Genomic DNA, 60,948 nt, shown 5'->3' with positions numbered 1-60,948 from the left:
TCCATAAATGTTTTCAAAAATGGGACCTTCATATATTAAGGTGTTAACTCAAGTATTCAGCTTATTAATAAAGAAATGATAAATGAAAAGAGTTAATAAAAATGTTAACATAGGCAATCTTTTATGAATATTTACCGTCTTCTGTGATACAATCTTTCATACATAAACCCATTCGTGACAACTCGATTCCGTACCTTCGAGCGTAGCGGGTTCACCCGAGAATTGCCGATCGACGTCAATAATGTGCTTTGTCATTTAACATCATTTTTATTGTCGAGCCTGCAACTTTTGTTGCAGAAAGCTCGACATAGGGATAGTGATCCGGCGGCGGCTACGGCGGCGGCAGCGGTGTTAGCTCACTTCTTAAAAGCTTTATATTTTAGAAGGTGGAAGACCTTGATGCTTCATACTTTGTATATAGATGCTTCATGTTACGAAGTTTCCGTCAGTCACATGTCCAATGTCCTTGACCTCATTTTCATTGTTCAGTGACCACTTGAAAAAAAGTTCAATTTTTTTGTAATGTTGAATTCTCTCTTATTATAAGTAATAGGATAATGATATTTGATATGTGCGTACCTTGCAAGGTCCTCATGTCTGTCTTACAGTTTTCACTTGACCTCGACCTCATTTCATGGATCAGTGAACAAGGTTAAGTTTTGGTGGTCAAGTCCATATCTCAGATACTATAAGCAATAGGGCTAGTATATTCGGTGTATGGAAGGACTGTAAGGTGTACATATCCAACTGGCAGGTGTCATCTGACCTTGACCTCATTTTCCTGGTTCAGTGGTTATAGTTAAATTTTTGTGTTTTGATCTGTTTTTCTCAAACTATATGCAATAGGTCTTCTATATTTGTTGTATGGAATGATTGTAAGGTGTACATGTCTATCGGGCAGATGTCAGGTGACCTTGACCTCATTTTCGTGGTTCAGTGGTCAAAGTTAAGTTTTTGAGTTTTGGTCTATTTATCTAATACTATAAGCCATAGGTCAACTATATTTGGTGTATGGAAATATTTTTTGATCTTTATGTCAGTCGCCCAGGTTATATTTGACCGTGACCTTATTTTCACAGTTCATTGCACAGTGTTAAGTTTTTGTGTTTTGGTCTATTTTTCTTAAACTATAAGTAATGGGTCAACTATATATGTTTTATAGAAGCATTGTTAGCTGTACATGTCAGCCTGGCATGGTTCATCTGACCTTGACCTCATTTTCAAGGTTCATTGGTCTTTGTTTAGTTATCTTGGTTAATGTTAAGTTTATGTGACAGATGTAATATAGCTTAGCTTTATACCTAGGACTATCAACATAATATCAATGATTAGTATTGAAGGCGAGACATTTCAGTGTGTGCACTCTTGTTTAAGCAGGTTTAACGGTTAGACCCAACTGCCAACCATCAAAAATTATATATATATTACAGTTAGTAGTTATTGTGCCACAAATTAATATACAAATAAACAATTACACAGATTTTGCAAGTTATAAACCACGGCAGTTGCAAATACACAACTTTTAAAATTTTAGTATCAAAACTAGCTAGCCTAAAACTTTTAGGCTAGCTTGTTTTGATACTAAAATTTTTGGCTAGACTAAGGTGTGCTGTTTCCGGTGTCGGCTTCACTTATGCAAGAGTTTGTGATTATGTCATTCAATTGACAATCACTAGTGGTGGGTCAGTAATATTTGGTATGCAGTTGTATTAGATTTATAATATCTTATTTCCCCGGAAATTATTTGGCTCCGCCTCCTCATGTATGGTCTTGACTTATAAACTTTTGCAAAGTTTACAAGTAAAGTTTAAATTCGTGTTTTGGTTTGTTTACAGGGAACTATACTCGTGATAAGCCAATACTATTTGGTATTCAGTTTTATAAGCATTGGCATCCAATTTCCACGATGGTTAAATGTACATGTATTTGACCCTGCAACTTCAGTCATGATTTACTTACTTTATGGAATAGAAGATGTGATATGATTGCCAATGAGACAACTTTCCTAAGAGACCAAATAGACACAGAAATTAACAACTGTAGGTCACATTATGACCTTCAACAATGAGCAAAGTCCATACCGCATAGTCCGCTATAAAAGGCCCCGAAAAGGTAAAACAATACAAACTAGAAATATCCCGGCCTAATTTATGAAGGTAGTAATGGGGGTACCTTCATGATGAATAACGGTAACATTTCTTGCCAAATGACGTTAATGGTAATTTTTGATGCATGACGATAAAACGTACACTTTTAGACGATAAAAAAATTGACTTGATTTTGTCGAATCACGTTAATCTCCCCACCCCCCCCCCCCCCCCCTCCCAATATAACAGTAACGATAATTATTTCAGACATCTGACGAATTACGATAAGAATATATTTTGACGAATCACGGTAAAATTTTAACCAATTTGACGCTAACGGTGGCTGAAATTGGCCGTTTGACACCTGACGGTAAAGGGCATTACTACCCTTATTTATGTACAAAGAATGAACGAAAAACAAGTATGTAACACACAAACAAACGACAACCACTAAATAACAGGCTCATGACTTGGGACAGGCACATACTTAAATAATGTTTTGCATAGTGTACAGGTTGCCATTTTTATTTCAGGATGTTCATTATTACAAAAAAAAAAAAAAGGAGACATGTCTTTCTCTATACATTTTAATATTCTAAAAGTTTAGTGATTCTAGATATAATATCATATATTATGGTATGGTTACCAATGAGGCAACCATTTACCGGAGACTCCAGACTGTGCTTTTACTAAGTCTTATATTTACAGTGTAATGCTATTGTGGAATTTAAATATCGCTTCTATAAATATTCTTTCGAAATATTTGATTGTTTAGCCATGTAACTCAGTCATGGTTCATTGACTTTGAATGTTTGCATAACTTGTGTAAAATGTTAAGGAGAAGTTTTAAAGTGAATTGCACATATTTTTTGAATTATTTGTTATATTATATGCAGATGATACTGTAATGTTATCTGAAACAGAAGAATCATATTGTGAAAAGTGGAAATTAGAAGTCAATTTAAATAAAACAAAGGTGATGATTTTTAGAAAGAGAAAAAGTAAAAAGAAATTTAAATTTTTATTACAAGACAAAGAACTTGAGATTGTGGAAAAATTTTCTTATTTAGGTGTTATCTTTAAATATAACGGTACTTTTTTAGATACCAAAAAGAAACTTAATGATCAAGCACATAAATCGATGCATTTTATACATAGAATTGTTAAAAACGAAAACATTTCTATAGATTTGCAACTGAAATTATTTGATTCCATGATAGAACCCATTCTTTCATATGGTTCTGAAGTTTGGGGTTTTGAGAATTTGAAAATTATTGAACAGATGCATTTGATATTTTGCAAAAGAATTTTAAAAGTTCGAAATACTACACCCAATTTCATGGTGTATGGAGAATTGGGAAGATTTCCTCTGCAAATTCGAGTTAAATGTAGAATGATTTCGTATTGGTGTAAAGTTGTAAACAATAGCAGTAAACTAAGTAGTTCTTTGTACAGGCTGATGTTATCATTGAAGAATCATGGCCATTATGTTTTCAAATGGATTGATTCTGTCGAATCAATATTTAACAACACTGGTCTAGGATATATTTTCTTAAACCAAATTGGCTTTTGTGATAAAAATTATCTTGGTCGTATATTGAGTGATCAGTTTATTACCTCATGGTTTGGCGATATAGAAAATTCATCCCGGGGACAATTTTATGGGACATTCAAAAAGGACTTTGGACTAGAAAAATATCTGATCAGACTAACTGAACAGAATAGAGGGTGGATAACTAAATTAAGGACATCGAACTTACGTATTCCAATCGAGACAGGACGTTGGCAAAATATACCTAGACCAGAGAGAATATGTACTTTATGTCATAAATTTATTGGTGATGAATTTCATGTTTTATTTGTATGTCAACATGATTCTATTGTTAATTATAGAAACAAATATTTACCGATTGTCATTTTTTATTAAGAAAATTGCTTGTTTATTCTAAAATATCTACAATAATTATTGTATTTCTATATGTTTAGTTAGTACTGCATGCTCATTTCGTCATTCAATTGTTTATGTATTATACTTTGACCTCATGTTACACATTAATGTGTCTGAGCGTTATCAATAAAATCTTGAAAAAATCTTGTATTGCTATTTTGATTTCAACATTTGCATAATCAAAATAACAAAAAGGCGAGACATATCTCTGTGATAACAGTTTATGTCAATAATCAGGCCGTTGTTTTTTTTTTTTTATTATTAAATTATTTATATTGTATCATGGCGGAGCTTTTTAAAACTGGTATGGGGTTTTCTTAATATTGAAGTTCGTACGGTTGCCTATGACTGCTTAATACATCAACTGCATTTGAACTTTGGTGGATAGTTCTCTCATTGGCAATCATACCACATCTAATTATTCATTCTTAAAATAAAATGGAAAATGTTAATACATACATGTATCAATAAAACATATTGTATAAAACTGTAAAAAATATACATAACGAAAAAACAATAACAAACATTCAAAAAGGGGGAGGGGTGTCGGAGGCGTCTGATCCCGAAATCGCGGGCTTAAAAACATGAAATTCCGAGGTCCCGAACTCAAAGAAATCTAAATCCCGACATCGCTAAATTCGAAAAAAGAATTCCCGGATCCCAAAAGGATCAATCCCGAGATAAAAACACCCGATCCCGACGTCCCCAAAAAGGTCCTGTTCCCCCTCATTCAAGCAACAACTGAATCAAGTCTGTGGTAACTTTGTCGACGACGATAGGTCAGCAATGAATTGCGAATAACGGGATCTAAAAGGCAAAATAAAATACATGAGAAGAAAGCCTGTGAAGAATCTCCGAAGCACTGAATATAGAAAAAGATTTTGTCAAACGTTGCATAATTTTCGAGGTTGTCTTTGGTATGGTGTTTATACATTGCAACACCAAATCTTATTGTTCCCCATATCCTCAGAACATAGATCACTCACCACAGTGTCAAATAATTCTCATCTGATGGTCTGAGGTTGTCGGATAAATCCATAAAACTCAACCGAGCTTGTTTTCGTTCTTTTCTCTAAAAAAACAGAAAATATAAAAAAAATATGCATTGATTAAGCTTATATACAAAAAAAGTAGACGACAGAATAAATTATTGCATATTTTTTAAAGAATTTTAATGTACATAAGACGACGTTATATACCTGAGTAACAGTATCTTTGACAGAAGAGACTTCTGGTATTGAAATAAAACGATTCAAAAATCAGAGTTGTCTCCCTTGTTTGGAGAAAAATGCAGAATGTGTTGTACAAAAATTCCAAAATCAAATCACGTATTTGTGTTATATAATTGATATAAAAAAGGAGATGTGGTTTGATTACCAAAGAACATTTTAAAAATATTCCAAAGATTGCGCTTTTCTCACTTGCTATACTTTATATCATTATATCTTCATAGGACAGCTTTTCCCGCCGAAACTGCCCTTCTGTAAAATTTATAAAATAATCAAAACGATTGAAATATGTGTTCGTTGGTGCTCAGCAATGATGATCCAGATTATGCTGAGATTTATTTTTTCCAAAATTCAGGTTTGATCGAGTCTAAACGATTCCATGATCATAAATTGATGAACCAAAATTGACCAGCAAGCAACACAAAGATTATATATAACTTCCGTCCCTATTGTGTTACTCTTGAGCCATTATATTAAGAAATATGGCGTCCAACTGTATCAGGTTGCAATCTATTGTGTAAAGTTAAACTAATACATAACCAATATAAAAGTAAGGAGATGTTGTATGATATATATAGATTAACCGACCAATCTCAGCTCTCGGTTAGCCGAGTGTCGGCCGTGAATCTATTGTATATACTAATACATTACAAATATAAAAGTAAGGAGATGTGGTATGTTTGCCAATGAGACAAATATCCATAAACACCACAAAGATGTAAACCATTTAATATGAAAAGACCTGAGGTTAAATGAATTAACTTTTGTGAGCACTATCAAAAATTTAAAAGGTACAGGTATTTCACCTATTTATGACAAGATATATTATTTTTTGCAAGATATTAACTTTATTAGCAACGCATATAGCATAGTTGTAATAACAGTACTTAAGCGTTGCCCTTTTAAAAAAGTTACGAATACTTATAATACAACAAACAAAAATCAAGCAAATATGGCAAATAACAATAAATGACCACCACTGGAATGCATTTCCCTCTTGGCTTGGTGCAGGCACTTTTTACAGTTCGTTAACGGTGCACTGTTTGCATACCGCCATATTATGTATGTATATGTGTCTGTCCCATCATGTCATTCCGAGCCTTTTATATCTGACTACGCGGTTTGGGCTTTGCTCATTGTTGATGGCCGTGCCTGTAATGTCTCTATCGGACGATTATACAGGCTTTAACCAAAGGCATGGACAAATATATAACACCATTGAATGTACAATATTTAATGCACACGTCCGGTCTTGCACATGTTAATACAGATACAATTACAGATAAGCCACTCAGCATCATACAATGTAAAGATAGATAACTCTTGTCTATTTATACTGTCGATATTACAATATACAGTACCATGACATATATTTGTTAATTTCTGTGTTATCTGGTGTCTTGTGAAAGGTTGTCTCATTTGCCATCATACCTCATCTTCTTTTTATACATAAAGGATGGTGGCAGGGTTTAACACGTGTGTAAGTGCCCCTTCATCCAATAGCAATCAGTATATATATGTTAATTTTCTTATCAGGGGAAAAACGGACGAACAAGTTTTATATTATGATATATTATTCAAAAGTTTATATATACAAACAAATCATGTTTCTTTTATTGAAAAAAAAAGATTAATATTTCACCTTCTGTATCATATATCCCTTTAACAAGATATACGAAGCTCCAGTTAGAAGGTACATGAGTAGTTCCCAGCCTTTCCCCGTCACCATCATCCAGAAAAACTGTTCTGAAGGAGTAATGCATGCTGAGATCCAGCACCACAGACCACTGCCGACCCTGTAATCTTCACCTATAACGCCATGGACCATTGCTAGTATTACTATAACAACTGTAAACAGAAAATCAAAAAAGGTCTACTCGAGTATGATGTTGATTTTTTCAGTGATGTCTAACTTCCAATGACAAACATAACAGGCGTATTCAAGATGATGACATCATGCTTTTATTTTTTTTAGTCTGAAGTGAACTTTTTAACATCCTGACTCACAAGGTAATGGTCCATGTTTGTGTCCTAGACACATTTTGTTACTGCAAGTCTTTCAATCTTTGTTCTTCTCTGGGTTCTTAACGGAGAAATATCAGTCTGAATATTTGTTTTTCGTTCATTTTTATTTATAATTTCTCGTTTGAATTGTTTTACATTGTCATTTCGGGGCCTTTTATAGCTGACTATGCGGTATGGACTTTACTCATTGTTGAAGGCCGTACGCCTACGGTGACCTATAGTTGTTAATTTCTGTGTCATTTTGGTCTCGTGTGGAGAGTTGTCTCATTGGCAATCATACCTCATCTTCTTTTTTATATTAACGTTTTTTTAACTCGTACAATCTCTTGCATTGAAGATAATATGCTTCTATTGTAAGCTTCCATGGTATGCTACCATAAAACCACTGAGAAAATAGATCTATTAAAAAGGAATATATGCGAATGTTACTTTTCGGGATTAAATTAATGAAATTGTAATTAGAAAATGATTCAATAATTGGGCGGAAGATAGTTAGGCTGAGAACGTAAAAACATAGACAAAAAAGGAAATCAGCAGTCAGAAAAATAAACGAAAATCAATAAAGACATGTTTGCTAAGAATCTATTCACATATCAGCATATTAATAAAATTGAGAATGGAAATGGGGAATGTGTCATAGAGACAACAACCTGACCAAAGAGTAGAAAACAGCCAAAGGCCACCTTTTCTCATGCATGGTTTGTTATATTCAAATAGAAATGGTTAACTTACATTGTGGGTTGTATTACTTTTTTTTTAAATCTATTCTAATTTGACTATAATTTATCAAGTTGCTTCCCTGTTAACATATAACAACCAATAGCATCCTTGTGGAAAACCGACAAAAAATGATGAAATCTTTTGTTTTGCGTTTGCAAGGCAGGTAACATGTTTTGCAAGTAAATTATAACATTGAACACAAAAATGTTGTAGAAAAAAGAGCAATATAATAATTATGGACAACAACTTAATAGCTTTAAAATATAACTTGCGGTAAGATTAAAGTTTCTCATTTATGCCAAAAGCCATATTGTGACTTCGTGATGAAGAACAGCAGTGAAAGCGTTGTTCATTTGCGTTATAGGTTTCTCTCTTGTACATGTAGATATTTTGCGTCATACGCAATATCTTTTCTAACGTTTTACCGCCAATGAGTTATGCAGAAAACAAAATATCTTTACTCAATAATCGGAAAGTATACAGTTCATTTTTACTTCCTACGTAACATAGATCGGCGACCTTGGGTTTTCTTCCTGTTTCTATAATAAACTCGTACAAATGTGTTTTCCGAAGTGTAAAGTGATCAAAATACAAAAATCTGATTTTGGTCATTAAATCGATTAAATTATAAAAAAAATGAAGATTAAAAAAAGAAGATGTGGTATAATTGCCACTTTGACAACTCTCAACAAAAGACCAAATGACACAGAAATTAACCCATATAGGTCACTATGCGGCCTTACACGATGAGCAAAGCATAATAGTATACTTACGAGGCACTCCCCATGCTACACCATGAACACATAGCCTTAATGTGAAATAATGTTCCCTCGTTTTGAAAACAACATTCGTTAGCAAATGGAATGCAATGATTGTAGTCCAGAAAAATGAACATAAGTTTGCCCAAGTTTGGACACTGCCATGAATCAGACAAAGGTAATCACATTCTGTACTAGGACAGGCAAGTTCTATTATTTCTGATTTTCCGTATTTTACGGCGTACCGAACGTTGCCAACAGTGGAACTTATCGCCATGATGAAATCAGATATAGTTAAACATACTAGTAACTTTCTTGTCTCGTTCCTAGCCTCATCGACCAAACTAAATGTAATAAAGATAAACAACGCTCCAACTATCGATAACGGTGCTGATATGAGAGTTAGTACGAGCGGAAGCGTGTCGTAAGGATCCTGGTAAATATTCTTATATATAACAGTAGAATTCTCATTTCCCATTCTGACAAATGGTAAGAATCTTTAAATACGTACTAGTAGTGGTGTAAAAAGTAAGCACTTGTAATAATGATAATTATGATCAAAAACAAAGTTACACAATTTGGTGGTGCGCCTAACAGAGGCGAAATTTACAGAATATGTAACATGTAACAGGTTAGACAATATCCAGCTTCATTCAATTGACGAAGAAGAGAGTGTACTATTCATCTTATAATATTGATATATTCCAAAAAAAACAATGTCGACTAAGTACCTGTCCTTGATTTAATTAGTCCTGGGTCAGGTGCCCGTATGTTAAAAGGGAGAGAACTAGGAGTCCACTGTATAAAGCAAAATCTTCATCAAGACACCAGTCATCTTTGAAATGTCGTTTTTCAGTACAAAAGTTGCTTGTTTGAAGTAGAGAGCACAATTGGTTCTAAATTGCGTAGCTCTCTAAAGTCGTTTAAAAATAAAAGTTGTAATTTCCAAAAAATCAAAATGATGACAATGAGGAAGATGCATCTATTAGATGACGGAAATTAACGAAAATGAACGGAAACGATTTGATTAACAATCCATCCAGTCATGTATTGTTTTGCTATAACATTAGTATAGCACTTAATCATCAAAAAGAACTATAAAGTTTTTTAGTTTTTTTTTATTGTAAAACCTCCTCTCATTACGAAAATAAAATATATGGGAAAAGAAAGAGGAAGAAATCCTGATATTTTCAACATTATAAATACCAATAATTACATTAGACGTATGTTTCATTATAATACGTTATTCTGATTGACTAACTGCACATCTCGCGTTATTCCTTAATCAACTTCATTACACAATAAAATTTATCATTCATGATGACACGAGGTCCCACAATAAAGTGCACATATAATTTAAAAAAAAACTTGATAAAAATCGTGTTTTCATGATTCTAGCTAAAAAATGTAATTATAAGTATTGATTCGAATGCTTCTTTTTGTAACTTCATAGGGTTGGAAAAGCGTTGACCGTGTGCACATATTTAGAATGAAGCACTTCCGCACTTCATAAAAAAATGTACTTAGGTCAACGCTTTAACACCCAAATGAAGCTACAAAAAGAAGCATTAAATTCTTAAATATTGTCAGCAAAGGTTCCGGGCTATTTGGTAAGAAACTAGAGGCGATCACCTTGGTCTATGTGAATATTAAACAATGAACACTCTCCAACAGTGAAGACGAGAATAGAATTCAAGACAAAAATCTTTGATTTGTTGATTTTGCATTCTGATTATTTAGTCTGTTAATGATTGTCTCTATCTTCTTTTAATTTAGTTTGGCTCAAAACACAAAAGAGGGTCAACAAAATTTTCATTTAAGTGACAGTCTACTAACTATCTTTAAAATTTGACTTGTTAGTAGATCTAGCTTGTGATTTAAAGTGTTTATTTATCTAAAATCAAAATATACCAAAAACGCAATCAAAATGGTAAAAAAATGTCATTGAAGGGCAATAACTCCTATAAGGTTTTCTCCAGATTGTCTTAATTATAGATATTGCCTTGTTAATAATTTTTGGTTATATAAGTTTCATCTATATTTTATCATTTCAAGATATAAGACAAACACGCAAAAAATCCATAAATCATCTTCAAAGGGCAATAACTCTAATAAGAAGTCGCCTGACGATTATGACCTTGATATTTATTTGTTGAACTTGTCTTGATTATTTTTGCATGTGCAGTTTCTTTCTATCCATCGTAGTTTTCAAAATAATAGGCAAAAATGAAAAATGGTAAAATTTGTCGTTCAAGGACAATCTATACTACTATATGAATAGAGTTGAAATTGGCTTCCGCGTTTTTCTTTCATATAAAATCCACGAATATTGTTTTAACCCACAAAGGGATAATGCTAAGTGATGAGGAAAACTCACGTGCGGGCCAATAAAAACTTTCAATCAATCATATCTATGGTAATATTACATTTTTTTATCAAATCTACATCCGTAACAGAAGCTTTTGAGGTGAATCCTGACCGGCGGGAGCTAACCCAAAACACCATTTTTTTATCTAAAAAAATAAATAAATTTTGGCACCATACATGAAACCAAATTTCGCATTGCTTCGTTCGCCATTAGACTATGTATGTGCTTTGTGTCTGTTTATATAAATTACTTAATTATAATTGGGTTTGATATCATTGCTTCGTAAATTTTACAGACTCCATCACGAGTTGGGTGACCGTTATGAAACATCCGTTTTACAGATGATAACGGATATTTCGTTATGTCGTATACGTAACCACAGTCTCGTTCCCTTTTCATGAATGTGACCAACCAAATTAGACTTATTACCAGGTTATTACTAACATGAGCAACGAAACGGGTGCCGCATGTGAAGCAGGATCTGTTTACCATTCTGAATCACCTGATATCACCCCAGTTTTTGATAAGGTTCGTGTTGGTTAGTCGTTATTTTGTTTGTGTTATGTTGTGTGTACTATTGTTGGTCTGTGTGTCCTCTTCTTTTTTAGCTGTGGCGTTGTCAGTTATTTTCGATTTATGAGTTTGAATGTCCTTCTGGTATCGTTCGTCCCTCTTTTATCATGAGAAGTGCCATTTAAACAGATCAAGATACGGATTTTAACTTGTAAACTATTCAAATGTTTCAGTCATAATGACATATCCGAGGGAGCGGAGCTAGAAGACGGAAAATATTCACAAAAGATTGCCATTGTTTTCATTTTTATTCTAACGTTTTGTTTTTTATTAATGAGCTGACCATTTAAGTAAGTAGACATTGGTTCAGGCAGATAACTCTTGAAATCAGTAACACGTTTGTAAAAGTCAAGTTTCATCAAAGTATTTTTAGCATTTATCTGAAACAGATTGCAAATAATCTATGTCAACTAGAAGTTTAGAATAATTTTATGAAAATGGTTGACACAAACGTAATGGTGATTTTAAGAGTTATTTCCCTTATCCCAGGTCTATCTCCGTAAGGTCACCTTGATAAAGGAAGGTCCAATTTAAAAAAAAATATTTATAGAATAAAAAATGAGTGTAATGGTTCGGTAGTAGACTGTCCATAGTTACAGTCACTCTATATTATATCAGCTGTAACCATGATTATAACTGTTGATGACATCGCAAAAATAGATTGTAGGAAGATGACTGACCCTAATCAGATAATCGCAGAGCTAGGAGTTGATGTAATGGTGATTGAAAAGATGTTTTCATCTTTCTTTCTTTTATTACAGCGAAATAACTTGCCAAAAAATGTCTGCAGTGTTTTCCTCAATTTTGCGCTCATCATAAAATAGACAATGAAATTTATAGAAAATCCGAACTGCCAACTTAATATCATTAAAGAGTCACATAACTGGTCAAGAGTGTGACTGAATGACATCATTCCTGATATGTTGATTGTCCATAAGTAAGTGAACATTTCCGAAAGTATAAATACCACAGATATAAATATCACTATGAAGTTAAAGCAGACCGGCGAATCTTTGCTTGGGCCTTTGGGTTCTGAATCATCATACTTCATCGTATTTCCCCTAGCGTTAGGAGTCGTCGTGCTGTTTTTTCCCAACGTTCGGAATCTTCTTACTGTTTTTTCTAACGTTCGGAATCTGAATGTTTTTTCCAAGAGTTTTTAGCTTCCAACAAATGTATATCGTGCTTAATATTATCGCAAGCGTTATAATCATAAGACACATACCAATAAATGTTACGGAACCTTTTATATGGCTATTTGGCGTATATTTAACCATACAGCAAACACCGTTCTTCCCTTCGAAAAAATATTCATTTTCTTTAATTGTACGCCATGTATTAAATCCAAGAACGGCAAGTACGAATGGACATATTGCTAACAGTGTTGCCTTATTTTCTATATACTTCATAGTCCAGAGTGGAAATTGAAGATCAATTACCTTTTGAATGTTGAGCATAAACGTAAAACAACATGACATCATATGGAACACAGAAGAGGCCATTGATAGAGACATCAATATAGTACATTTCGAGTATAGTTCCGGTCATATCCATCCACCCAAAATTGAATCTTCAGCAATTATGAGTTCGTTAAAGTTAAATGCGTATCTAATCAGAAATGGTATTGGTGCTAGTATTGCTGTCAAAAAGTCTGAAGCGGCGAGTGATGACAACAGAATAGTTGATGGCGTTCTATTTTAAGGACGTACAAATATTGCGATGATAAATATGTTGACTACTGGACATTCAACTGTCAAACAGAGCTGTATGATGGTTATCCATGCAGCTGGAATAAACGTTTCTCTCTGCTCACACACGTAGTCGTTTCCATAGTTACAGTCACACTTTTAATCATAACTTTGATTATTATTATTGCCCAGCATTGTAAAACGTTGTTTTTAGGAATGAATTGGGAAGTCCCTAAAACACAATGTCAGATAACGCTCAGTCTAGATAGACCCGGAAAATCCTATCTTCATACCACTGGAACAAACGGCGATATGGACTTGACCACCGAAACTAAACTTTGTTTTCTGATCCATGAAATGAGGTCAAGGTCAAGTGAAAACTGTCGGTTGGGCATGAAAACCTTGCAAGGTATGCACATACCAAATATAGTTATCCTGTTACTCATAATAAGAGAAAAAATAACATACAAAAAATCTTAACTTTTCTCAAGTAGTCACTGAACCATGAAATGAGGCCAAGGACAATAGACATGTGACAGACGGAAATTTTTAGCATAAGACACCTATCTACAAAGTATGAAGCATCCAGGTCTTCCACCTTCTTAGATAAAGCTTTTAGTTTTAAAAGAAGTAAGTTAAGGCCGCCGCCTCCGCTGGATCATATCCCTATGTCGAGCTTTCTGCGAAAAAAAGTCGCAGGCTCGACAAAAATGTTCTCTGAAAAAAATCAAGTAAATTATTTTTGCATTGTAAGTGAAACATTTTATGTCACTATTCTATAAATACATGTGTGTATCACAAATTCATTTTTGTGTCTGCTTTTCTAAACACTGTGATAAATGTTCGCGAACACAATAACAAACCAATATTTCATATTTACACTGTAATAGATGTGCCTTGATGTGCCTAGGTTAATTCCCCTTAATTTGGACGGATTAATTATTTAGTATGTAAATGTTTTTTTTAAGTTAAATTTTATTTAAATATAGTAGGATAAAAGTAAAGAATGTTAATTTAACTGTTTTAGTATTTAACTTTTGATGTTTTTATAATGTTTTAAGAACATTCATTTATTTAACTTTTCTTCAGTACCTTTTATGTTAAAGTTAGCCTGTTTAATGAAAAGTTTAGGATATCATTTCCTATTCAGTCGGTGTTGGCCTTGCACAGGCCTCCAAATACTCGCCGGAACTAAAATTAGTACTACTCGAGTCTAGAGTTAGCCACCACTTCGGTGCAATTTGCCAGAGTTAGTCACCCCTTTTTGGTGAAATTTTACTACTTTAAAACACAACGAGAAGCAAATTTACTTTACTTTTAAGACTAACTCTGTAGTCCGGCCGATTGGTGCAGATATAGAGCAGAATTGCTCACTTGATGAGGACAGCATGAAACTTTGCATAGTATATCTTGATTATATACCTTTTGATTTTAGCTATGGACCAACTGTGAAAAATCCATTATGGCTGCCATTTTCAAGATGGCGGAAAAACGGTATAAATATCAAGATTGTCCTATAGGTATTCTATATAATTTCGGAAATTAAAGTAATGATTCTTTAAAAATGGACTTCATGTTATTTGTTATCAATTAATCTTAAAATATAATAAAAATTATTTGGTTATTTCTATAACACATACATTTGTAAATATGGCTGCATATACAAAAACAAAAAGAGAAATTCAAAATGATAATCAGTATGTTACATGTTATTGTATTTGTTCTTTAAACGCTTTCAGATTTAATGGTTGGAATGAAATAGGTTGAAACGAGTCAATTGAACGTTAATATATGCATATGTCGGTTAAATGTGGTGTAGTAGTAGGTAACTCATCTGAACTTTGAGGCAGTAACGAGGGCACCTTGTCTCGTTTCTCTTCAATGCCACGTCTTACGTCATTTATCGAGTTTTCATCTGACGTACCCACTGCATCGTCAAATTATTCTATGTAATCAATAGGTACACCTTTCTTCAGGGGGATTAGACGATTGCCTTCACTTAAAACGGTTAAGGGGCAACTATTTCCTTTTCCAACTACGTGCGAAACAAATTCGCAACTATTCAGCGAGCATGGTCCTAGAATGCACTCCTGGTCAGCTCTTTTATTAGTTTTAACAGTCATTTTTGAGTTTGGCGGAACTGTGATGGTTCGTTTTATGCAAACTTGCTGAGTTGAAATCTCGTTTTCATTGTTAACATATGCCGCATTTATCACTTTATTGTTGATGGTAATTGTGGGAGTACTCAGGTTTATCACTGCGCTCAGTGTGTCCAAAATATCTACCCTAAGTATGACATCGTCTGTTAATGGCTCTTTGCACATATCCCGTTGTATGTTTACTCTATTAATGTCTAGAGTCGTTCTTTATAATCTTCACAATAACAAACTGTTAACCCACACCACGTAGCGTTACGTTCTCCAAATCTCAAATTTGTTGCGGGAATTAATTACTAATGTTATCATTGCAGCAGTGTCCATAATCATGCTCCCATTCTGGTCATGTATAGTACCTCTTACTGCTAAGCTCTTTCACATGGTTCGTCTGATGACAATATCTGACGAGGACGTGGGCATCTGATCGATTTTGTGATGAGGTGGTGTTTCATGGTCAATAGACTTTTGAATCGTGCGTTGGCCTACTGGCCCGACCCTTTGCTTTTTTAAGACTCTACTGTTGGGGTTGCATTTCTCCGTATCCTGGTGAAGGTGACCGTTGTCGGAAATAACCGGGATTTCTGTAGTTTGTCCGTGGAGATGCTAACCGTTGTCTTTAGGGACCATATGATCTCTAGCTTAGTGGGGGTGTTGCTGATCGATAGGCATTAAGGTTGGGTGTATTTCTATCTTGCGATCTACCGCGATTGTATTGCTGAGGAGATCTTCCACGTGTATATTTATCAGGTGATCTTCCATTTACCTGGTGATCTTCCATGATTACTTGATCAGAAGAACCGAGGTTATATTGATCGGCCAATCCACGGTTATGCTGATTAGTTGAAAGCATAACACCAGCTAGTTTTGTGACAATTTGTGTGAAGTAATGCATCTCATTATCCAAAGGACTGCTTATATTTCTTTTATCGGTCGGTGATACTGCGCCGTCAGCAAAGTAGACTTGTCGATGGTCATAATTGGCACTTTTTTTATCCATATATCGCCATCTGGTTTGCTGTTAAGGTTTTCAATTGTTTTAACGCCTTGTTGGATGTTTCTGGGTTCCTCTCTATAACATGTCTTATAGAATCTTTGTCTTTACATCCTCGACGGCTTGCTTCAGTTCCAATCTGGTTTGATCTTTCTTGCTGAAGCGCTGCTCCAAATGAATGCTATTTTAAGGCCTTGGAATCATCATCTGTGTTTACCTTGCGAGCGTACTCAAAGCCAACATCAGCCTGACAATCTAGAGCCTACACACATTTTTCCTGTTTTACCATTGTCATCTACCGACAGTTCGTTCAAATTGGTAAATGAACGCCGCCCAAGTCATGGATCCCATTCAATTGAGTTTTTGCATTTTTGGGAGATGGGCTTGCACCAAGATTTTCTTGCCATCGGCTATATTCTCTCTCCAATGAGGAGTCTAAAGAAGAGGTGTTGCCACACTCTTTTGGTTTCCTCTGCCCTTTCCTGGATCGGTCAATGGAGTCAGCTTGCTGTTATGGGAAGCCTATTAGAGCTGCAGGAGCTGACTAGGTTGTCATAATTGGAGTGATAAATGTGGGATTTGCCATTGACTCGACGGGGGTGATACCGTAAGTATAGGCAATGCATTCAGCATTGGAGAAGCTTGATATAATCCACTTGCAGCCAATTCTTTCTGTAATGGTGTGCTGCTCTTAACTAAATATTATTGACTCATAGTAGATGGTAAGTGTGCGTAAGAAGACACATAAGCCTTTTTGCTGGTTTCTTGATTAGTACTAGAGGTTTATAGTATTTTCTTAAATAGAGATTATTGTTGAATAATTTGAACTGTCTCATGCACGGCCAAGGGCCCTGACATAGGACTTTTGACTTATGGTGAAGACACCTTCAACAGAGTTGGTGCGGTTGATTGTCCATGAGAACTACAATTGGGTAAAGACCCAAGGCATGGATTTTGTTGTGTACTTTTGGTAAACTTACGTTGTACTGGCTAATTAAGGTCACATTTTGGCTTCAATAATGTGTCCATTGCAGGAATTTTAACTTCTTTATTTCGATTGTCCAATAATTCATTTACAACAGGTACCCTGCTGTTCAAATGCACATTTAAATTGAACTGTGTCTCCTTCCTCAGTTGTTGTCAGCTTGTCCATTCATCTCACCACAACATTGAATATCGTATTGGTCTTACCATCAATTCCGCCAAGCAATTATTACTAGCCTTGTGGTCTATCATGTCTTCAGACTGCTGAAGTTGCCGAGATATTGCTCTCATCTATTCGTTATTAATATTCATTGCCTCTTTCTGTTCAGCTTAAAACGTAATGAGACCAACACATATTTTATCAATTCGCGCTTCGCTCTTTTTATATTGCGGTAAATCTCAACTGTTCTTTGAGCATTAGATTTTCTATCTGCTAAAAATTTCTGGTACAATAGTTTAAGTCATTTCTGAGCTGTCCTCTGTTAAAACGTCTTCAGCTGTGGGTTTCTCCATATCCCCAGGTGATTCAGTTTCTGCCATTTTAATGTTCTTGTCCGTGTTGTCCTCAATTCCTGCCATTTCACTGATATGTGTTTAAATGATTCTCAATTCACAGTTTAATATCTCAAATAGCAAAATATTGCGACCCAAGTAATAAGATAGGCACTGAATAATATCTTAAGGCAGATAAATCCCAAACCACACCTTTTATGTATGACCCAAGACAACAAACAGTGCAGCTTTTAATGAAAGCTACTACTGCAGCTTTTTATGAAAGCAACTAATTTGTGTATGAAATGACAAGGAAGGCAAAATCAAAAAGGACAGAACTGGGACAGATACTATAAATGACACTTTACATCAATAAAATGCTTATATTCAGGTCAATTCTCAATAATGAATATTTGCTTATTTTTCAAGGCGGCCATTTTGAAAATAGCCGCCATTTTGTATTTCAAATATAGATCAAAACAAAATCTTGCTTAGTACACCAAGTCATTCAAATATGTTGATTTTTGTGCTTCTAGCATCAAATCCACTGTGGTTTGTGCAATATTGGAAACTATTTTAGAACGGACGGCAGCCATCTTGAAATAAGCCGCCATTTTGAATTTTGAGGGTGGGTCCATAGCTAAAATTGCTCAGTACACAAAAATGTACCATCATGCAAAATTTGGTGCTTTCCTCATTCTTTGAGCAATTTTTTCACCGATCAGCCGGACTACTGGGAACACTCTATTTTTCATTTCTACATTTGAAATTACTTTATTTTTGAACTTCATTCAAGACAGTTTTCTGACTCCTGTTTATTTCCGACTTTGTTTAATATTCATGCAATTACTGTACATTTGTGAATAAAATATAGTTTTCATTTGATTTATTGTCTGTTGTTCAGCCATAATCTGATATCAGGTATCCCGAAAGTCGAATAGGGAAAAAGTACTGGCCACTACACGTCCCGGGAGGTGTCGTCACCGACCCCCTCCGTTACAACACCATATCACACCCAGATAGATTAGTTAACATATTAATGATTATGTTATTTTCAAATTTATATTATTTAGACGAATTATATTATTTAGACGAATGAAATCATTTCTAACCTTACAGATCCTTCTGTACATGCATTTCGTGGTTCAAAAGGGGACACATGTGTATATCCGTACAAGTGAACTTTCACCTAGTGTGTTAGTACTTGTCAATTAAAGTGTTAATTAACGACGAATCGGCATTATTCATTCATAACATCTCATTGTCAATTTTCACTCACTTCACTAAAATAATAAAATTGTCCTCCTTGGCTGTGACATCTTTTGCATTGATTTTTAACTGATTAAAACTTTCACTTTTTATGAGACTTTTAAAAAAAAAAAATGCTAAATGAATTACATATACATGTACTCGGTAGGTTGATTTATTTTAATTATCATAATTAAAAAAGTAGATTAATAATTTCATCAAAATTAAAATGAAGTTATAGATAGATAATTTATCACTATTCTTATAAAACCATGCAAGTCATGTCCAAAGGTTACAGAGAAGTTAAAAAATAATATACTGTAACATAAAAATGCATTAAAATGCATCAAATCTAAAATTGCGGATGAGATAACACATAAAAGAATAAATATATTATACTTATACAGTCAAATGTAAAGGTTAAAATTGAATGAGGAAATACTTTCTATACGTCACGGCAAAACACTCAAATAAGAGAAAGCATGTATCACTTATCTCACGAAACCAGAGAAAGCATATGTCACTCATCTCACGAGGCAAGAGAAAGCATATGTCACTCAACTCGCGAGACCAGAGAAAGCATATGTCACTCATCTTACGACACCAGAGATACTAAAGATAACTTGTCGTTGCGCATGCACATAACATTTTTTTTTTTTTAAAACTTGACAATTTGTTCATGCAAATTACAAAAAAAAAAGTAATTAAAAAAAATAATGCAAAAATTGTATGCAAAAAGTTGTCGTCTGGGCTAAATTAGTTGACCAGAGAACACATGGTTTTGACGAACCTTACAAAATAAGGAATGCAATTTTTGGGCTCATTATCATACGAAAACCTCAATATCGATCAATTAATTCAAATCGAATAATTTGCCGGTAAATTTCAGGTGCGGGTCCAACCCTTTTGAATATATGGTGGTTCAACCCCAACGAAACGTTACATCAACGAAAAGATGGAGGTAGGGGGGGGGGGGGGTCTAACCCCCGGTACACCCCGGATCCGCCAATGCATAATGTTAACTGTTCAGTATGCATACCTGACGCCACATGTATCCTTCAAGACATAGAAACATTATACACGTCGCAAAAAACGAAACTAACTCCCATCCTTTACCGGAAGTTAATATCATCCATAATATTCGATCGCTCCTTAACAATGACGATTAAACCCAACACCAGGTACCAGTTACTTGACCGAAGTCTTCACCTAAAACTTCATATATTTGGCTGCCGCTATTGCTACGGAAATTTAAACAATTTACAAGTCTTCAGTATGTCAGATTTTTGCAGCTACTACATGTGTATAAACTGCAATTTGAAAAGCAATTACTGCTTAATAAAGAATAGTCATTAAAAAGTAAAATTGAAATTGTTTACTAATCTCCGAGGAAAGATCAAAACGGATGGTTCTTAATCAAATGGCAAAATCAAAAGCTCAAACACACCAAAGGAATGGATAATATCTGTTATATTGCTGACTTGATACATGTATTTCCTTATGTACAAAAAGGTGGATTTAACCTGGTTGTATAGCTAGCTAAACCTTTCACTTGTTTGACAGTCTCATCAAACTCCATTACATTGAAAACGATGCGTGAACAAAACAAACAGACATAATAATTAAAATGTAAAAAATAGGGATATTACAGTCAACATTGGGTTAATCCAAATCACTACACATGCAAACAAATATGTAAAAAAAGAAGCACAAAAAGTCATAAATCAACAACTTCATTCATTGCAAATACATCTGTTGAAGACCGCACTTTGAGTTATAATTGCTTACTTTTACAAATTGGGACTTTGATGGGTTGTCTTATTGGCACTCATACTACCTCGTCTTATATCTACCGACAAAATGAATAAAATTGTGTGGATGTATGCATTTTCTGCTCTGTCCGGTCTGTGTTCCTGTTCGATGTTATTTCTGCCTTGTATCTATCCGAGTGAAACTTAAGCACCTTTCATCTGCCTTTTGTTCTTTATTCTTCTCTTAGAGAGTTTTGCGCCAGAAATGTAATATACCTGACTTTGGTTTGGGGGACCGGGTCCTCCACCAATTAATATACCTGACTTAGGTCTGGGGGACTAAAGACAAGTATATATATTGATCTATATTGAAAATAAAACGAAGTCGGAAGAGCTTTCAATTTGTGATCCTTTTACTTTGGATTCAAACGCCAAAAGAGGCTGACACATGTAATCATCACAACAATCATGGTTAAGACAATACAACGTTTCCGGAAAGTGCGGGTTCAACATACAGATATATAACAGAAAACATGTTAATCTCGTCACAATCTGTATGTGCCTATCCCATACCAGGAGCCTGTTATTCAACTTAATTGCATTGTTTTACATTTCGTCGCTGGGCTTCTAAAATGTCGTATATGACTTTTTTGGCTAAAAATACTTTTTGACACCAATGGTCTGGGCGGAAGGAAATCTTTGGTATTACAAAATAGCATACAATTAGACCAATCAAAATGTGTGAAATAAGACATATTACAAAATTGCCAATGTCGGTTGTTTGTAAAGTTTGCTTCCAAAATGTTGTATGAAAACTTGAAAATCGTTGTAGAATGGCTTTGGGAAAAAAATAATTGTACATTTCTTTATTTCTGTGAAAATAATTTAAGTTCTTGGATAATCCAGAAATGTCAAAGTTTTTGTTTCACTGCTTTTTACAAAAATGTTCAAGTTCACATACGACATTTTGGAAGCATGCATTTTGCCAAAATTTTCAAATCCTGTTTGTGAGATATTTTTTTCTTGAAAAATTTGTTATTTACAACATTTTAGAAGCCCAGCGACGATTTATCATTTCGGAGCCTTTCATAGCTGATTATGTTGAAATCCTTAGACTATGTTAAAAATCTTTGCTCATTGTTGAAAGCCATATGGTGACCTATAATTGTTAAATTCTATCGGGTATGTTGTATTTATTCTTAGTTCGTCGATACCCAATTTCAACGGTTTGCAATCCAAGTCTTTACCTAAAACTTTATACATATCAGCTGTCAATACTATTGCAAGTAAAATAAATAAATAGGAGAAATTTAATAATGAATTTAAGGAAAGAAAGACATTTATTCCTTAACCGACTATATCCAAATTAATGACTTCGTACTTGATTTAGCTCTTTGTTATTGTTTTTTCGAGTGTCATTGGTGATTCTTTTACATGCCAGTTTAATACATCGAGTTGACCAGGTCTTTGGCTATTTTTGGAGTTTGTGTGACATTTTTACTTCCCTACGTAACCATAACATTGTATAACGATAAGTCCTTCAGACATTTTCGCATTCCTACCATCATGCATCTAATAACGAAGTTGAGAAGTATAATTGATGACCCAAAATGTTCGTCTCTAATATCGATGGTTTTGGTTAATATACCTTTCAGGTCAAACCGAACTAACTTTACTCTTTTTGTAGCTGTACCTCACCACTATTTTAGGAGAACGAGTGGTCGGCTCTGAGTAAGAACAATGTGTCGTGGGTATGGAGACGCCCTTTTTTTGTGGTCTGGTACCTTGAGAACTAACACACTAAAATGCCCATTCAAAGTGTAGATATAGTACAAAGCAGTGTTTAAATTCATGTAACATCATCTTGTTCGGGTCCTGTTTACACGTTTAATTTGCCACTGGACATTAAACAGCAATAAATCCCTCCAATGTAACCACACGTCAAACCCAGTGGTCGCAGTTGAACGATTTGCAACAAGAGACATATTTGCACTGAAATAGCCTTGTGTGTAGTGTACCACTTAACGCCAGGCACTTGAGTATTTAGAAAAATGTATTTCCTTAAATTGTCCTATGATGAAATTAGGTTATATTTACACTCATATTTTTCTTTTGACCTTCAAGTGAGTGGATACACTTACATTAATGATTTCAAATATATAACGTCAACAACATGTACTAAGCTATAAATAAACTCCTTAATATTATTGGACTTTACATAGTAGAAATTTTCAAACTTTATTTTAGTTTGTGTGGAATATGAAATTTCATGTTACATAATATTTACGACAATATATGACATAAAATTATAATCACATGACAAGATTTTTCAAAGCAGACGAGAAATAAGCTAATTGTACTCTTTAGAAAAGGTGAAGAATGAAGAATGTGACAATTAGTACTACGATTCTGCCAATAGCCAATGAAACAGACAATATAAATCTCTTGTCAGTATTTGCTGCGGATATTACTTTGACCATCATTGCTTGCACATTGTCATTTTTAGGATCCGCTTTTATTTTTAGTGCTTATTGTGTCGTTGACAGTTTACGACCTAAAAATGAAACGAGACGGCTGCTTTTATATTTAACTGTTTCGGATTTGGTAGTTGCCATTGGAAACTTCATTGGAACTATACGTTTTATTATTATTTACGACAATAAACCGTTTTATGCTAATTCGGGCGAAGAATTGGCGAGCGATAGCGTTTGTGTTGTTCAAAGTTTCATTTCAGTAACAGGATCTTTGTGGTCATTTTTTTGGAACACAGCAATTGCCATACATCTATGTGTTGCCTTGGTTTATTGTAGACATGGCACATGGTCGCGGAAGATGAAAATATTCTGTCATTCAGTGTGTTGGCTTCTTCCTCGTAAGTATATAGATATCAACTGCCTTGGTTGTCACGTGGTAGCGTGATTTCGTCGAGTTTGGAATGTCGTTGGCACGATCCGCTTCTGCTTCTTTTTTATGCAAGTTGCATATAGGAGTACGAGCAAAGACTGGCCGATACATCATCATCATTAACAACATTATTACTGGTGCAAAACTCTCCCCATAACAGTACATAAGACTGGCCGATACATCATCATCATTAACAACATTATTACTGGTGCAAAACTCTCCCCATAACAGTACATAAGACTGGCCGATACATCATCATCATTAACAACATTATTACTGGTGCAAAACTCTCCCCATAACAGTACATAAGACTGGCCGATACATCATCATCATTAATAACATTATTACTGGTGCAAAACTCTACTCATAACAGTACATAAGACTGGCCGATACATCATCATCATTAACAACATTATTACTGGTGCAAAACTCTCCCCATAACAGTACATAAGACTGGCCGATACATCATCATCATTAACAACATTATTACTGGTGCAAAACTCTCCTCATAACAGTACATAAGACTGGCCGATACATCATCCTCATTAACAACATTATTACTGGTGCAAAACTCTCCCCATAACAGTACATAAGACTGGCCGATACATCATCATCATTAACAACATTATTACTGGTGCAAAACTCTCCTCATAACAGTACATAAGACTAGCCGATACATCATCATCATTAACAACATTATTACTGGTGCAAAACTCTCCCCATAACAGTGCATAAGACTGGCCGATACATCATCATCATTAACAACATTATTACTGGTGCAAAACTCTCCCCATAACAGTACATAAGACTGGCCGATACATCATCATCATTAACAACATTATTACTGGTGCAAAACTCTCCCCATAACAGTACATAGGACTGTCCGATACATCATCATCATTAACAACATTATTACTGGTGCAAAACTCTCCCCATAACAGTACATAAGACTGGCCGATACACCATCATCATTAACAACATTATTACTGGTGCAAAAATCTCCTCATAACAGTACATAAGACTGGCCGATACATCATCATCATTAACAACATTATTACTGGTGCAAAACTCTCCCCATAACAGTACATAAGACTGGCCGATACATCATCATCATTAACAACATTATTACTGGTGCAAAACTCTCCTCATAACAGTACATAAGACTGGCCGATACATCATCCTCATTAACAACATTATTACTGGTGCAAAACTCTCCCCATAACAGTACATAAGACTGGCCGATACATCATCATCATTAACAACATTATTACTGGTGCAAAACTCTCCTCATAACAGTACATAAGACTGGCCGATACATCATCATCATTAACAACATTATTACTGGTGCAAAACTCTCCCCATAACAGTACATAAGACTGGCCGATACATCATCATCATTAACAACATTATTACTGGTGCAAAACTCTCCCCATAACAGTACATAAGACTGGCCGATACATCATCATCATTAACAACATTATTACTGGTGCAAAACTCTCCCCATAACAGTACATAAGACTGTCCGATACATCATCATCATTAACACCATTATTACTGGTGTAAAACTCTCCCCATAACAGTACATACGACTGGCCGATACATCATCATCATTAACAACATTATTACTGGTGCAAAACTCTCCTCATAACAGTACATAAGACTGGCCGATACATCATCATCATTAACAACATTATTACTGGTGTAAAACTCTCCTCATAACAGTACATAAGACTGTCCGATACATCATCATCATTAACACCATTATTACTGGTGCAAAACTCTCCTCATAACAGTACATAAGACTGGCCGATACATCATCATCATTAACAACATTATTACTGGTACAAAACTCTCCCCATAACAGTACATAAGACTGGCCGATACATCATCATCATTAACAACATTATTACTGGTGCAAAACTCTCCGCATAACAGTACATAAGACTGGCCGATACATCATCATCATTAACAACATTATTACTGGTGTAAAACTCTCCCCATAACAGTACATACGACTGGCCGATACATCATCATCATTAACAACATTATTACTGGTGTAAAACTCTCCCCATAACAGTACATAAGAAATATAAAGGCTTCAACTAAGATAGATACAAAGACTGGCCGATACATCATCATCATTAACAACATTATTACTGGTGCAAAACTCTCCTCATAGCAGTACATAAGACTGGCCGATACATCATCATCATTAACAACATTATTACTGGTGTAAAACTCTCCCCATAACAGTACATAAGAAATATAAAGGCTTCAACTAAGATAGATACAAAGACTGGCCGATACATCATCATCATTAACAACATTATTACTGGTGCAAAACTCTCCTCATAACAGTACATAAGACTGGCCGATACATCATCATCATTAACAACATTATTACTGGTACAAAACTCTCCCCATAACAGTTCATAAGACTGGCCGATACATCATCATTAACAACATTATTACTGGTGCAAAACTCTCCCCATAACAGTACATAAGACTGGCCGATACATCATCATCATTAACAACATTATTACTGGTGCAAAACTCTCCTTATAACAGTACATAAGACTGGCCGATACATCATCATCATTAACAACATTATTACTGGTGCAAAACTCTCCCCATAACAGTACATAAGACTGGCCGATACATCATCATCATTAACAACATTATTACTGGTGCAAAACTCTCCCCATAACAGTACATAAGACTGGCCGATACATCATCATCATTAACAACATTATTACTGGTGTAAAACTCTCCCCATAACAGTACAAAGACTGGCCGATACATCATCATCATTAACAACATTATTACTTGTGCAAAACTCTCCTCATAACAGTACATAAGACTGGCCGATACATCATCATCATTAACAACATTATTACTGGTTCAAAACTCTCCCCATAACAGTACATAAGACTGGCCGATACATCATCATCATTAACAACATTATTACTGGTGCAAAACTCTACTCATAACAGTACATAAGACTGGCCGATACATCATCATCATTAACAACATTATTACTGGTGCAAAACTCTCCCCATAACAGTACATAAGACTGGCCGATACATCATCATCATTAACAACATTATTACTGGTGCAAAACTCTCCTCATAACAGTACATAAGACTGGCCGATACATCATCCTCATTAACAACATTATTACTGGTGCAAAACTCTCCCCATAACAGTACATAAGACTGGCCGATACATCATCATCATTAACAACATTATTACTGGTGCAAAACTCTCCTCATAACAGTACATAAGACTAGCCGATACATCATCATCATTAACAACATTATTACTGGTGCAAAACTCTCCCCATAACAGTGCATAAGACTGGCCGATACATCATCATCATTAACAACATTATTACTGGTGCAAAACTCTCCCCATAACAGTACATAAGACTGGCCGATACATCATCATCATTAACAACATTATTACTGGTGCAAAACTCTCCCCATAACAGTACATAGGACTGTCCGATACATCATCATCATTAACAACATTATTACTGGTGCAAAACTCTCCCCATAACAGTACATAAGACTGGCCGATACACCATCATCATTAACAACATTATTACTGGTGCAAAAATCTCCTCATAACAGTACATAAGACTGGCCGATACATCATCATCATTAACAACATTATTACTGGTGCAAAACTCTCCCCATAACAGTACATAAGACTGGCCGATACATCATCATCATTAACAACATTATTACTGGTGCAAAACTCTCCTCATAACAGTACATAAGACTGGCCGATACATCATCCTCATTAACAACATTATTACTGGTGCAAAACTCTCCCCATAACAGTACATAAGACTGGCCGATACATCATCATCATTAACAACATTATTACTGGTGCAAAACTCTCCTCATAACAGTACATAAGACTGGCCGATACATCATCATCATTAACAACATTATTACTGGTGCAAAACTCTCCCCATAACAGTACATAAGACTGGCCGATACATCATCATCATTAACAACATTATTACTGGTGCAAAACTCTCCCCATAACAGTACATAAGACTGGCCGATACATCATCATCATTAACAACATTATTACTGGTGCAAAACTCTCCCCATAACAGTACATAAGACTGTCCGATACATCATCATCATTAACACCATTATTACTGGTGTAAAACTCTCCCCATAACAGTACATACGACTGGCCGATACATCATCATCATTAACAACATTATTACTGGTGCAAAACTCTCCTCATAACAGTACATAAGACTGGCCGATACATCATCATCATTAACAACATTATTACTGGTGTAAAACTCTCCTCATAACAGTACATAAGACTGTCCGATACATCATCATCATTAACACCATTATTACTGGTGCAAAACTCTCCTCATAACAGTACATAAGACTGGCCGATACATCATCATCATTAACAACATTATTACTGGTACAAAACTCTCCCCATAACAGTACATAAGACTGGCCGATACATCATCATCATTAACAACATTATTACTGGTGCAAAACTCTCCGCATAACAGTACATAAGACTGGCCGATACATCATCATCATTAACAACATTATTACTGGTGTAAAACTCTCCCCATAACAGTACATACGACTGGCCGATACATCATCATCATTAACAACATTATTACTGGTGTAAAACTCTCCCCATAACAGTACATAAGAAATATAAAGGCTTCAACTAAGATAGATACAAAGACTGGCCGATACATCATCATCATTAACAACATTATTACTGGTGCAAAACTCTCCTCATAGCAGTACATAAGACTGGCCGATACATCATCATCATTAACAACATTATTACTGGTGTAAAACTCTCCCCATAACAGTACATAAGAAATATAAAGGCTTCAACTAAGATAGATACAAAGACTGGCCGATACATCATCATCATTAACAACATTATTACTGGTGCAAAACTCTCCTCATAACAGTACATAAGACTGGCCGATACATCATCATCATTAACAACATTATTACTGGTACAAAACTCTCCCCATAACAGTTCATAAGACTGGCCGATACATCATCATTAACAACATTATTACTGGTGCAAAACTCTCCCCATAACAGTACATAAGACTGGCCGATACATCATCATCATTAACAACATTATTACTGGTGCAAAACTCTCCTTATAACAGTACATAAGACTGGCCGATACATCATCATCATTAACAACATTATTACTGGTGCAAAACTCTCCCCATAACAGTACATAAGACTGGCCGATACATCATCATCATTAACAACATTATTACTGGTGCAAAACTCTCCCCATAACAGTACATAAGACTGGCCGATACATCATCATCATTAACAACATTATTACTGGTGTAAAACTCTCCCCATAACAGTACAAAGACTGGCCGATACATCATCATCATTAACAACATTATTACTTGTGCAAAACTCTCCTCATAACAGTACATAAGACTGGCCGATACATCATCATCATTAACAACATTATTACTGGTTCAAAACTCTCCCCATAACAGTACATAAGACTGGCCGATACATCATCATCATTAACAACATTATTACTGGTGCAAAACTCTCCCCATAACAGTACATAAGACTGGCCGATACATCATCATCATTAACAACATTATTACTGGTGCAAAACTCTCCCCATAACAGTACATAAGACTGGCCGATACATCATCATCATTAACAACATTATTACTGGTGCAAAACTCTCCCCATAACAGTACATAAGACTGGCCGATACATCATCATCATTAACAACATTATTACTGGTGCAAAACTCTCCCCATAACAGTACATAAGACTGGCCGATACATCATCATCATTAACAACATTATTACTGGTGCAAAACTCTCCCCATAACAGTACATAAGAAATATAAAAATCAGATGGAAAAGGCTTCAACTAAGATAGATACAAAGACTGGCCGATACATCATCATCATTAACAACATTATTACTGGTGTAAAACTCTCCCCATAACAGTACATAAGAAATATAAAAATCAGATGGAAAAAGCTTCAACTAAGATAGATACAAAGCAGAAATATATCTAACTTGTCTAACAAAAACACAGACCGGACAAAGCAAAATATTCATACATCCACACAATTATTTATTTTGTCGGTAGATATAAGGTGGTATAAGTGCCAATGAGACAATTATCCAACCAAGTCACAATTTGTAAAGGTAAGCAGTTTTAGGTCATTGTACGGTCTGCAACGGATTTATTTATAACAAGTCTTTATTAAGCAGTAGTTTCTTTTTAAATTATAGTTTATATACATGTAGCAGCTACAAAAAATCTGAATATTTAGGTAAAGACTCATGTTTCATAATCATCATGATCATTACATTAGCTTAAGACGATATTAGATACCTTGATTTGTTTTCATTAATTCAATTCATATGGCTATTCCTTTTTTTAAACGTTGTTCGCTTTTTAAATTGTAGTTTCCGTAGCAATAGCGGCTGCCAAATGTGAAGTTTTAGGTGAAGATTTCGCTCAAGTAACTGGTACCTGGTGTTGGATTAAATCGTCATTGTCAAGGAGCGACCGGATTTTATGGATGATAATTTCCGGTAAAGGATGGGAGTTAGTTTCGTATTTTGTGACATGTATAATGTTTCTTTATCTGAAAGGATACATGTGGCGTCAGGTATGCATAATAAACAGTTCACGAAATTCATTGGCGAATCCGAGGCTGTTCCGGGGTTGGACTCTTTTAATAAGATAACGTTTCGTTGTGTTCTTGCGGTTAAAACCCCATATTCAAATTGGCCGCATCCGCACCTGAAATGTACCGTCAACTTATTCGGTTTTAAGTTATTGATAGTTAATCGTTTCATTTGGAGGAATAAGTGAAGCTATTGATAATCGTTTAGATATATCAACGATTTCTTTAATGATGAATCCCCATTTCGCATAATCAAGTTTCGTATATTGAATCGAGATGTACCAGAGAATTGGGCAACATTTTCTAACATGCACAAACGAACACAAATTGAAACAATGGAACAAAGTCTAATGAAAAATGTCCGATTGTTAAACCAACCCTCCTACTTGTTGGCAACAAATATTGTTTTTATAACTTATCAAACCAAGGTGTTCCGAAAACAAAATTTCTAACTGAATAGAGCAATATTTTTTTCGTTTGATACGGATATTATCTCTTTCTAAAAAATTATTTCGGTATTTATGATTTTTTTTTTCGGTAAACAGATATTTAGCTTTATATTTCAGACAACAAGATTTAACCAAAGACGATTTAACGACGTATCTCTTCGACTGAGGGCTGAAGATGAAAACTATCTTTACTTATGGCTGATTGGATATCTTCTCAGGATATGGGGAACACTGCGCTTCTTTTTATTTGTGTCTGGAAATTCCTCGAATGTCAAACCTTACGCGGACATAAATTTTGCACTAGTGCATCTAGAAAGTTTTGGTGACAGTTCGAAGGCATTTTTTACATTTATTTTATTTTGCATTGCTGACAAAACAACTAGACGAATTCTAATGAACAAAATATGCCGCAGAAGGCGTGGTTATGAGGAAATTCTACAAAGTTTAAATGCGGAACCAAATAATTATAATACTTTTAATTAACACTGCCAGATGTAAGTTTACTTTGAACCAGACAGGTACAAACATTAATAAAATTTAGCATCATATTTGTTTACAGACAATAGAGTATGCCATCTTTGTGACTCGACTGACATTGGTGATTAATACCACTACATTAATATTATGACTTGCGAAGCACTTAAAACAGATAAACGTTTTTTTTACATCCAAGCTGTTCTAGATTAGTAAAAAAAAACAATTTACACTACACAAAATCGAGTTTATTACGCCACACAATCCTTATAAATATATCATTTCGTTCTTATGTTGTACTGTTATACCACTGTCCCAGGTTAGGGGGAGGGTTGGGATCCCGCTAACATGTTTAACCCCGCCACATTATTTATGTATGTGCCTGTCCCAAGTCAGGAGCCTGTATATTCAGTGGTTGTCGTTTGTTTATGTGTTACATATTTGTTTTTCGTTCATTTTTTTTACATAAATAAGGCCGTTAGTTTTCTCGTTTGAATTGTTTTACATTGTCTTATCGGGGCCTTTTATAGCTGACTATGTGGTATGGGCTTTGCTCATTGTTGAAGGCCGTACGGTGACCTATAGTTGTTAATGTCTGTGTCATTTTGGTCTTTTGTGGATAGTTGTCTCATTGGCAATCATACCACATCTTCTTTTTTATATGTATATATCATTATATATTATATACCTTTAATGAGCCCCGGACAAATGTTTAAGTATGTTAAATTAACAGTGAATTCGTATCCAGTCGTCCTGGTGTAGGAGTTTGAATCGTTGTTTGATATGATAAAGGTCTTGAGTTCGAATCCCATCATAGACACTGGATTTTTTTCTACATACATTTTGAAAATTAGTCTTATTCGTATAAATATTTCTAAGTTTTATTGTTGATTAGCCATTACCGCCAAAATGTTACACAACGAAGGAAATCATGCAAAACAAAGAAACTTAAGGTAGGGTGATCTGGTAGGGATGATCACCCCTGGTAGAACAAAGGACCTGGCATATAATCAGGGGTGCTTTGATTAAAGGATCACTTTAACTTATCAGAATCTTACTACATGAAATAAATTGTTCTTGGTATTTGCTATTTCAAAAACATTCTTAGTGCGAATCGAGAAAACTGTTTCTAATGTGATGAGTATTGTTTTTTATTACTAACTTGGGTCATTCGGCAATCCTCGGTAAAATCTGCAACGAGAGATGAGGGTACGGAATCGGCCGAGTTGAGACGAATGTAACTCCGGTGTGGGTATTTTTTTGTGCTGGATTATGTTGTTTTATGTAATGTATCTGTTTTAATTCAGTAGTTAGTGAACACTTCGGTTTTATCATGTATATGTATAGATTATAACATGGCCTTTTCCATATTGGCCCTGGTATCATCCCGAGACTCCCATATCGGCCTTGAGGCCTTAGCCGAGGGCCAATATGAGTCGAGGGATGATACCAGGGCCAATATGGAAAAGACATGTTATAATCTATTTATCACATATCTAAGTTCTGCAGAATAGAGACACAAAGTTCAATTATTACAATTTAATGAAACATAACAGGTAAAATTTTTAATTTTGTATCACAAAAGTGTCGTTAAGGACGCAATGACGTGACGTCATTTGGAATCGGGGCACAATATCAATATCGTCTTTTTTGCCCCGGGCAATTTTGAGGTTATTGCATATGCAAAACCCAACGTATTCGTAACAAATATGTGATACACTATAATTATATAGTCATTTTAAAATATACTGTTTGCATAAGTATAGATTCTAAATTATTCTAAATAATAATGATGTTCTTTATATCGCAGGCAGAAAACCCTAGCCGTATTGGGCACAGCTTTTTTGAACGTTCGGTCCTCAGTGCTGTTCAACTTTGTACTTGTTTCGGCTTTCGAACTTTTTTCATCTGAGCGTCACTGTTTAGTCTTGTGTGGACGAAACGCACGTCTGGCGTATTAAATTTAAAACCTGTTGCCTTTTGTTAGCTATTATTTGTGCGTTTCTCTGTCCTTTATGTTCTCCTATTTATTTCTATTGTAGTCCTGTCATGTTATGTTGTCATTTCAATGTTATATTTAGCATTACCATTAAAGCAGGAGGTTTGGCATGCCAGAAAACCAGGTTCAACCCCCCATTTGTTTCTTCTAAAAATGTCCTGTACCAAGTAAGGAAAATGGCCATTGTTACATATTATTATAGTTCGTTTTTGTGTATGTTACATTTCAATGTTGTGTTTCTGTTGTGTCGTTGTTCTCCTCTTATATTTGATGCGTTTCCCTAAGTTTTAGTTTGAAGCCCGGGTTTGTTTTTTTCTCAATCGATTTATGAGTTTCGAACAGCGGTATACTACTGTTTGCTTTATTTATCGATTGAATTGTTTTACATTTTGTCAAATGGAGCTTTTCGTAACTGACTATACTGTATGGGTTTCAGGTGATTGGTGAAATACGCTAAATCTGTGAATGTTGGAGAGTTGTCACATTAACACTAGAAATATACCACCTTAAAATTGAGAACGGAAATGGGGAAGGGTGTAAATAAAAATCCAACCAAAGAACAGAAAGCAGCAAAAGGCCACAAATGGGTCTTCAACACAGTGAGAAAATTCAGAAGCCGAAGGAGTGCTTCAACTGGCCCTCTTCCAAGGAAATCATGATCGGAAATACTAGCCCGGGGATATTGTATCAATTGGGAGATATATATTCCGTATGCAAGCGCTGCTAGAGTGTTGCTATATAGAAATGGAAAGTTCACAATTGCGGAGCTGAAATCATTTTTTTTTGTCGTAAAGTTTTGTTTTCAATCGACCCTTGTTGTCAACTTGTAGATATTAGTCTAGATATGCGACAGACTTAACTGTTTCTGTAGTATCCTTTATCTCTAGTTCGATGGGATAGATGCGTTCAACATAGTCACCAAATTTTTAATTATTTAGTGAGAGAACATCATTTATTTAGCGGAGAGTAAAGTTAAAAGATATTGCTTACTTCTCATTTGTCTTCCTAAGAAGTTCCTGTATGAGGTTAGCCTCATATTGCTATTCAGCCTCTATTCGGTATTTGGAAAATCAAGAATCAGATCACTATATTGTCATCTTCTTGACCAAGTTTAAATGAATAATCTGAAAACATCAATATTTACTTACTTCTTATATAATTTCGGTAAATTCCTCCTTCTGAACATACAATATTCCTCCTTCTGAACATACAATATTCCTCTAAAGACAATATGCAATTGACAAAACTAACATTTACACCTTTGAAAGAGCCAATTAAATTAAAAATGTAAACTTCATCATGCACTCATTTCAATTTATCACAGTCAACATTATCAAAGCTTTTGTTGCTCAAATGTATAATATTCAGATCATGATAAAAATAAATGAGTGATATTTTCTACTTTCGTTTCACGTACAATATTGCAATTAATAAACTTCATAGTTCATTGTAGTTATAAGTTTACAATTATAAAAATACAATAATTTGCTATTATGAAATCAAGATCGACTTATATATTAAATTGAAGCTGACCAAAAGCTGAAGTTTGAATAACAACAATGAAATCAAAACAGGTAAAATTCAAGTACATTGGCGTTTATGTGTGAAAAACAAACCGACATTATAGGTTAAATATAAAAAATAGGGGTATAACAGTACACATTGTGTTATATGTTGCTCTTTGTAAATACAGCTGTTTCTCAAACGACGGCTCTTTTGGGGAGATTTATTATATTCATAGATATGTTAATTTGTTAACGTACTGGTTCCTATATATGATAACTGTGTTTCATCTCATAAAGACATCACTTGGGAATGTATAGAAAAACATGGTAGCACCTACATTTTAATTCTTAGGAAGTCCAAAAATAGAGGTAAGGGTAGTTTAAAATTTCAGTATAAGTTTAAATTCTTCGAAGTTTAGGGCATATTCATGTTGAAAATATGCCGCATCCCTATTTGGACCTTTGAATAAAATAGTAGTGCATATAAACTTTCCGTTTTGGGAAATTATTTTTCACGAAACATCATAGGAAAAGTGTCACAGTTTTAGCCGTAAAGGGAGATCCTATTGGAAATTGTATTGTCTATATTTACAGAATTGCAACCTATAATCTTCATCTATATAAACAAATAATTATATCAACATAGAAAAACAAAATGGCATTTGACAAAGCATATATAGAAATAAGGGAGACAAGAATACACAAAATGAACACAACACAACAAAAAATACGTGATACATAAGTACAGTGCCACGCCAAAAGGACATTATTAAAATGGAATAAGCAGTTAATGTTAATTATTAAAAAAAAAAAATGAACCATATAACATGTTATCAAAATAAAAAAAAAACGCGAAGACAGTACCTAGAATCTATTTATAAAACATTGAGTTAAAATTCTAGTCAATTATAAAAACCAAAACCATAGCTAACGCTTTAACTTAATCATTAAGAATTGTATTGTCATTCTCTGACATATACTAAACACATTGATTCATGTAATCAGAGTTAAATCATACTGAGTGCATGTCAGTTTTCGTGAACAAGAATATGACCAAGCACCTTAACTTAATCCTCGAAATATCATTTAAAACCGATTGGGAATCTAATCATGATGGTGTACTATAAGTGTACCAATTTCGTATAATTTAACACGATATCTATAAGGGTTCATTTACACTGTTATCATAATTTGACTCCGCATTGATACTTTGTAAAATTTCTTCATAACCACGTCTTCTACAGAATATTTTGTTCCGCAGCAGTTGTCGAGTTCTTTTGTCAGCAATGCAAAATAAAAGAAACGTAAAAAATGGCTTCGAACTGTCGCCAAAACTTTCTAGATGCAATAGCGCAAAATCTATGCCAGCGTAAGGTTTATCGTTTGAAGAATTTCCTGACACAAATAAAAAGAAGCGCACTGTTCCCCATATCCTGAGAAGAAATCCGATCAACCACAAGTAAAGGTAGTTTTCATCTTCAGCCCTCAGTCGAAGAGATACGTCGTTAAATCTGCGTTGATTGAATCTTGTTTTCTAAAACATAAAGTAAAAGTAGTTTTATTAAAAAAATAAGATATACTTTTTTTTAAGAAAGATAAAATATTCACTCAAATGTTTTTTAAAGGGGGGGATAAAGGTCTCTAAACGGATTTGATTCCAGCTAGAATCAGAACATAATGGTGTTTTAAGCGGCAACAGCGATTATGCCAAGTCCTATTTTGATTAAATTACATTGAAATATATAACAGACTAGTTTGTACAATGTTGTAGGTAACAATGAAATCATGGTCATTTCATAGTCATTGCACAGTCGCGAAAGGGAACTTCACTACCGTTCCGTGTTGAAGCATTTTTTTATATATTCAGAAAAAATTCGACAAACCTATTGAACTAAGGAATGCAATGGGCTGATTTATCACACAAAAACATTTGAATGGCAGGTTCATAATCAGCACATTTCGTGACAATTTGGTCATTTCGGTAAATATTAAGTGCCCACTTTTGGCAAAACTTTTAGGAATTTTGGTCCTCAATGCTCCTCAACTTGTACTTTATTTGGCCTTTTTAACTTTTTTGGATTCGAGCGTCACTGATGAGTCTTTTGTAGACGAAACGCGCGTCTGGCGTTTATACAAAATTTAGTCCTGGTATCTATGATGAGTTTATGTAGGTGTTGCATCCGACATTTTTAATTGTTTAACATTTTGTTCGTTTGTTTTTGTTTAAAAAGTTTGAAAAATTCGCATGTATAAGATTCAATTAAATTAGTATTGTAAATTGGACACTGAATTTAAAAGAAATAATTTAACAGTCGTCACACAGTTCTGAAATTGACATCAGATACCCCGATGAATATGAAATTTTGTATCACCACAAGGATGGCTCTTAGCCTGGTTAATAGCTAACGTAAGTATGATGTCAACAGAAGGACACTTAATGTTATCATAGCCAAACACACGATGGCCTTTCGAAGAGTAAAATAGACATCGGAGGACAAACGTCGGCATCACAAAGGGCAAAATGAACACATGAACTCAACGCTAATATTTAATCTCCGTTAAGCCTTTCGGCAATCTTTTGACATGCCGACGATTTTGCTAATGCTCACGAAGATTGTGCTGGAGCCTGGAAAACTGAGAAACCTAACCGACGGTCACATAATGGCTTACGATGGTTTTTGCGATCAGATAAGATTTTGAGCATAGCCTTTTATCCTTTGTCTATCTGGTATCAATCTCGAGACAGTGTAATGACACAATTATTAACAGGTACACTTATCCCCCCAAATAAAAGTTTGATAATAAATTATTAAAAAATAGGTTGACAGCGAATTTCGAGCGGGGATACAGTCATTTTGAAAGGGAGGTTGCAACCACCATGAAATGTTCACATTATTAGAAAAAAAAACAGGAACAACCCCTGGAGCTGTCAATAAATTAATTGTATTTTATGCATACCTGACGCCACATGTATCCTTTCAGATATATAAATATTACACATGTCACAAAATACGAAACTAACTCCCATCCTATACCAGAAATAATCATCCACGTTATACGATCGCTCTTTGACAAAGATGACTTAATCCAACACCAGATACCAGTTACTTCAGTGAAGCCTTCACCTAAAACTTCATATCTGGCTGCCGCTATTGCTATGGAAACTACAAGTAAAAAAAAAGACTAATGATTGATAGAGGATATAAATAAATTCGGAAAAAGTAATGTTAGTTTACTTGTACTTGGTATTCATATTTTTGCATACATGTACATTCATTTCATTAAAAAAAACAAGGTAAAGTCATGATTATCTCGTTTGAATTGCATTATATTCTCCTGATTTTGTTTTATTTTTATAGCTGACTATGCGATATAGGTCTTTCTCATTGTTGAATGCCGAACGGTGACCTATATTGGATATCTCTTATGTCAGACGGGGTCTGGTGTAGAGTTGTCGCATTTGCAATCATTCCACATTGTCCTATTATAAAGGTATCACGAAAATGTATTTACTTCGGAACATCGTCTTTATGATATGGAAACTAGTATTTGAAAAGCAAAATAACTTTTTTGGGGAATGGTAAAAAATAAAATCAAGAAAAGGACAGATAGAAAGGAGTTCCAAAAATGTTTATATCCAAATTAATGATTTCAGGACGAGAAAATATTATTTTTTATCTTGCAATTTACACCACAAATTATTCCCCATTTCAAACTAAAAGGCAAATTGTAAGAGTTGGTATTACTTTGTTTCATTAAAAAGAATAGCGAACGTAGATACAAGTATCTTGTCTTGGGGAGGGATAAATCATACTTTGTAAAGAATCATTCTGATTCAAACAAAAATTCTCTGATACTGACATTTTCAAGATGCTTGATTTCTTGATTGACAACATATTTGTTACGTTTGAAGGACGTGTTTTTCAACAGACTGTCGGAATTCCAAAACCTTTTCACGAGCGTGACATACTAGACTATCTACCGGATTTGTAATAACATAAGCAACACGACGGGTACCACATGTAGATCAGGATCTGCTTACCATTCCGAAGCACCTGAGATCACCGCCAGTTTTGGTGAGGTTCGTGTTGCTTAGTCTTTAGTTTTCTATGTTGTGTCGTCTGTACTATTATTTGTCTGTTTGTCATCTTTTTTTTATTTTAAACCATAACGTTGTCAGTTTATTTTCAATCTATGAGTTTGACTGTCCCTCTGGTATCTTTCTTCCTTCTATTACACAAAATGTAACAGTATGAAAAAAAAGATCTAAAAGTAACTTGTCAGATTCATATTTAATTGTTTTCTCACCCTAATAATGCATGAAAACTTGTCACTAGAAGATAAGCTAAAAAACATCTATCAATCAATCATTTCTTTATTTTTAATGAAACAGGAATGTTGCAATGTGATTTGTTAGTTATATGGGTGTAATAAGACCCTAACCAAGTTCCTGAAACTATAGAATTTTTCTAAAAATAAACAAAGTAATATTTGACAATCCAAAGCAATGTCGATGTTAATAAATGTGTCGCAGAATTTCTTCAGAATATCAAAGTTAGTTAACATGGTAAAGAAACGCTTCATAATAAAGGAAGAAGTAGAAATTACGATATAGGTATATCCAAAGTAGCGCTTCGAGCGCAGGAAATAAGTGTTTCTTTTATTTAGTAAGTACACAACCAATACTTTTTATTACGTCGTCAAGAGTAGAAAATATGGGTATGTTATATTACAAAATAACCTTTAAAAGTTCACATACCTGTCATTTGACAATGATACCACATCGATCTTATTTAAATCACAAAACAATGAAAAGTGTTGTTGATTATGTTATATTATTGCTTAACACTTAGTTAATGGTTAATGCATGCAAAAAAATGGCCGACTGTACAAGGGCTGTATAGCCAGTCAAGATCGTTAAAAACTTCCATTTGTTGTTGTTAATGCATAGCAGAAAGAATAATGCGTTGTAATAGAACAACACGCCGAGAACGATCTTAAAATGCTAGCTAACATGGGAACATCCTAAATGTCGACATGTGAACCTATCGGGACACATTATTCTGTCTCCGAAGTCTTTCATTATACTCCTTTGTGCAACTTGCGTAGCAAAAAGCAGCAAGTACCAATTTGCAAGTTTCGTTGGATCGTACCAATGACCTCCCGCATTCAAGTCAAGCACGCAGCCCCGGGACTAAAAAAGCGGCAAATATATAGTTACGAGGAAGAAGCCAACAGACGGAATGACAGAATATTTTCACCTTCCGCGACCATGTGCCATGTCTACAATAAACCAAGGCAAAACATAGATGTATGGCTATTGCTGTGTTCCAACAAAATGACCACATAGATCCTGTTGTTTGTATGAAACTCTGAACAACACAAACACTATCACTCGACAGTTCTTCGTCAGAAAACGCATGCGCAGAATTACTATAAATAGGTTTACTGCCGTAAATAGCAATAAAACGTATAGTTCCAATGAAGTTTCCGATGGCAACGAATAAATCCGAAACAGTTAAATATATTAACAGCCGTCTCGTTTCATTTTCAGGCCGTAAACTGTCAACAACGCAGTAAGACGTAAAAATAAATATGGATCCGAAAAATGACAATGTGCAAGCAATGATGGTCAAAGAAATATCCACCGCAAATACCGATAAGGGATTTATATGTACTATAGGATTGGACGTCGGAATCCACGTTGTATTAACTGTCGCATTCTCCATTATTCATTTTTTGTCTGCTCAAAAAATACTTTTGTCGCGTGATTATATGTCACACATTTTAGAAAACATTTAAACTCATGGAATCTCACTATTTCACACAAACGTTCATAAAGTTAGAAAAAGTTATATTATTCCAATGCTATTAAGGATTTTATTGATAGTAGACATAATTATATAATGTCGACGCTCACGTACATGTATTGACATTCGTTTCATCACATGTTGTACACCCACGTGATAGCTAAACAATCAATATGACTTTTGTGTGTTAATGTGACCTTGTAACCTCACTATGTTTATCATAGGACAATTAAAGGAAATCCATGTTTCTAAATACTCAAGTGTGTGGTGTTAAGTGGTACACTACACACATGTCTATTTTAGTGCCAAAAAAATTATATTATTGTTACGGATCGTTCCACCACGACCCCTAGAGTTGTGGTTAAAAATAAAAAAATAATTCTTCTCAGTTTTCAGTTTGTAAGATTTTACTTAATTCATATCCTGTATCATGGGTGTACTCTCGAGAGATTCATATTGTGACATATAGTAAAGGTACTTGTCTCTTATTACCGTGCGTAGGAAGTGTGTTACTCAGTATATTTACGAATCTGGTCTTTGGTTAAAAAGGGGGGAAATACTGCAAGTATCCAAGAAAATCCAATAAATCGAAGAGATTGTATCAAGACAGCATCATGACATAACACAACACCAAATAAAAACAGAAAGATAAAAACACTTCATAGAAATCTATCACTGAGTGACAAGCATCGTATCGAAAACAATATAATCCAACAAGACAAGTGAAGGTATTCGTTTGGAATAGAACTAAACTCAGGTAGTACTTTCACCGAATTTCGAATTCAAGCATTTAGTTTTCAAATGTCTGCTATGAAATGAGGAATCTAAATCAAACCAAACTAAAGCTCAAATATTGTCTTTTTAAATTATAGTTGATACAATGGTATATGAAATAAGGTTTGAACTCCGTCAGGTAAAGTTGGCCTTCGAAGGATTTGGCTATTGCTTTATGTCATTTTGTAATATGTATCCCATCAACTGTTTTGATTTTGTTCATCATTAGCTTTCAATTATTTTACTTTGAGTGTCTCGATGAAGGTAAATTCAGAAAAAAAGCTTCGGACGTATTAAAATTACAATGTGCTGTATTCTCAAAGGCGGAATAGCAAAAATAGAAAAGCACTTACAAAAATACGAAACGAAGTTGTAGTGCAGTGCATCGACGAAAAATAAAAAAGAAATTCAAACGTTGTGATAGGTCTATATAGCCAAAACAATACGTCGCATAGTTTTCACATGGTTATCATAAGATATAAAAAGTAAAGTATTAAAGTGATTAAAAATATTTCTTTATAATTGTTTTATAATTGTTTTATTAAGATTGTGTGGTTCAGTCAGGTTGAACATATTCATTTATACTTTTTAAGACAAATGAAACATTATTGTTTGGACACATATTTCGTGTTTTATTGAATATGAAATGAAGAAGTGATTATTGATAATTGTATCTTAACGTTAACATAGTCTTTTCTTTAACCAGAGATCACCAGATGGTGGATTAAGCTGACCATTCTATTTGTCGAACACAATCATAAGTAGAACAGACAGGTGTGACAAAAACTGAGGCATTGATTTCTCAACGGTACAATAAAATTGGCGCAAACACATTGAGTTTTCCTTCATAAAATTGTTAACCTTTTTTCAGAAAACAAACCAATGGCGATATTTAATTATCTATTTTTGCATTATATGAAAATAAGTTCCCCGTCAACTCACAGAATTTATTACTTACCTCAATAATTGCGTATTTATTCATAGCGATCGATATCTTCCAAACTAAACATTTATGTTGCTTTGAGTAAAGGCAATAGTGGTATACCGCACTTTGAAATACACCAATCGATTGAGAAAAAACAAAACAAATCCGGATCCAGGTTACAAACTTAAACTGAAGGAAACGCATCAAATATAAGACACATAACAGAAAGCTTTTAAAAAGTGTGGATGTTGAAACCATAACTATTACAGCGGTTTATTATTTTTTCTTTGAAATACCAAACTATCGGTTTGATTCTGCTATTTTAACATTTAATGCAGGTTATTCCACTCTTAGGGCATATGATACAGTTTTGATCCCATATTTAAATTTTGCTGACAGTTTACATATAGGCTATTTTTACCTGATTAAATCAAATATGTAATAAAAAATATACCATCATTTGCTACTGTTTGAGTAAAACGAGTTCAAATTTTATATATTTGCTAAAAATTCGGATTTGTGAACGTATTTTTCCTTTCTACAGAAATACATAACTTTTTAGTTTTGAAAAATAAACACACACTGTTTTTGTTAAATCATTTGTAAACTATGTTTTATATAAATGTCCTTCAAATTTGTGCATTTTGTGTTTTTCAAATCACTCATATTTATCAAATGTTCTTGAATGTAGAAAAAACATAATTTTTTGCTGTATATATATATCAAATTTAATAAAATTGCACTATTGACGTTTTCATGAAAATTGGCACACATAAAAAAGGGTCCATGAACTCGTTTTTAAGTTAAATACTTATGATTAAAATCAGTCGAAAACTGAATCTTTTCCCAATAAGTCATAGTTTGAATTCTCGAAAATAACAATTTACGTAAGCAACGTAATTACCTCCCCTGTAACTATATCGTATGCTCGTAACATTACATTTGTGTTCAGTAAAGGCAAATTAAAGGAGATGAAAGAATACGTCAATGAGATTGCCACTATTCAAAAACACATAACGGGTTGTAATTCAAATGTTTTACACGATTCTGCCATTTTCAATTATCCAAAGGAATTATTCATTACGGTTCTATCGTTAAATCTGCACGTCACTTAATTGAAGGAAAAAGATTGATGTCTTGAATTAATACGACTGTCATACAAGTGAGAGGTTAAGCTAGCTACAACACTTGGATCCATCCACCATTGTTCTACATGAAAATATGCCTAAACCAAGTCAGAAATATGACAGTTATTACTAATTCGTTTGAAGTTTTTGAGCATTTTATTTAGCCATTTCATTGCAGTCTTTCGGCTTTGAATTTTTCCGTATTTTTCACATTCTAGTTTGAAATTGAAACAATTAAATGACAATAATTTCTTTGATTTAATGGTTGGAAATTAATTAAAAAGGACAGATCAATAGTCCCGAAAAATTGGACAAACGGTAGTGAAGTCTACCTAGACATGACATATGAATATTGCCTTTACTTTGTATTGTAATAAGTCTTGAAATACTATATAAATATAGATTATTGATTCAAAACAGAAGAGGATAAAAGTTTAAAGCAATATTGAAATGCAGTATTGATTTTTTATTTGATGAGAAGATTTTTCATTGGTTGATGAAAATCAATGAATAATATAAAATAAGGAATAGACGCAAGCAACAATCGTATTGATAATGAGCAAACTGTAGAAGTCTTTAGACGTTTTATTGTCCAACAGCACTTCAAAATAAATATTTGTGGACACACTGTAGCAAAAGGTAAGAATTTACAAAATGAAATATGTGTTAAAATGATCAATGACAGATTATTATTATAATTAATATTTTCGTCATAATAAATACCAGGATTATAATTTATTACGCCAGACGCGCGTTTTGTCTACATAAGACTCATCAGTGACGCTCATATCAAAATATTTATAAAGCCAAACAAGTACATAGTTGAGGGGCATTGAGGATTCAAAATTCAAAAAAGTTGTGCCAAATACGGCTAAGGTAATCTATGCCTGGGATAAGAAAATCCTTAGTTTTTCGAAAAATTCAAACTTTTGTAAACAGGAAATTTATCAAAATGACCACATTATTGATATTCATGTCAACATCGAAGTGTTGACTACTGGGCTGGTGATATTCTCGGAGAAGAACTGTTCCCTAGCAGTAGCATCGACCCAGTGGTGTAAATAGTTATCAAAGGTACCAGGATTATAGATTAAACCAGGCAAATTAAAAAACAAAATACAGCAATGTTGTTTACAAATGATCGGACGCGAAGCATGCATTTCGGCAGATAGCATTCACTCTATTTCTTTTTCTTTTACTATGACAGTTGTTTTCCATTCATTTGATATATTTGAGCCTTTTTGTTTTTTCATTTGATAAGAGACTTTCCGTTTTGAATTTTCTTGAAGTTCCGTATTTTAGTTATGTTACTTTTAAATCAGAAATGTCAGATTATTGTAAATTTGGACAAGCTGTAGAAAAAGGTAAGAATATACAAAATAAAATATGTGTTCAAATGATCGATGACAGATCATAATATGATAATTAATGTTTTCGTCATAAATTAAACCTAGCAAATTTAAAAAAAACAAACAGCAATGTCGTTTACAAATCATGCAAATGATCGGACGAGAAGCATGCATTTCAGCAGTTAACATTCACTCTGATGTTTAACTATTGCAATGCTTTTATTATTACGAGAAGTACGACAGAGTTGTAATCGCATTAATTTAGACTCGCATATCGGATGTTTTAATATGAATGAAGCGAAGATTTTTCTCAGTACCGCAAAAAAAATAATAATTCCATTTTAGTCTTAAATGACAGAACTGCAATATTATTTTTTTAATATATTTAATAATATTTTTAACAAATTAAACAACGGTGACTTATAGTTGTTAATTTCTGTGTCATTTGGTCCTTGTGGAGAGTTGTTTCATTGACAATCATACCACATCTTTTTTTTATTTAAGAATTGAATGCTCTTTTTTGTAAATTTATTGGGGTGTAAAAGCGTGGACCGAAGTACATTTTGTATGAAGCGCGGAAGCGCTTCATACTAAAAATGTGCGCACGGTCAACGCTTTTACAACCCTATAAAGTTACAAAAAAAGCATTCAATACTTATAATTACATTTTTACCTATAGGATCATGAAAACACGCCTTTTATCAAGTTTTTATTTTATCTACCTGTGCACTTTATTGTGGGACCTCGTGTCATCATGAATGAAAAGTTGTATTGTGTAATGCAATTGATTAGGGAATGGCACGAGATTGCTAGTTAGCCAATCAGAATAACGTATTATAATGAAACATACATCTAATGTAATTATATAAATATGTTTCTGGTCAATATTCATATGCATCATCTTTATTCAGAGGAGGAGGTTAGGCGTCTGTTGTAGAAGACAGTAGAGCAAAATACAGGTCCCAGTCCCACTCTTGGAGATAGAAGTAGAGGAAAATACAGGTTCCAGTCCCACTCTTGGAGATAGAAGTAGAGAAAAATACAGGTTCCAGTCCCACTCTTGGAGGTAGAAGGGAGTAGAGCAAAATACAGGTTCCAGTCCCACTCTTGGAGATAGAAGTAGAGAAAAAGACAGGTTCCAGTCCCACTCTTGGAGATAGAAGTAGAGAAAAATACAGGTTCCAGTCCCACTCTTGGTAATATAAGGGAGTAGAGCAAAATACAGGTTCCAGTCCCACTCTTGGAGATAGCAGTAGAGCAAAATACAGGTTCCAGTCCCACTCTTGGATATAGAAGGGAGTAGAGAAAAATACAGGTTCCAGTTCCACTCTTGGAGATAGAAGGGAGTAGACAAAAATACAGGTTCCAGTCCCACTCTTGGAGATAGAAGGGAGTAGAGAAAAATACAGGTTCCAGTCCCACTCTTGGAGATAGAAGGGAGTAGAGAAAAATACAGGTTCCAGTCCCACTCTTGGAGATAGAAGGGAGTAGACAAAAATACAGGTTCCAGTCCCACTCTTGGAGATAGAAGGGAGTAGAGAAAAATACAGGTTCCAGTCCCACTCTTGGAGATAGAAGTAGAGAAAAATACAGGTTCCAGTCCCTCTCTTGGAGATAGAAGGGAGTAGAGAAAAATACAGGTTACAGTCCCACTCTTGGAGATAGAAGGGAGTAGACAAAAATACAGGTTCCAGTCCCACTCTTGGAGAAAGAAGTGAGTAGAGCAAAAGACAGGTTCCAGTTCCACTCTTGGAGATAGAAGGGAGTAGAGCAAAATACCGGTTTCCGTCCCACTCTTGGAGATAGAAGGGAGTAGAGAAAAATACAGGTTCCAGTCCCAATCTTGGAGATAGAAGTGAGTAGAGCAAAATACAGGTTCCAGTTCCACTCTTGGAGATAGAAGGGAGTAGAGCAAAATACAGGTTCCAGTCCCACTCTTGGAGATAGTAGGGAGTACAGTAAAATACAGGTTCCAGTCCCACTCTTGGAGATAGAAGTGAGTAGAGCAAAATACAGGTTCCAGTCCCACTCTTGGAGATAGAAGGGAGTAGAGCAAAATACAGGTTCCAGTCCCACTCTTGGAGATAGAAGTGAGTAGAGCAAAATACAGGTTCCAGTTCCACTCTTGGAGATAGAAGGGAGTAGAGCAAAATACAGGTTCCAGTCCCACTCTTGGAGATAGAAGTGAGTAGAGCAAAATACAGGTTCCAGTCCCACTCTTGGAGATAGAAGTAGAGAAAAATACAGGTTCCAGTCCGACTCTTGGAGATAGAAGTAGAGAAAAATACAGGTTCCAGTCCCACTCTTGGATATAGAAGTAGAGAAAAATACAGGTTCCAGTCCCACTCTTGGAGATAGAAGGGAGTAGAGAAAAATACAGGTTCCAGTCCCACTCTTGGAGATAGAAGTAGAGAAAAATACAGGTTCCAGTCCGACTCTTGGAGATAGAAGGGAGTAGAGTAAAATACAGGTTCCAGTCCCACTCTTGGAGATAGAAGTAGAGAAAAATACAGGTTCCAGTTCCACTCTTGGAGATAGAAGGGAGTAGAGCAAAATACAGGTTCCAGTCCCACTCTTGGAGATAGAAGGGAGTAGAGAAAAATACAGGTTCCAGTCCCACTCTTGGAGATAGAAGGGAGTAGACAAAAATACAGGTTCCAGTCCCACTCTTGGAGATAGAAGTAGAGAAAAATACAGGTTCCAGTCCGACTCTTGGAGATAGAAGTAGAGAAAAATACAGGTTCCAGTCCCACTCTTGGATATAGAAGTAGAGAAAAATACAGGTTCCAGTCCCACTCTTGGAGATAGAAGGGAGTAGAGAAAAATACAGGTTCCAGTCCCACTCTTGGAGATAGAAGTAGAGAAAAATACAGGTTCCAGTCCGACTCTTGGAGATAGAAGGGAGTAGAGTAAAATACAGGTTCCAGTCCCACTCTTGGAGATAGAAGTAGAGAAAAATACAGGTTCCAGTTCCACTCTTGGAGATAGAAGGGAGTAGAGCAAAATACAGGTTCCAGTCCCACTCTTGGAGATAGAAGGGAGTAGAGAAAAATACAGGTTCCAGTCCCACTCTTGGAGATAGAAGGGAGTAGAGCAAAATACAGGTTCCAGTTCCACTCTTGGAGATAGAAGTAGAGAAAAATACAGGTTACAGTCCCACTCTTGGAGATAGAAGGGAGTAGAGAAAAATACCGGTTCCAGTTCCTACTCTTGGAGATAGAAGTAGAGAAAAATACAGGTTCCAGTCCCACTCTTGGATATAGAAGTAGAGAAAAATACAGGTTCCAGTCCCAATCTTCGAGATAGAAGGGAGTAGAGAAAAATACAGGTTCCAGTCCCACTCTTGGAGATAGAAGGGAGTAGAGCAAAATACAGGTTCCAGTCCCACTCTTGGAGATAGAAGTAGAGTAAAATACAGGTTCCAGTCCCACTCTTGGAGATAGAAGTAGAGAAAAATACAGGTTCCAGTCCCACTCTTGGAGATAGAAGGGAGTAAAGAAAAATACAGGTTCCAGTCCCACTCTTGGAGATAGAAGTAGAGAAAAATACAGGTTCCAGTCCGACTCTTGGAGATAGAAGGGAGTAGAGTAAAATACAGGTTCCAGTTCCACTCTTGGAGATAGAAGGGAGTAGAGCAAAATACAGGTTCCAGTTCCACTCTTGGAGATAGAAGGGAGTAGAGAAAAATACCGGTTCCAGTTCCTACTCTTGGAGATAGAAGTAGAGAAAAATACAGGTTCCAGTCCCACTCTTGGATATAGAAGTAGAGAAAAATACAGGTTCCAGTCCCACTCTTGGAGATAGAAGGGAGTAGAGAAAAATACAGGTTCCAGTCCCACTCTTGGAGATAGAAGGGTGTAGAGCAAAATACAGGTTCCAGTCCCACTCTTGGAGATAGAAGTAGAGTAAAATACAGGTTCCAGTCCCACTCTTGGAGATAGAAGTAGAGAAAAATACAGGTTCCAGTCCCACTCTTGGAGATAGAAGGGAGTAGAGAAAAATACAGGTTCCAGTCCCACTCTTGGAGATAGAAAGGAGTAGAGCAAAATACAGGTTCCAGTCCCACTCTTGGAGATAGAAAGGAGTAGAGCAAAATACAGGTTCCAGTCCCACTCTTGGAAATAGAAGGGAGTAGAACAAAATACAGGTTCCAGTCCCACTCTTGGAAATAGAAGGGAGTAGAACAAAATACAGGTTCCAGTCCCACTCTTGGAGATAGAAGAAGAGAAAAATACAGGTTCCAGTTCCACTCTTGGAGATAGAAGGGAGTAGAGAAAAATACAGGGGTCCAGTCCCACTCTTGGAGGTCGAAGGGAGTACAGTAAATGCAGGTTTCAGTCCCACACTTTGAGTTAGAAGGGAGTACAATAAAATACAAGTTACAGTCCCACTCTTGGAGGTAGAAAGGAGTACAGTAAAATACAGGTTCCAGTCCCACTCTTGGAGATAGAAAGGAGTACAGTAAAATAGAGGTTACAGGCTCACTCTTGGAGATGGAAGGGAGTACAGTAAAATACAGGTTACAGTCCCACTTTTGGAGGAAGTGAGGATTCAGATCTTCTTTTCTAGGCACTTGATAAGAACTTACTCATGTCATCTTATATCTCGATGTATCTTTTACTTAAGCTGTGTTTGGCTACAATTTTAGGAATGTTGGTCCTTAATGCTCTTCAACTTCGTACTTTATTTGGTGTTTTTAATTTTTTTGGATTCGAGAGTCACTGATGAATCTTTTGTAGACGAAACGGCCGTCTGGCGTATGTACAGAATTTAATCCTGGTATCTAAAATGATGAGTATAGTTATTTGATTTTGTATTTGTATTAATAAGAATATTTATTGGTTTTAGTTCTTACACATTTTTCAATATTTCATTGATATGATAAAAACATGTAGATTTAACGCAAATATAACATAGGCTGGTACACGAACATATATTGTGTTGCTTTTTCCTATCATTTTTCATTTCTATCAATTTTCATTTTATGTTTGAACGTGTTCTGCGTTGGATACAAAAATGTATCGTATAGTAAAGACGCAGGCGTTATAGTAAGATAATTTTGTTTAACAGCCATCTGACAAAGAAAACCAACAAAAGAGAAATAAGGAAAATGAACATTATATATGTTGAAAAAGTACATATATAAAAAAAAATGTGGTATGATTGCCAATGAGACAACTTTTTCAACATATATAATTTCATACACAGAATTTCCCCTTTTAAATTAGCAAAGCTCCTCCAAACATTTTTCAGGCACCGACCAAACGTTTTTTGACAAGTTCTTGGCGAAATCCAATCAATGTTTATTCCGAGTATTTCGACATTTTGACACGCTTCCTTTTTTATTTAGTCCTCGTAAGGTACAAGTATCTGTATATTTTCAGAAAAAATTATTATGAGTACAATAAATGATTATGGATTATAAAAAAAAGAATATCTAGTAAAATGTATGAACGCCAATATGATAACCCTCCACTAAATACAAAAAATAACGCTATGGGGTAAAGGAGAACATTTAAGCACGGAATGCCAATATGGCAAATCATCGCCAGAGACAAAATGACGGTATGGTGTAAAGGATAACATTTAAGCACGGAATGCCAATATGGTAAATCATCGCCAGAGACAAAATGACGGTATGGTGTAAAGGAGAACATTTAAGCACGGAATGCCAATATGGTAAATCATCGCCAGAGACAAAATGACGGTATGGTGTAAAGGAGAACATTTAAGCACGGAATGCCAATATGGTAAATCATCGCCAGAGACAAAATGACGATATGGTGTAAAGGAGAACATTTAAGCACGGAATACCAATATGGTAAATCATCGCCAGAGACAAATAACGCTATGGTGTAAAGGAGAACATTTAAGCACGGAATGCCAATATGGTAAATCATCGCCAGAGACAACATAACGATATGATGAGCAGGAGGAATTTAAGCACATTATGAAAACATTCCACCAGATACCAAATGACGCTATAGTGTAAAAGAGAACATTCAAGAACATATTACAAATGTGAAAACTATCCCCCAAAATGCAAACCGACGCCATCTTATCATGAAAAACATTTAGGCACTAAATGCCAATATACATTTGTAGCAACTCTTCACTGGAGGCCAAATGACGCTATGGTGAAAGCGGGGATAGAAAGAGTTTCATTTGATCGTTTGTGAATTGTGTGTTCCAAGCAAGCCCGTGATAAGTCTTCTATTACTAATAATTATTACTTAGCCAACGTAAGCACACTGAGACTAATATAATAGTTTGTAAGCCAACATTTTGGGCAAACATGTAGTAAAAGGAATCTCTTTATATTTTACTAATAGATTTTGGTGCATTGTCTTCCCATGAAACTTTAAAGGATAATAGGATGGAACATGTGATTTGGTAGATCATGTGTAGTTGCTACTGAAAGGTTTTTTTTCAGTTGATCTGTTTGCCGACTTACTTACTTAATCCTCTTTATGTTCTTGAACACACATGGCATCAATGCTCTTCAACTTTGTACTTGTTTGGCTTGATAAATATTTTGATATGAGCGTCACTGATGAGTCTTATGTAGACGAAACGCGCGTCTGACGTACTAAATTATAATCCTGGTACCTTTGATAACTATTTACACCACTGGGTCGATGCCATTGCTGGTGGACGTTTCGTCCCCGAGGGTATCACCCGCCCAGTAGTCAACATTTCGGTGTTGACATGAATATCAATAATGTGGTCATTTTTATAAATTTCCTGTTTACAAAACATTGAATTTTACGACAAACTAAGGATTTCCTTATCCCAGGCATAGATTACCTTAGCCATATTTGGCACAACTTTTTGGAATTTTGGATCATCAATGCTCTTCAAATTTGTACTTGTTTGGCTTGATAAATATTTTGATATCAGCGTCACTGATGAGTCTTATGTTGACGAAGCGCGCGTCTGGCGTACTAAATTATAATCCTGGTACCTTTGATAACTAATTACTATAATATTCATCACATCGTTTACTGTTTGAAATTACATTTGGCCATCTGAAGTTAACAATTCGTCTCAAACAGCGTCCTTCGAATCCTCTAATACGATTTTCGAATTTGTTACTTTTTTTCCATGATTCTGAACCATACAGCAGAACTAATCGAACATTGATCACATACAGTCTAATCTTTGTCTTTCTAGAAATGTTATTGTTTTTCATATGTTCTTCGTGTTTTTGTCTGCAGACGCTCCTTTGTCAATACGGATGCTGACTTTTTCTTCGACATTTCCTTCTAATTGACTCTACTACCAAGATAGTTGAATGCATTTTATTGTTGCAGTTTTTGTCCGTGCACTGTTATAGCGTTTTTGTTCTTTGTAGCTATCTTTACCACTTTATTTTGTTTTTGCTTTTAACTTCAGTCCTACTTCCGCTGCCTCTGAAGTAACGTTATCTGTCTTTTTCTGCATGTGTTCATGTGCATGATAAAAGGGGCTGATATAATCAGCAAAGTCCATGTCCTCCGAAAATGTTAGTCCCACTCTTTACCATGATTTTTAGTTGTTGCCTTGTTCATCGCCCAGCAATTGTCTCAAATTTAAAGAGAAAAGGAGATATTCATCCCTATTTTACTCCAGATGTTATTAAAGAATTCTGATAGTTTGCCATCATGTCTGACTGCACACCGAAATCCATCATATAATTCCATAATGATGTTAATTTTTTTCTGTGGAATTCCATACATACTCATGATGTACCAAAGTGACTCTCTATGGACGCTTTTTCTAAGTTCACATAATTTATATATATATATGAACTCCATTCTAGAACCTGCTCTATAATATTTCTCAGTATAAGAATCTTTTCTATACATTCACGGTTTGTTCTAAATCCACTTTGTTCTTCTCGTAGAATAGAATCGATGTTGTCTTTGATTTGCTCTAGAAATATTCTACAAAGTATCTTACCAGGCACTCATAGTAAAGTAATTCCACGCCAGTTATTACTATCTGTAAGGTTACCTTTTTTTTAGTTTTATGATGATACCACCTTTCCACTGAGTAGGAAATACTTCTTTTTTCCATACTTCATTTAGTAAATCACGTTGGAAATGTACATTTATATCTGCTTTTATAACTTCTGCTAGTATGGAATCTGCCCCAGGAACCTTGTTGTGTTTAAGTTTCATAATGACTGCTTTGATCTCGTCATCTGTAATGGGTCCCATTTCTATTTCTATTTGCGTAGGAGCTTCCTCCGACCTGTCAATTGAGATTTCTGGTTCAGGTCTACTTAACACCTGTTCAAAACGGTCTCTCCATCTTTCCAGTTGTTTCTCAAATTTAAATATAGTCTGCCCATCTTTATCTTTGATGTTAGTACTGGTGACATTTACCCTGCCACTAAGTTGTTGTGTGATGTTGTATAACTTTCTAATATCTCCAACTTACGATGCTTTTTCAGCGTTATCTTATCTATGTATGCCTCTTTGTGTGACTTTGCATTCTTTTTCACTCTTTTTTCTTTACTATTATTCAACAAAATAACACATAAATTAACAACTATAAGTCACCGTACGGCTTTCAACAATGAACAAAGCTCATACCGCATAGTCAGCTATAAGAGACTCCGAAATGACAATGTCAATCTCATTTTCTTCAAGTTGTAATACCTCAAATCTTTTCCTCGGTTTTATATCGAATTTTTGGTTTATTTCAGGTTTGTGAAGTTTTTAAAGTCTATGAACTTGCTTGGTGTTTTGTTATTGTTTTTCCTTAATTTCAGTCTGATCTTTCCTATGGCTATGTGATGATCGTTGTATACATGTGCACCTCTTTGTACTTTCACGTCTAATAATGATGACTACCATTTATCTTTCACCATTGTTGTTAATACCTCCAAGTTCATGTTTTCCCATCATTTTTTCTGAACCTGTGCTAGTTGAACCTTCTTTTGTATCAAAATCTTCAATGATGGTCACTACAGCGTTCTTTGGTGTGTCCACAATCATCTGATTTAATTTATCATAAAAATTCTGTTTTTCATTATCTATGTAGTCATGTGTTGGGGCATACCATTAGATGACAGTCATATGACCATAATTGGTCTTAATGCGTGTGTCACTGATGAGTCTTTTGTAGACGAAACGCGCGTCTGGCGTTCTATTCCTGGTGTCTACCATCTGTACTGCTATCCATTCTACAGCAGACTTGCTTGCTCTCTTACTAAATATTATAGGTTCTATTCCCTGGTGTCTACCATCTGTACTGCTATCCATTCTACAGCAGACTTCCTTGCTCTCTTACTCAATATTATAGGTTCTATTCCAGGTGTCTACCATCTGTACTGCTATCCATTCTACAGCAGACTTGCTTGCTCTCTTACTCAATGTTATAGGTTCTATTCCCTGGTGTCTACCATCTGTACTGCTATCCATTCTACAACAGACTTGCTTGCTCTCTTACTCAATATTATAGGTTCTATTCCCTGGTGTCTACCATCTGTACGTCCTGAATAGTAAATGTGTGTACCTGAACTGTCTTCCAATTGTCATGAATCAGTCCATCTGCATTCATTGCATTTTTGTGTCCAGATAAGTATACTTTAGCATTAACTTAAATACCATACTCAAAGATGAATTATTCTATCAGATCTTTAACGTAGGTTTCGTTCACGTTAAATCATTAATAGAGGTCAGGAGTACACCTTTAAATAAGTTTGAAGGGCGATAAGGAGAACTCTTTATAATCAATTAGTAGAGCCATAAGTCGAACTCTTTCAAACCATTTCGTAAAGCGATAAGGAAATCTCTCTCAAATTAGTTGGTAAAGTGGTAATTTTTTAAATCAGTTAGTTAAGCGGTAAGGAGGACTCAGACAAAGAGTTTGATAAACTAAACATATTCAAAAGTACAACATAAGAACGAACTATAAAAATCTGTTGACAAAGGATTAACTCATCAGATGGATACAATACATATAACTAAAACATAGAGTGGACATAACCAGGTTCTTGTACATCTTAACAATAAAAAGACAGATCTGAGAGAATTCACAGTTACTGATACAATACATATAACCAAAACATAGAGTGGACATAACCAGGTTCTTGTACATCTTAACAATAAAAAGACAGATCTGAGAGTATTCACAGCTACTGATACAATACATATAACCAAAACATAGAGTGGACATAACCAGGTTCTTGTACATCTTAACAATAAAAAGACAGATCTGAGAGAATCCACAGTTACTGATACAATACATATAACTAAAACATAGAGTAGACATAACCAGGTTCTTGTACATCCCAACAATAAAAAGACAGATCGGAGAGTATTCACAGTTACTGATACAATACATATAACCAAAACATAGAGTGGACATAACCAGGTTCTTGTACATCCCAACAATAAAAAGACAGATCTGAGAGTATTCACAGTTACTGATACAATACATATAACCAAAACATAGAGTGGACATAACCAGGTTCTTGTACATCTTAACAATAAAAAGACAGATCTGAGAGAATTCACAGTTACTGATACAATACATATAACCAAAACATAGAGTGGACATAACCAGGTTCTTGTACATCTTAACAATAAAAAGACAGATCTGAGAGTATTCACAGTTACTGATACAATACATATAACCAAAACATAGAGTGGACATAACCAGGTTCTTGTACATCTTAACAATAAAAAGACAGATCTGAGAGAATTCACAGCTACTGATACAATACATATAACCAAAACATAGAGTGGACATAACCAGGTTCTTGTACATCTTAACAATAAAAAGACAGATCTGAGAGTATTCACAGTTACTGATACAATACATATAACCAAAACATAGAGTGGACATAACCAGGTTCTTGTACATCCCAACAATAAAAAGACAGATCTGAGAGAATTCACAGTTACTGATACAATACATATAACCAAAACATAGAGTGGACATAACCAGGTTCTTGTACATCTTAACAATAAAAAGACAGATCTGAGAGTATTCACAGTTACTGATACAATACATATAACCAAAACATAGAGTGGACATAACCAGGTTCTTGTACATCTTAACAATAAAAAGACAGATCTGAGAGAATTCACAGCTACTGATACAATACATATAACCAAAACATAGAGTGGACATAACCAGGTTCTTGTACATCCCAACAATAAAAAGACAGATCTGAGAGTATTCACAGTTACTGATACAATACATATAACCAAAACATAGAGTGGACATAACCAGGTTCTTGTGCATCCCAACAATAAAAAGACAGATCTGAGAGTATTAACAGTTACTGATACAATACATATAACCAAAACATAGAGTGGACATAACCAGGTTCTTGTACATCTTAACAATAAAAAGACAGATCTGAGAGTATTCACAGTTACTGATACAATACATATAACCAAAACATAGAGTGGACATAACCAGGTTCTTGTACATCTTAACAATAAAAAGACAGATCTGAGAGAATTCACAGTTACTGATACAATACATATAACCAAAACATAGAGTGGACATAACCAGGTTCTTGTACATCTTAACAATAAAAAGACAGATCTGAGAGAATTCACAGTTACTGATACAATACATATAACCAAAAACATAGAGTGGACATAACCAGGTTCTTGTACATCTTAACAATAAAAAGACAGATCTGAGAGTATTCACAGCTACTGATACAATACATATAACCAAAACATAGAGTGGACATAACCAGGTTCTTGTACATCTCAACAATAAAAAGACAGATCTGAGAGTATTCACAGCTACTGACACACTACATATAACCAAAACATAGAGTGGACATAACCAGGTTCTTGTACATCTTAACAATAAAAAGACAGATCTGAGAGTATTCACAGTTACTGATACAATACATATAACCAAAACATAGAGTGGACATAACCAGGTTCTTGTACATCCCAACAATAAAAAGACAGATCTGAGAGTATTCACAGTTACTGATACAATACATATAACCAAAACATAGAGTGGACATAAACAGGTTCTTGTATATCTTAACAATAAAAAGACAGATCTGAGAGTATTCACAGTTACTGATACAATACATATAACCAAAACATAGAGTGGACATAACCAGGTTCTTGTACATCTCAACAATAAAAAGACAGACCTGAGAGTATTCACAGTTACTGATACAATACATATAACCAAAACATAGAGTGGACATAACCAGGTTCTTGTACATCTCAACAATAAAAAGACAGACCTGAGAGTATTCACAGTTACTGATACAATACATATAACCAAAACATAGAGTGGACATAACCAGGTTCTTGTACATCCCAACAATAAAAAGACAGATCTGAGAGTATTCACAGCTACTGATACAATACATATAACCAAAACATAGAGTGGACATAACCAGGTTCTTGTACATCTCAACAATAAAAAGACAGACCTGAGAGTATTCACAGTTACTGATACAATACATATAACCAAAACATAGAGTGGACATAACCAGGTTCTTGTACATCTTAACAATAAAAAGACAGACCTGAGAGTATTCACAGTTACTGATACAATACATATAACCAAAACATAGAGTGGACATAACCAGGTTCTTGTACATCTTAACAATAAAAAGACAGATCTGAGAGAATTCACAGTTACTGATACAATACATATAACCAAAACATAGAGTGGACATAACCAGGTTCTTGTACATCTCAACAATAAAAAGACAGATCTGAGAGAATTCACAGTTACTGATACAATACATATAACCAAAACATAGAGTGGACATAACCAGGTTCTTGTACATCTTAACAATAAAAAGACAGATCTGAGAGTATTCACAGTTACTGATACAATACATATAACCAAAACATAGAGTGGACATAACCAGGTTCTTGTACATCTTAACAATAAAAAGACAGATCTGAGAGTATTCACAGCTACTGACACACTACATATAACCAAAACATAGAGTGGACATAACCAGGTTCTTGTACATCCCAACAATAAAAAGACAGATCTGAGAGTATTCACAGTTACTGATACAATACATATAACCAAAACATAGAGTGGACATAACCAGGTTCTTGTACATCTTAACAATAAAAAGACAGATCTGAGAGTATTCACAGCTACTGACACACTACATATAACCAAAACATAGAGTGGACATAACCAGGTTCTTGTACATCTTAACAATAAAAAGACAGATCTGAGAGTATTCACAGTTACTGATACAATACATATAACCAAAACATAGAGTGGACATAACCAGGTTCTTGTACATCCCAACAATAAAAAGACAGATCTGAGAGTATTCACAGTTACTGATACAATACATATAACCAAAACATAGAGTGGACATAACCAGGTTCTTGTACATCCCAACAATAAAAAGACAGATCTGAGAGTATTCACAGTTACTGATACAATACATATAACTAAAACATAGAGTAGACATAACCAGGTTCTTGTACATCTTAACAATAAAAAGACAGATCTGAGAGAATTCCGCCTGCTTACAAAACGTAGACGGCAAGAAGCCATCTAAGGACCTGTATTTGTGGTTTAGTAAATTAAGCTACGGCAATTAATATAAAAAAGAAGATGTGGTATGATTGCCAATGGGACAACTGTCCACAAGAGACCAAAATGACACAGATAAAGCAATTACTATATACAGTTATAAAGTGCATTACGATACACTACCTTTTTATTTTTATGTAACTTACTTCAGACTATCGTCAGCTCGGAGACAAACTGGCTAGAATATTCGGTCTCCAAATTTACGGATGTTCGTTTGTCATGTTTTTGAATTTTTGTCAGATTTTCGACAAATGGTTTTATCCATTTGAATGTCTTAAAAAAAAATTGCCCATTGACTCCCATTTTTCTTTTTATAAATCTTCCATCTGTACAATTACTCGCTATTTGTAAAAGTCTTATAAAATCTTATTTATTTTTAACTAGTTTTTGTACTTTAACTTGTAAAGGATAAAGCTATGAAAAATCAAAAGAGAAAAATTAAAATCCCACCAAAATTCCAATGGCTATTATCTCGAAAACATACACATTGACCTCTATATTGTTTTTGCTTTTTTGATTCTTAAGTTTATCCCCTATCAATATATTCTAGTGTTATGGAAAGCTTTTTTTAACTGTTTTAGAAAACTTCCTTAATAGTATATATAGATTATAAAAATGTCATTTTTGATTGATAAACCAACATTCCCCATTTCCATTCTCAATTTCATTATTTCTTTTTTCAGGTGGTTATATTCAACGGATTGTTTGATTCGAATAAAAATACTACCACTAAGGAAAGGCGCAGTTGTACCTGACTTATTAACTTAAGATTTAGTGTTATAGTTATACAATATTTACATTTCGTGCAACTATGGACGAGGTTTTCGGAAATCACGAAAACAATGATACATGTAAACAAAGTCATTTGTTTATCCATTCTGCCTGGATAATCTTCACACAATTTGGTTTGGCAGCTGAATCTGCTATAGTCAACACAATTGTCATTGTTATATTTTTACGCCCTAAAAATAGAACTCCGTCGAATATTTTGTTGTCAGCACTCGCCGCTTCCACTGGTTTGACGGGAGTTCTATCGCAGATACCATATTTTGTAGCATACATATTTCATTATGACGACTTGGAAGTTGACGAATACGGATATTTTGGCGGATGGGTTTGGCCGGAACTTTATTCTAGTTGCATTGTTTATTTACCGCTTTCCATCATTTCGGTGGGATTCCATATGATATCCGTTTGTCTAACTGTTATGCTGAACATTCAAAAGGTTTTTGCATTACAGTTTCCTCTTTGGACTATGCTCAACGTAGGAAACAAATCAACAGTATCCGTCATATGTTTAATATGTATTATTGTCGTTAGCATGTTTGCATCGGTTACCGTAAAGTCTGACAACGGATATCTGTTTAAAGGAGAGGATGATGCCTGTTGTTATGACGAGCTGTTAGACTACAATTATACTGAGGGCTTTTATACATTAATAAATAATGTCATTGTCTTTGCTGTGCTTGGAGTATTCTTATGCACTGCATATATTTGTTGGAAACTTTGGACCGCTGGGAAAAGTATAACAAGGAATCAAAACCCGATTGCAAAAGGGAAAACTCGCCGATCTGCCTTAATCATTGTGCTATTATATATCTGTGATTTTCATTCTTTCGGAATCATTTTTCATTTTAAGGACAATTAATCAATCAGGATTGGTTCCAATTGACCCAATGATCCAAATGATTAATGACTCGTTCATTTTGTTAAGTTGGCAAGTTGGATTTTCTTTTAAATTTGTAATTTATTTGATAATGAGCGAAAACTTGCGGAATATATTGAAATCATTCTTCATGGCATTATTTCGATGTAGAAAGGAGACGCCATTACGAAATACATCTAAATTCACTTCTGTTAGCCACTATGCTTCTACGCACATGTGATGCCGTTGTTAAACGAAACTTTTGTGTTATTCTTTTCTTTTCTCCATGTTCTCAAGTGAATTTCAACAAGACTTATCAAGGACATTAATCCAGTTATTCATTTGTCATTATTGTCCTTTTACTGTTCGGTTTGTTTTCAAACAAATAGAAATGACATGCATGGAATAAGAAAGTGCTGAAGAAGAATTATGGATAATTTTTAGAGATGATTCCTCCCTGCAAACCGCACTAGTGTTTAATTAATCAAGCTATAAAAAGTAAAATCACAAAAATACTGAACTCCGAGGAAAATTCAATCGGAAAGTCCCTAATAACATGGCAAAATAAATGACAAAACACATCTAAAACGAATGGACAACAACTGTCGTATTCCTAACATTTCAATGTTATATTTAACATGGCCATTAAAGTGCGAGGTTTGGCATGCCACAAAACCAGGTTCAACCCACCATTTTTTCCTTTA

General features: G+C 34.7%; 3 protein-coding genes across 3 annotated transcripts; 1 reads left to right on the top strand and 2 right to left on the bottom strand.

Moving 5' to 3' along the window:
- Positions 1-4,481: 4,481 nt before the first annotated feature.
- On the bottom strand, positions 4,482-9,736 carry LOC139501632 (G-protein coupled receptor 157-like). The gene is made up of 3 exons (XM_071290761.1): positions 8,783-9,736; positions 6,907-7,112; positions 4,482-5,107 (listed from the first exon to the last, which is right to left on the bottom strand). The coding sequence occupies exons 1-3, from the start codon at positions 9,243-9,245 to the stop codon at positions 5,018-5,020; spliced, it is 759 nt and encodes a 252-aa protein (XP_071146862.1). The 5' UTR covers positions 9,246-9,736; the 3' UTR covers positions 4,482-5,017.
- Positions 9,737-23,214: 13,478 nt separating this feature from the next.
- Positions 23,215-31,743, top strand: LOC139500934 (G-protein coupled receptor 157-like). The gene is made up of 3 exons (XM_071289837.1): positions 23,215-23,890; positions 30,407-30,612; positions 31,197-31,743. Exons 1-3 carry the CDS (start codon positions 23,398-23,400, stop codon positions 31,560-31,562), a joined length of 1,065 nt encoding a protein of 354 aa, XP_071145938.1. The 5' UTR covers positions 23,215-23,397; the 3' UTR covers positions 31,563-31,743.
- Positions 31,744-34,688: 2,945 nt separating this feature from the next.
- On the bottom strand, positions 34,689-41,010 carry LOC139500824 (G-protein coupled receptor 157-like). The gene is made up of 3 exons (XM_071289700.1): positions 40,279-41,010; positions 38,016-38,221; positions 34,689-36,591 (listed from the first exon to the last, which is right to left on the bottom strand). The coding sequence occupies exons 1-3, from the start codon at positions 40,784-40,786 to the stop codon at positions 36,217-36,219; spliced, it is 1,089 nt and encodes a 362-aa protein (XP_071145801.1). The 5' UTR covers positions 40,787-41,010; the 3' UTR covers positions 34,689-36,216.
- Positions 41,011-60,948: the final 19,938 nt, after the last annotated feature.

Source organism: Mytilus edulis, chromosome 13 (assembly GCF_963676685.1).
Source record: "Mytilus edulis chromosome 13, xbMytEdul2.2, whole genome shotgun sequence".
NCBI classification, from domain to species: domain Eukaryota; kingdom Metazoa; phylum Mollusca; class Bivalvia; order Mytilida; family Mytilidae; genus Mytilus; species Mytilus edulis.
The sequence above is the reverse complement of the archived record's forward strand: the minus strand, read 5'-3'. Positions and strand labels throughout refer to the sequence as shown.

Coding starts and splice junctions, on each gene's coding strand:
- LOC139501632 (XM_071290761.1), bottom strand. CDS start 9,245: ATGGGAAATGAGAATTCTACTGTTATATATAAGAATATTTACCAGGAT. Junction 7,113..8,782: donor TGTAGCATGGGGAGTGCCTC/GTAAGTATACTA, acceptor TTCTGTTTACAG/TTGTTATAGTAATACTAGCA. Junction 5,108..6,906: donor AGGGATATATGATACAGAAG/GTGAAATATTAA, acceptor CTGTTTTTTTAG/AGAAAAGAACGAAAACAAGC.
- LOC139500824 (XM_071289700.1), bottom strand. CDS start 40,786: ATGGAGAATGCGACAGTTAATACAACGTGGATTCCGACGTCCAATCCT. Junction 38,222..40,278: donor CGTCTGTTGGCTTCTTCCTC/GTAACTATATAT, acceptor TTTTACTTGTAG/TTTCCATAGCAATAGCGGCA. Junction 36,592..38,015: donor AAGGATACATGTGGCGTCAG/GTATGCATAAAA, acceptor TTTATGTTTTAG/AAAACAAGATTCAATCAACG.
- LOC139500934 (XM_071289837.1), top strand. CDS start 23,398: ATGAAGAATGTGACAATTAGTACTACGATTCTGCCAATAGCCAATGAA. Junction 23,891..30,406: donor AGTGTGTTGGCTTCTTCCTC/GTAAGTATATAG, acceptor TTTAAATTGTAG/TTTCCGTAGCAATAGCGGCT. Junction 30,613..31,196: donor AAGGATACATGTGGCGTCAG/GTATGCATAATA, acceptor TTTATATTTCAG/ACAACAAGATTTAACCAAAG.